The sequence below is a fragment of the Saccostrea echinata genome, unplaced genomic scaffold, assembly GCF_033153115.1.
Source record: "Saccostrea echinata isolate AGI-Se365-2 ecotype Australia unplaced genomic scaffold, CSIRO_AGI_Sech_v1 ptg000064l, whole genome shotgun sequence".
NCBI lineage: Eukaryota > Metazoa > Mollusca > Bivalvia > Ostreida > Ostreidae > Saccostrea > Saccostrea echinata.
The window spans coordinates 3,095,267-3,154,024 of NW_026889813.1; the positions used below are offsets into that span (position 1 = coordinate 3,095,267).

Here is a 58,758-nt window from a genome sequence, read left to right on the forward strand (position 1 = left end):
GGACACACAGTTCCCCGACTAGAACTGTGCGCAGCTGTTCTTGCGAGTGAAATTGCTAACATAGTGACAGATAACTTAGACGCCAGAATTGACCATATACAGTTCTATTCAGATAGTCGCATAGTAATAGGTTACCTGTACAACACCTCAAGACGATTTTATACTTATGTCTCAAACAGAGTTCAGAAAGTACTTAAGGTTGCTCCAGCCAGTCATTGGACATATGTGCAGTCAGCAAAGAACCCAGCAGATATCGGTTCAAGAACAATTTCAGCAAAAGACCTTCAAGGTAGTGAGTGGATCAAGGGACCTGACATACTCTCCAGTGTTCAGGACTATAAAGAGGAATTTCATTTGGTTGATGCAGACCAGGACAGTAATGTGAGGCCACAGCTGTCAACCCTTATGACTGTCACAAAGAAACTATTCGGGATTGAACGATTCCAGAGATTCTCCACCTGGAAGTCATTGGTAAATGCTATTGGCATCTTAAGATATGTTTTATTGAAAAGGCATGGAATTCAATGTGATAGGTTTTCTTCAAAATTTCGTCGAACTACAGAGACATTCATCATTAAGTTAGTTCAGCAGGAGACCTTTCACCTGGAAATATCAAATCTTCAAGCAGGGAAGGCCATTTCTAAGAACAGTTCTATTGTCAACCTTGACCCTTACCTGGATGATGATTCCATTTTAAGAGTTGGCGGACGCCTTCGATCAGCGGAAATTGACCACAATTTCAAAAATCCCTGCATTATTCCCCGATCACACACAGCCCGACTTCTCATCAGCCATCAACATGACATGGTGCAACACCAAGGAAGACACTATACAGAAGGAGCCGTAAGAAGTGCTGGCTATTGGGTTATTGGCTGTAAGAAACTAGTGTCGTCTGTAATTTACAACTGCGTAATGTGCCGCAAGTTGCGTGGACGTTTAGAGCATCAGAAAATGGCAGATCTACCGTCAGTTCGAGTTCAGCAGTGTCCACCATTCACCTATGTGATATGTTTGGTCACTGGGAGGTGGTGACAAGGAAGACACGTGGAGGAAGTTCCAATAGCAAGCGGTGGGCAATATTGTTTACCTGCCTGTCCTCCAGAGCTTCTCATATTGAAGTGGTAGAAGATATGTCTTCATCGGCCTTCATCAACGCTCTTCGCCGCTTTATTGCCATTCGAGGAAGAGTGGCAGAATTTAGGTCTGATAGAGGCACTAATTTCGTTGGAAGCACAGATGCGTTGGGAATCAGTGCAGTGAATGTAGAGGACCCAACCTTCAGAAACTTTTTGACCAAGAATGGCTGCATTTGGATTTTCAACGCCCCCCACTCTTCCCATATGGGTGGTGTTTGGGAAAGAGTTATTGGACTTGCTAGACGAATTCTCGATGCCATTCTTCTAAAGCAGCCTAAGCGTCAACTTACTTACCCATGATGTCCTTGTAACATTGATGGCAGAAGTAACAGCAATACTCAACAATAGACCATTGGTTCTTGTTTCTATGGACCCACACAACCCATTGGTACTTACCCCTAATATGTTGCTCACTCAGAAGAGTGAAGCAGATGTTCCACCCTCTCAGGAACTTGACATAAGAGACATGTATGTTTCTAGCTGGAAACATGTACAGGTTATTGCCCAACAGTTTTGGAAACGGTGGCACAACGAATATTTGCAACTTCTTCAGCAACGGAGAAAGTGGACAGATTCCAAGGACAATCTTCAGATCGATGATGTTGTTCTACTTCGAGAAAAGGAAGCTCATTGCAATGATTGGAGTATGGGTGTTATCAATCGAACATTCCCTGATGATGACGGCAAGATTCGAAAGATCGAGGTTCGCACCAGCAGAGGAGGACAGCTCGTTCATTATGTGCGGCCAATTACAGAAGTTGTTCTTCTAGTGCCACATCATTGATGTAAAGACTGTGTTGCGTAAAATGTTGTGTAGTGACCGGCGTCAGGCGGGGAGTGTTCTGACACTTTCCGGATTATTATGTTCTATTTTTAGATTCTATGTTTTATATGCGCCTAACGTTAGAGAAACGTTGCGTATGCGTTCAGCAGCATGGCATGGCTGCTCACGACTTCGGTCGTCTTATTTAATTGCAGCTGAGTATGTGTTCCCATGGTGTAAGTAATGTTATTTGTGTAATTTTGTATATTGTGTATGCTCTGTGTGCGGTTAAAATTATTTTGAATAATAGTTTTGCAATGTTTACATTATTTCCGGTGAGGAAATTCGAACGTGTGCCATCATTTCGTAAAGTGGTCAATATGAGAAATTATATTTGTAAGTTTATTCAGATATGTGTAAGCAATTCTGATGTTATTATTATGAGCATACTGTGATGTGTTGTTTATTTGTTTATTTTCAGTATTTTACCCTTTCATGTCTTGTCATAAATAAACAGAAAACTGTTTATTGTTGTTTACTTTGGACCTGGCAAGACAAGGGTAACGTCTGCCCGTGTACGCAGCATTGAGGCAGAACAATTATACAGGTTCTCAATTAAAATGAATACAAAATGACACAGAAAAAATGATATCCGTTTCAAACTAACTTTTTGAATAATTATTGCAAGAAGATAGATTGTTATGGTGCATGCAACTCTTTGCAGTATTCAATTTGATGTATCACGCTACATTAAAGTTTCAAAATGAATCTTCGTTATATTCTCTCTGAGCAATAACTATTCTGTTGCTCATTCAATTTTCTCATCTTTCAAAAATAATGTGTTCATAAGCTGATATCAATTTTTTTCTCAGTTATAACACATTATATCTTATGATTTATTTGTGCAGGACAAATGAAAAAAACCCTAAAAATCCATTTTCATTATCAGTTCAAAATTTAAGACTCGCCCGCGTGGCGCAGTGGTTAGAGCGTTTTCTCTGAAGTTGCGGTGTAAGGAGTTGATCCTAACGTCACGGGTTCGAATCTAACTGCGGGACGTGGAGAACGGTCCTTCGGAATAGACCGTATGAACCGATGTCGCAGTAGGTGCTGGCACGAAAAAAAATCCATCGCTGCTCAATGGCCCCGAGTGCTGAGTATAGCTCTAAATTTGCTGTCCTCCACCGGCAAGTGGTAAAACAAACAAAAACAAATTTTAAGATATTCAATTATATTTTTCATCTCTTCTAGTAAATTGATTTTAAGAAAATGTTAAAGACATTATCAAGAGTAAATATACGATGTCTAGCTTTCTTTACGAAGAATTATTTATGACAATGTATTGTTTAAAGAAATGTTGTTTTTTTTTAAGTTGATGTGCGTTTCTCTTATAATTTTGTTTGAATCTGATTCTTCCAACTATGTAACGATGCCTGAAATTAGAGTTAGAGGAAAATAGGAAAAAATTTCATTGAAAAAAAATGCACCAAATAATACAATTTATTTCATTTAAAAAATAAATCCAGTTATTACAAGAGTCGTGACTGTATCGTTTAAGACCCACGTATTTTTAAATGCAAGTTTTGCCATTCTATAGATGATGTTGATGTTGTTTATGCACTGTTTGATATAATAATTAATGGGTGTATTTTGCGTCCTAGCTAATATTTTGCCTCGGACTAGAATGACGCTCTATAATTGGATAACGGACGTCACGTGCCTACCGTCAATATATCTTTGGACGGCGTTCACCTCACCTTTCTTGAATTTTAACAACCTGACATATTTCTTTGGACAGTCACTAATAAATCTAACACGTAATATTGTTTAGAAATTGTTAAACTGTTAACACTTCAAAATTTAAAGAAAAAAAGGATGATAAAACTTATATAAAAAAGAGTTCTATTCATGAATGGTAAGCTGGCAATCAAACTGCAATACGATAAAATTACCATCAATGATACAAAGCTAGCCCTCCCCCTTTTATGTAGTGTCCATGCGTAATGAATTATACTAGAATATTCTCAACCCTTTTGTTATATAAATACACTTCAGGGCATTTAAATTCAAATTTGTAAATAATAAAAGACGAAACACGACAAGAATCTTCGTTTTGTTTTCTAACCTTAACCCTGATTTCCAAATGCAGAACCCTGATAACAGAAACATTGCAATTTTGTCTTCATTTATTGAAACTTGTAAAAGACATTTAGGATTATTGTACTTGCCTTACGTTTAAAAAAAATGTATATATCCTTGTACAACATAAGAAATTTTATTTAAAAGAAAGAAAATACAATCAAGAAACAAAGAAACAAACAGGCTGAAAAGACTTAAAACAAATGAAATTAAATTAAACTACATCCACCATCCCAACCCCAATAAATACTTCTGCCTTGTACATGTACATTGTAGCAGTATTCTGAAATTTACATTTTTTGACTGACATGTTTCATACCAATTGATAAACTAAATTTTACTACGGATTATTCCGTCTACTTGATCAATACATATGGCTCACAGCGGGTGTGACCGGTCAACAGGGAATGCTTACACCTTCTAGGCACCTGATACCACATCTGGAATTTCCAGGGGTTCGCGTTTTATGCCTTGTTCACAAATTAGTATTGCTGCATTTTTAGGTCGATCACAGTTCTTTATCTTCATCTAATTCATTATAAGATCCAAAATAATCCCTCACATATATTCAGCCTATGCAAAGCTGCTCAGTTGATTTTCTAATTCTTTAAGAATAAAGAGTTCCTGGTCTGATATTAATTTTCTTTTTTTCACGGATATAACACATTATCTCTAATGATTTATTTGTACAAGACGAAATGATAAAACAAGACAAACGCAAATGTCGATGTCAATTCGAATTCAAGATAGTTGATAGTACTCATCCGTTCGCGTAAATTTATTTTTAAGAATATTAGATACACGATCAAAAAAGTCATTTGCTCAAAGGTTATACATTCTAAGAAATCTATTATCCCTAACTAGGTTTTACAATACAACATACCACAAGAGTTCATCCTTGTCAAGTCTTCTTGATAAAAATTAAGCATTAAATTAATCTTAAAAGAATATCATAGGTCTCCAGGGTTAATACTTGAGCATTTTGTTTGGCATTTAATTGAACATAGGCGCTCTGTCATGGCAATAAGATTAATATTTTTCAGAGGTACAAATAACAGGAAAGTTCTTTCGAAGGTTAAATTTTCTTTGAATTTAATTCTGATTTTTTTTTTTACAGTCCAATGTAAAGATGTTCTATAATATGATAGGGTAATAGTTGTTAAAGAATAGGTAGAATTAAGAGAAAAGCCTATTAAATGATGTTAAATCATCACTGATCTGAGGAATCAATATTTGTGGATTTTTGGTGGGTCATCCTTACCCAAGATGTTATATCCTCACGAACATTCCCACGAACAATAACATTGTGAATATGTAGGTTCATTGTTTTACACTTTAAATTAAGTCTACACAATCCAGTACAATTTTGGTTTACCATGAACACTGACCCACATCAATTACAGCTTCGAATTAATTCCAAAGTAACAGTTTTTAAATCAACTGAACTTAATAAAAAATAAGGAAATAAAATAAATCAAAGTACTGAAAGTACTGGGAAGCGCTAAGCAATGTTTGAAATTCATCAGAATTATTTTGAATTTAAATTGTCTGTTGTATTGGAAGAAGTATTATGTTGACAGTGCAACCGCGCTGGGGCGAGCACAGTTCTTCGATACATATTCACTTAATTTAAAATAAAACTTATATCCGCCTTTTCAAACCAGACGGGGGAAACATTTGAAGGTTCGAGATTCTCCGTTTCTTTAAAAAAAAAAAAAAAAAAAACAATATATAAAAATTTAATAACAGATATTTAGTCCAAACAGTAATGTATTTCTCAAACCTAATAAAAAAAGAAAGAAACAAAAAAAAAAGGAACATGTAAAAATATTTTTGTTCTCCATCGCCTTATAGGAGTCTATAAGAGGTAGCTTTGCGTATAAATCGCAATTCATTGGAGGTGGGGGGGGGGGGGGGTCGACGAGTCTTCCAACCAAATTTAGACTATAAATGTAGCTATACATTTGCTGGAAAATGTATATTTTTAAATAATTTTGAACACTTGAAAATGTCGCTGATATTCCTCTCATTATTGTGCAACACTGATGGTTAAAATGTTCTGGTGATAATTTTTAATAATTCATTCCGTGTTCACGAGTATTTCAAATTGAAGATAGCTGTTTGTGATTGTGAATTCATTTTAGAAAGTGCTCCCAATAAAATAAAAATGTTACTTTTTATTGCGTCGATAATATATTTCCTTATTGTTAACATATTTTATTAAAGTTATGAATTAAAGATCTAAAAAATATCGAATACTAGTATTCTCACTTAATTGTTTTTTAGTATATCTCTTTCTTTTTTTTTCATATTCATGAGTGATTTTTAAATTTACGAATCTATAGAAAGGATTTTACAAGAAATACATTAGTGGAGTGTGTAAGATATTTACACAATCGCTACGAGCGTCCGGTATTTATTAATGATAAATAAAACTTAGACTATGTATTTCATTTTGTTTTGAATATGCTACAGCTGTGCATTATACATTTTTTACACTTCACATTCATCGCGCTGTGCAGCATATCGGCATCATCATGTGAAAAAAAATCTATTAAATGAGCACCCGTAGAGTTTATGTCATTTTGTCAGAGATAATTGGTAAATATACATTTTGATTATAAGGATATTATATTTGTCTTCTTCGTTTGATGATAACACATTCAGAGCTATCCTTTACATCTGATTTTCATATACATGTACATGATTAATAATGTATTTGCATCAAAAAATTAGTCTTTTCTGTTGATCTAAAATATATGTATCTGATTTGTAAATTTTACTTTTTTAAAATAAAATTTTTATACTTTTCTTCTTCGGAATAAAAATATGTCATTAAAACCCCAAAAGTAATTTTGGGACTCTTGTTGAAATACTTAAATTGCTTCAGTATTTTTTTTTTACGGATATTTGATACTTTACACCAATCTTTACTTGTTTATGTATGAAATTAACTACCACGCAAAACATGTTGAGAGGAAAAAATATCCACAGCACTGGTGTGTTAAAAAGGAATACTAGTACTGAAAATAATTGACCAGTAATTTTTCTGCTAATTCCATGATAGATAATTCAACAGCCCAAGAAAGAAAAGACATGATATTAATCTCAAGTATGAATAAATCTTTATGAAGGTATGCAACATTGTTTTATTCTGTTTTACTTAGTCCTCATTAGTCGCTTAGCAGACAAATCAGCAACACACGCACACCTTTACCTAAACTATTTCTTCCAAGGTTCCTAACACAAGTATGCTTAATATTTCATCAGCGCTATTCCTGTCCATTGCTAAGAAGGTTTAATATTAAGGTTTTAGCATTTTCCGCCAGATCTTGCGCACTGCACACACAATTTTAAAGCACAATATTTGTCATCAATATTTCCGAGAAATTAGTTTTCCTATGTAAGTGGATTCGTTGAAAACACAGCCTCCACATTCCCTACGTGTACGCACAGCCGCAAACTGCCTTTCTTTGCGAATTATTTACATCATATTTTTTTACCCATATTACAAGTATAGAATACAATACAAGTAAAGACAGTTCATGAATGTATTCCAGTCTGTTACTAATTGACACTGAGATGCGAAAATCAACTTCATTGATAGCTCTCTGCATGGTGCAAGGGTGATAAGAGGAAGACTTGTTTTTAGTTACATTGTCTGAAATAAGGGTCTAGAAGAAGAAATATTAGTTACTATGGATATAAATTATATAGAACGTACATGTGTAGGTACATTGTAAATTAATTTTATGCGAAATTTTCTACTAAATAACTTAATTCCAGTTTGAGTTTTAAATACTTCTTGAAATCCCATCTGAGTTTTAAAAATATGTACTTATTCAATCACTTCATTATATGTACATGACATATAATTAACCGTTTTTAAGGTATCTGCGCCATAGATGCAGCAATTGTTAGCAACGTGGTACACAAGTGGTATGTGCCGACACGATTTTAAATGAATTACAATGTATAGAGATAAGAACCGCCCCTATCTACTAACAGTTGATTTTCGTACAATGTACATGCATACTCTTTACCTTACTAATTGACTCCTATTATTAGAACTGCAAGTAACGCAGTATTACACTAAAATAGCCGAAAGAGCATCGGGGATTTCCAGTTGCATATTTTTAGAAAACCCAGTGGAGTTATCTAACTTGCTAAGTGGCGCTGGATCGCGAACGGAAGTAGATTTAAGATGACAGAAAGCGCTTTGCGCTGCGCTTAGCGCTTAAAAATTAATGCTTTCGACATCATTTAGAGGTGATATATATGAATTCGTCTAGATTTCAAGGAATCACATCGACATCACATAATTGTTATAACAAGACAAAATGTAAGGGACATCGATGATTTATTCACAGTGTCACGCAATATCACTATTCCTCTGAAGTTAATCATTCCCAATACTTGAAAATGGTTCATTAGGAGCTAAAAATCATTCGCTTGTCTTTAAATTGGTCTATATGCATATTGTCGTAAAATCCAACAAGATAGGCATAGTAGCATAAAAAGACAAAGAAAAGCATTGCATATACTGAAAGAAAAAAAAAACGCATGGTAACATAATATTTGATTGCGTGACCGAAAATTATGAAAACTGGTTATGCGCGGATCTAGAGGGGTGGGGGTGGGGTCCCCCCTGGAATTTGTAGAGTAATCAAAAGTATAAAGTGAAGCAAATAAAAAAAAAAAAGACTTTTGATCCCCTCCCCTTGGAAATGGGGACCCCACCATACCACCACGTAATAGCTAGGTGTTTTTCACGTTTGGAAAACTGATCTTAAGCTTTTTTTACGCTTGTCAAGAAATTTTCTGGGTTTAATACGTTTGGGAACTGAATTTTTTTTTTACTTGTCAAGAAATTTTTTGGGTTGCATATTTTTTTTGACTGGTATGCCCCCCCCCCCTCACGCATAGAAAAACCTCCTGGATCCGCGCCTGCTGGTCGAGGTGTAGTTTGGTAATTTAAATCGGTGTTCAAAATTACTAACCGTAAAATGTATGACGTCACTTAGGGAAAGTGGTATAAAAGCCAAAAACACGGACATATTGATGATGACAAGTTTTTTAACACATTTTGTAGTACCACTGGGGTATAGACATCTTTTTGCATATTTACAGTCAGTATGAATTTCTTGCCATCATGGTACGGCTGACGGAAGTAATTGAATTGCCTAAATGAAGAAAAAGGCAACAACATAATGATGTGCAGTTTGTTATTCAATTTTCTACCATAGAGCATTTTATCAGTTGCATAAAGTAACTGGAAAGGTTTCCAACCAACTGTGACGGTGATGTTGACGCGTAACAATGTCAAATCAAGGAAAGCTTTTCATCTTGCCACCTCTGTAATCGTCAAGGCATTACCACTGAAACCGAAATTAATACAGTAGGTAATTATAAGTGTGACCTTCACCCTAAAACTGAAAAACACCGATTGCTCTATTTTGGTGCGTGAGCTCGTCAACTTTAAAGGTGCTTGGACACAGATTTGAAGTTAATATTTTCTCAAATTTTCTGTATAATTTCATGACTTATATGTTGCTGTAGCATTTCATACTAAAATATAATAAAAATCTTATTTCATCTCGAAGTTATTAAAACTTCGAATTTCTGGACGCGTTGGATTGACACATCTTTGCGCTTTGACATATTTTAATTTTATTCTTAATACTTGAGAAAAGTGGCAATTTTGTTGTGTATAAATGAAAAATAGTAAAACTATAACCCAGAAATTTCAGAGTAGAAATGTTCGAAAGCAAAACCCACTCACAGTATTTTGTAAGTCTGTGCTCAGTGGTGTGTGCAGAATTTAAGAATTGAACACACCTGGTGAATCGTAAACATTAACGATAACAGAGCTCGAGCCCTGTTTACAAAAACAGTTTACGTTTCACGGGTGTGTTCAATTTGTTAAACTCTGTACACATCACATAGCACGGACTGACAATACTGGTGATTTGGTTTTGCTTTTAAACATTTCTACTCTGAATTTTCTGGATTATAGATGTAATATTTTTCATTAATACATAACAAAATCGCTTCTTTTCTTAAATATTAAGGATAAAGTTAAAATTTGTGTAAGTGCAAAGATGTGTTAATCAAACGCGTCCCGGAATTCGTAGTTCCAATAATTTCCAGATAAAATAAGTTTTTAATTATATTTTCGTGTGAAATGCTATTGCAATATATAAGTCGTGATATTATACAGAAAATTTGACAAAATATCAAGTTCAAATCTGTGTCTAAGCACCTTTAAGTCGTTATATATTACTCTCACCCGCTCACGTACACTGTATGCGTATATGCCTAATTTGTTTAGCATGTTCACCCCGTGGGAAAAAGTAGCCAGAGTTTGTCAAAACTTTCTTGCAAACATTCTCATTTACCGAATCGACTGGCGTCCTTAAACTCTATCTTTGTTTCCATCTAAAATCTGTGGGACTAACTGGATGGTATAGGGTTTTGAGGGCTTTGGAATCCTCTAACTAAACTAAGGGTTGCCCTGTCGGAAGGGTTGAATATTATCCCTATTAAAGAAAGATAGATGCACTGATGAACTCCATGCAGAGGAGAATCAAAGCTGTGACAGATGCACGCGGGAGATAATGAGAATTCTATTTTCACTTTTTTTGGGGGTGGGGGGTGGGGGGTGGGGGGTGCGGTACCTTCATATGAACTTCAATAACTCATGAATTATTAGTCAAAATCACAAAGATTTTAGTTCCTTGTTAAGTAAAGATAAGTTTAAAAGAATGATAACAATATTGAAAATGCTTCGTAAAAAGCTCAAATCTACTTAAAAGTTTACTATGCGTCTCTTTTTCCTTTCAGCATAGAAAAAAAGCATGCAATGATAAATACAAGGTAACAAGTAATTTGTGTGAAAATCTGAAGACTTATGATGTTGTATTTCTTGCATATCATTCTTGTTATGCGTACACATTTTGTTCTGATAACATCAATAATGTCTCAAAGAAGGTAAAGTAAGGATCGATCTAAGAGAGGTTTAGTAATACTATACAGGTAGCACCTACATGTATTTGACGTAAACGATATAGATTCAGATACATCGCTTATCATAAGTGTGATCTTAAGATTAATTTTAGAAGCTGAGAGACGAAGAGCTGGCTTCTTCGATTTGTACATACCTCGTCTGAGAGGTCCGGACTTTAAGTACTGTAATCCATGAATTGCATGCCACGTTTCTTGCAAAAGGAAACTAGAAATCGAAATCGTTATAAATCAAGAGAACAAATTTACATATTTTAGATATTGGCCGACGGAAAAAATGTGTCATTTTAGTACTCTTCAGATCGAAAATTTAAACAGAAAGTATTTAATGTATTTAGCTTTGTTTGTTGTTAAATGACCTTTATAATTCATTTCTCGAGGGGAAAACACAACATATGTAATGATGATGATTTGCATATTTTGAATTTGAAGCGCCATTTGTATTGCCTTAAGTTTGAAAACAATGTACTTGTTTTTATTCTTAAAAGATTATTCCTGATAATATCAGATCCAGGTGTAGGAACAGCAAAGATTTAAATTTTAGTTTTTCACGTATGTATACATGTAAACCCTAGAGAATAAATAATGTGTTATCAAAGAAATTACAGAGGATGGTCTGTGTTATGCTCATAAATTTTACAAAATTTCTCAAATAAAACAGTTATAATTTCTTGTAAAATCCTTAAAATGTGGTACGGTAAATTTTGGTGGACTTACAGTGCTTTGCGTGAGTAAAATTATTTCATTAATTAATTAATTGATATACTTTTAAAAATTGCCAATGATTAAAGTTCACTTTATTTTGATTTAAAAAAATGAATTTAAAAATTAATAAGAAATTTAATTTTAAAATTGAATAAGTCATTTTCAAACAACACATACGTATTTTAGCAGCTTAAATAGATGTTTTTTTTTTTTTTTTTTTTTTTTTTTTCAAAATGTCTTTGTCAGATGTCTTTTGAGCTGTTTAATTTATGGGGGATAAAGTTCGAGAATTACAAGTGTATTAAAGAAACTGATCTTTTGAAATAGGTCTTATATTCCCGGATGTATGTTATAAAAACGACAAAATAGGATGTTACAATAAAGAAGAACCATTTGCACACTTTGATATCCTGCCGAATTCCCCTGGAAAACATGGTATGAATGTCAATTTCAAACTGTACAGACGGTTTGATAACGAAGTACCAGAACTGCTGAACGGCATACTTTTGGATGAGAAAAGGACTTCCACTCATTATGATCCTGGAAAGAAAATAGTTTTCCTTATTCATGGGTTTAACGACAATGGAGAAAATGCATGGATTTTAAAGATGAAGGAGAACATCTTGCAAAAGGTTAGAATTCACATGATACTTTTGTATACATGACTGCAGACTTGAACACCAAAGCTAGGATCAATTTTTCTGACAAATATCTTTGTTTGTACTACTAATTGTACGAATTCGAGTGCAGTCTTTCTGTTTAATGAACCAATTCATTTTGAAATTTATTATATAGGCATCAAAGCGCATGTTTTTAAAGATAAATCTAATAATATTAACAATACAGTTTTTATATTTGCCTGTAAGTGAGGGATAGTTAAAGTAAAATACAAATGAATTTCCATTAAAATAAAACAAAGGTTAACACCAAAGAGTAAAAAAGTAAGAGTATGGTCAATGCATTTAGAAATGGGTAAATTTGTTTAGTATTCATTTGTGAAAAAAATGAATTTCTGCAAACACAAAAAATGTTTAAGAACTGCATTTCCATATGAATGCAAAGACTACATCAATAATGTAGGAAATCTTTCAAGCCCGCAGTGTACCAATGTGAATATGATTATTTTTTTAATAGAACACCAAGACGTAAGCGCAATCATGGACATCGTTCATTCAATAAGCCATATATACATGATGTTTCATTTGATTCGCTATAATTCCTTTTCGTCAATAAGCAATTAGGTCTACATCACAGTAGGTCTACATCACACTAAACCTCGCACTAACCTTTCCTCTGTGCCCTTGAAACTGTTGGAGAGAGAGAGAGAGAGAGAGAGAGAGAGAGAGAGAGAGAGAGAGAATGAGTGTGTGTGTGTTGGCATTTTAACATATTTCGATTCCATCTAATAACATATTTCAATAAAACAATTTATTCCATTTGAAACTTAAAAGACATATCCTTCCGTTTTCAGTAGACCAAAAGTAATTAAAGAACTGGAAAGACTACATAAAAATATGTTTTGGTTCCAGCTGACAAAGCTTGTACATGTAACCTATATACTTTGTTGTAAGATTTTCATTATTTCAACTGCATTTTAGAAGACCTCGGTATTAATTCTACATCTGGTAATCCAACGAATTCTAAGATTTCCCTTTCAAAAGATAAAATTCCTCAAATTTACCTGTCTGTTTTATGCTTTTAAAATTCTAATCAATGGAAGTGAATGTGATTTACTGTAACTATACTGGATTCCAAAATTCCACACAAAATCCTTACAAACCAAGACACATTGCAGGGTCCAGTAAATTTTCATCCAAACTTTATCCTCACTCCTCATCAAAACATTTACTGATGTAAAGGAAAAACATCAGACTATTGTACAACTACATATTCAAGAAGTGGTGTAAATCAAATTTGGATTCTTAAAATAAAACTCCCCAGTACTTTTGGAAAATTCAAAATCTCAAAACTTTTCAAACACCAAATGAATCATAACATATGTTTTATATATATATATATATATATATATATATATATATATATATATATATATATATATATATATATATATATATATATATATATATATTTTTATATATATATATATATATATAATTTAAGGATGTCAATTTTGTCCATAATTCATATTCGAATACTCAATGAAAGTATTCGAATATATTCGAATATTCGATAAAATAAATAGATTCTGGTTTATTTTACATGTAAATATGCATATCCTACTCTCATGAAAAGTTTAAAGTAGGTAATCTTATATTGGAAGTAAAAATGTATGAAGAGTTTTGTAGTTGTACAATAAGGAATTCCATTTGATATTTGTCAATGTTTGAAATAAATAACTGATTTAAATGTAGAAAAGTATAATTTTAGCAAATGATACATGTGTATTTATAGTAGTTCCAACTGAGGAACCAGTCATCTTACCAAAGGCAGGATAGTCGTATACTGTTTAGATTTCAATACGTGTAATTCATTATAATTATCAGCCTAGTAAGAGATATGATTATAATCTTTGACACAATGTTTTTAGAATATAAACAAATTTTCCATAGACAATTTTCCTAGGTAATTAACTAATTTCCCGATAATGAATATAAAATTCAGGATTAAGTACAACCCGAGAGAATCAAGTAATTTAAACATTTATTTCTGAAATTGAGCCCTTTACAATATTAATTACAAACATTCATTCAATGATCAATTAAATTTGTTTTGATAAGTATACTCTTCAGGTCTTTTAGACATTCTAAGAAGGTTTTAATTTTGTTGTCCTTGATTCTAGATCCGATCGTATTTAACTAAAATTAAAAAAAAAAAAAACTATGAAAGTACGTTTTGTATTATACATAAAACATTATTTTATAATTTTTTAAACCTTACTCAAAACAAAATAATGTAGTAGATCTATAAGATAAGAAAGTATAGATCGAAATTGATCGCTAGTAAATGAAACAGGAAGAAGTCCAGCAGCGTTCTAATAAAAAATTATTAATCACAGTACTTCTTTTTATGAAATCTGAAAAACACCGAATATTCGAATCTTAAATTCATATTCGAATATCAACTCATCGAATGAATATTCGAATGTTCGAATATTCGTTGACATCCCTAATATATATATATATATATATATATATATATATATATATATATATATATATATATATATATATATATATATATATATATATATATATATATATATATAAAATTTTCTATGCTTTATACGACCATTCTTCATTCTTCAAGACAAAATAAAGAACAGGAATTTGACATCATAAACAACTGCTTCCTCAATATAAATGGGCCTCGCAAATTTTCACATTTTGATTTGGTTATCTTGAAAATTATTTTGTTAAAAATCATTCTGATTCCACATGCAAGTACTCTAAAGTTTATATTACAAAAGATGCTCCTATGAGTTCCTCATAGGAAATAACTTTCGTATCTTTCGAGACCAGGTCTTCCAATAATTTGAAATTCTGATGGTTGTTAATTATTCCCTTTTATCAACCGACCTGTTTTTATATTCTTAGGAAGCAAAATTTACTCAAAAATTTCAAAAATTTTTAGGTCGTTATAACGACATTGTTTGTAAATACAACTTATCCTTGGGTCGTATCTTGTCTGACATGTTTGATGTAATTTGTTTAACCATTGCTTTTATACTAAATTTGACTACTGAGGACTCCGTATAAACCTGATCAATACATAGGGTTCACACGGCGGGGTTGGACAGCTTACTCTTCCTAGGCACCTGGTCCCACCTGTGGTGTTTCCAGGGCTCCATTATTTGGCCTTGTTCACGATATGTTTTGTTTACTGGATTTATAAAATTGACCACTGTTCCTTATCTTCAAATTTTAGATTATATAAAGACTAATTATAGAACTTAAACGGGACACAGAAGAAAACGTCACTGTAGCGCGAAGACCCTTTTATTTCTAGTGCAAGATAATAGAACACGTCCCACAATAATGCTGTTTGTTTAAAATTATATTTTTCTTCTCACAAAGGAGGACATCAATGTTGTGATTGTTGACTGGGGTAAAGGAGCAAAACATTTGAATTATATGATTGCTGCCTCAAATACAAGAACTGTAGGAGCCTACTTAGGTCGCCTGATATCCACTATGGTACCTGATCTATCAATGGTTCACATCATAGGACACAGTTTAGGAGCACAGATAGCAGGATTTGCTGGAGCCTGGACAAGAGGAAAGATAGGACATATTACAGGTTAAGAAATTCTTGTCTGCCCAAGTAAGCAATTTGATTTTCATATTCAAAGCTTGTTTGGTAATTATGAAAGTGTTTTCCCCTCCCCAAATCAATCTTTCTGCATTTTCGTTCCTTCAAACTAACAAAAATATGCATTAGCTTTATATTTCATCTCTGGTCCTGCTGCAGTATTTCTAGTGGTTTAGTAACTTTATTGGAGATATTTAAATCTAGTATCCATGTATTTATCATGAAATAATTCAAATAAATGAAATTTGTTTTGGCTATACTCTGTGATTTATACAAGTAATGTAACATTGACAATTCCAATGAATAATTACTGACGAAATATATCGTCTGAATATCTTAATTATTTGAGATTTGCTTTGACACTAGTACTAGCCACGTTATCTGGCTAAATAGAAGGTCTGGTTTGTGCAAAATATGAACAAATATTGGAGAGATTATTTAAAAATGCTATCTGTCATAACATATGAAAGAAAAATAGCTTTTTCATGTGCAGGAAAATAACTCTTTTTTCAGTTTGTATTGCTTTTTTCTATTAAATAACACCACGAAACCACCTTTATTAACATAAACTTGAAAGAAAAATCCTTATTGATTTTTCCAACCTTTTTGTTTCAAATAAATTCATCATCAATCAAGGCTAGTGAAACATATATTCCCTTTAAGCTTTTATAAGCATATGGTTTTCTATAGGACTTGACCCAGCAGGACCCCTGTTTGATAAATACCATCCCAAGGCTAGACTTGACGCCAATGACGCTAGTTTCGTGGACGTCATTCACACCGATACAGGGGGAGCGTTCAATTTAGGTAGGTGTTGAATGGAAAGCTTTGCCATTTCACCGTATGATATTTTGTTGTATTCTAGCGGCTTTTGAGGGTGGCAATTATTATTTGTTTTATTCAGACTTGGAATCAATAACGACCGTGTATTAGGAGTCACAACCGGTCATGATTATAGATAGACATATTCTTTGATTTATTTTTCTGATACAAATTACAGCGATTGCGTGTTATCGAGGTATGGAGAATAGAGTTTATCGTTTGTTTTTTCCAATCAGGCAACTGTCAGCTTTATGAGTTACTTATCAATAGCGTTTGTTTGCTCCTTTGGAAAAGTCAGACATTGCCCTGGAGGAATGATCTTAAGTCGAGAACACAAGGAGTATAAAATAAATATGTCTGTAACTCTAAAAACAAACCCATTGATTTTGACACTGATTTAAACATAACACAAATTTTGTATATAATTTTTGTTTGGAAAAAAATAAACGTACACTAGTTACTGACTGAATACATGCAACGGATACAGTATTCTTTAAGGCATTTTCAAATTTATAAAATGAATTCTCTCATAAAGTTTTCTAGAACATTTTTCGATTTTGAATACAATATTTAAAGTTTTGATACACAGGTCTTGGGATGAATAACCACTGTGGGGACATTGACTTTTTCCCAAATGGTGGAGAGGTGCAACCCGGATGTAACCAGTCCGCTCTGAGGATCGCTGACACCTTAATCAAGTTTAGAGTTGAAGGTATGTAGTCGCCACCTATTGGAATAATATAAAATCTTTTTACGATATTTTAACGTCAGTTGGTGACTAAAACTGTACCTATTAACTATTTATTTGATTTATTTTTGGCATTTGATTAACGAAATTATACCTCCTTCGGAAAAGAAGTCAACACTGAAAACTAATTCAACCAAAAAGTGGCGATTTTGAAGTTTCATAATACTGTACGTGTACATAAGTTGGCGTATTCAACATTTAGCGCAATCACTAGGTATGGAGTTGTTTGAGAAATCATGAATTAGTGCTATACATGTCCTTGCCGTACATTGTATTTATAAATGATTTCTTAGCGGTATTCATGAATTAGCGCATCGTTGTCTGCGCCAAAGCCGCTAAAATATGAAGCCCGTTTTTAGCTCACCTGAGCTGAAAGCTCAAGTGAGCTTTTCTGATCACCCGTTGTCCGTCGTCCGTCCGTCCGTCCGTCCGTCCGTCTGTCTGTCCGTCCGTCCGTCTGTAAACTTTTCACATTTTCAACTTCTTCTCAAGAACCACTGGGCCAATTTTAACCAAACTTGGTACAAAGCATCCTTGGGTGAAGGGGAGTTTAAATTGTTAAAATAAAGGGCCAAGCCCCCTTCCAAGGGGAGATAATCAAGAAAAGACAAAAATAGGGTTGGGTCATTAAAAAATCTTCTTCTCAAGAACCACTTGGCCAGAAAAACTGAAACTTATGTGAAAGCATCCTGGGGTAGTGTAGATTCTAAATTGTTAAAATCATGACCCCCGGGGGTAGGGCGGGGCCACAATAGGGAATCCAAGTTTTACATTGAAAAATGTAGAAAAAATCTTTAAAAATCTTGTTCTCAAGAACCACTGGGCCAGAAAAGCTGAAACTTATGTGGAAGCATCCTGGGGTAGTGTAGATTCTAAATTGTTAAAAGCATGACCCCCGGGGGTAGGGCGGGGCCACAATAGGGAATCCAAGTTTTACATTGAAAAATGTAGAAAAAATCTTTAAAAATCTTCTTCTCAAGAACCACTGGGCCAGAAAAGCTGAAACTTATGTGGAAGCATCCTGGGGTAGTGTAGATTCTAAATTGTTAAAATCATGACCCCCGGGGGTAGGGCGGGGCCACAATAGGGAATCCAAGTTTTACATTGAAAAATGTAGAAAAAAATCTTTAAAAATCTTCTTCTCAAGAACCACTGGGCCAGAAAAGCTGAAACTTATGTGGAAGCATCCTGGGGTAGTGTAGATTCTAAATTGTAAAAACCATGACCCCCAGGGGTAGGGCGGGGCCACAATAGGGAATCCAAGTTTTACATTGAAATATGTAGAAAATATCTTTAAAAATCTTCTTCTCAAGAACCACTGGGCCAGAAAAGCTGAAACTTATGTGGAAGCATCCTTGGGTAGTGTAGATTCTAAATTGTTCAAATCATGACCCCTGGGGTAGGGCGGGGCCACAATAGGGAATCCAAGTTTTACATTGAAATATGTAGAAAAAATCTTTAAAAATCTTGTTCTCAAGAACCACTGGGCCAGAAAAGCTGAAACTTATGTGGAAGCATCCTGGGGTAGTGTAGATTCTAAATTAATAAAACCATGACCCCCAGGGGTAGGGCGGGGCCACAATAGGGAATCCAAGTTTTACATTGAAATATGTAGAAAATATCTTTAAAAATCTTCTTCTCAAGAACCACTGGGCCAGAAAAGCTGAAACTTATGTGGAAGCATCCTGGGGTAGTGTAGATTCTAAATTGTTCAAATCATGACCCCTGGGGTAGGGCGGGGCCACAATAGGTATCACAAGGGGGAAATCGGGTGAAAAACAGCAAGGCCAAAGTTACTCAGGTGAGCGTTGTGGCCCATGGGCCTCTTGTTTAAGTACACATACGGTTCAATTTTGAATAAATTGGAAAATTTTCATTTAAAAGCCTTGACAAATGTACTCTGAGTGTAACAATACCTTAAAGAATAATGATTTTATTAGTAGTTATTTATCCAGATCCTATTAAAAACATGTGGTATACTATATCTAAATGTGTAGAATATACGAATCAACAAATTAAGCATGGAAAGCCAAAAGTCTATTGCTCTCTGTTTTTTTTCCAGATGCACAAAGACTTTTTCCCTGCAGTCATGAGCGTTCCATTCAACTCTACATAGAATCCATTTTATCTGAATGCAAATTTTTATTGTGTTCCTGCACAAAGGACGCTTTCTTTAATGAACTTTGTACCCAAGATAATTGTACTCACATGGGATATGATGTTGATCAAAGGTTTCGCGGAGAGTTTTACGGATACACCCAAGCGCATGCGCCTTACTGTATCACTGAAAAAACGTTGATATCTTCTTCAGAAGATCAAGGAAGGCTATTCAATACAACAGCAACACCAACTGAATTAGAAATTCTGGAGGCCCTGGTCAATACAACGCAGTCCCTTAATGGAAATGTGACAGAAAACACACTAACTGAACAAAGCGGAACGATTCAAAGTAATTTGACCATTGTAGATGAATGATTGGTGGAATTTTATTGATAATTGAACCATTATCCTAAAAGTAATTTATAATGATGCATCTTATCAATGTCGTTTTTTGAAAATTGTCTTTCTTTGTATACAGTAATGAAAGTATGATACACGTTGATATTAAAGTGATATGATCGGTCACTTTGTGTATATTCGAGAATAAAACTGTATTTTCTTCTTGGTCAAAGTTATGATGATTTTGTTTTAAAACAAATTTTCAAATCCTCAGATCACATGCAAAATGAGAAAATAAGTTAATCAAAATATAGGCTGGAGAACTCAATAGTTCTTGCCATAAATGGGGTCAAAATAAAATGTACCACTATTACAGAAAAAAATCTATTTGAATGGAATACAGAATCGTTTTCATGAGGCACAAAATCGTAGTTGTTAAGTTTCGTATATCTCTCTGAATGGTGTCAAGTGTAGTTATTTGAGTTTTTTAATTATTATTATTAATAGAATCAGTTAACTGACATGATCGTATGATGATGATGATGATGATGATGATATATATATATATATATATATATATATATATATATATATATATATATATATATATATATATATATATATTTCATTGCTTATTCTTTAAAAAGTGTACAGAAGAGATTTTTAAACAAAATATTTATCAAACTGTAATAATGATTTTATGAGAAAGTTTGTACATGCTAGACGTCATAACTTTTTCATTTCATATGATGAATACCAGCATTTAGTAAATCGAAGGAACCCCGAGACCACTCGCATCCAAAGCGAGAATCATACCCCTAGACCAACGAGGCGCTTGACTTTGAAACAAACCAAATGCAAACAGCAGGTCACAATTACATGTATATATTCACATTCGATATTGTCAAAATTTTACACAACACATATTGTTTAATTTAGCCTTTACTAAACAGATATAATATATGTAATTAGAATATAAAGTCCGCCGACAACCTGTAATAACTCTCCACATGCTCCTGTGCTAAAAATAGTACCACGCGACTTTATATACAATCGTAGTAACTCTAAAATTTTGAGCGTAATCAATGCCAACAAATTTCCAATTGACTTTTTAAAAAATTGAACAAAATTTAAAAAAAAACGGGGCGGAAATTTGAGAGGAGCGGGCGGGACCATAGGGAGTTATGGTATAAAATTTCATTGCAAAAGCTCAGAAACGTCTTGAGATATCACCTGGAAACGAAAGTGTTACACACAGAATGTATGGATTTACGATCTTGGCCTTTGATCTTTTGACCTCAAAACGAATAGGGGCCTTTTTTAAGCCACAGGGAGTTGATACGTAAAATTTCATTGCAAAAGCTCAAAGGCTTCTCGAGATATCGTGCGGAAACGAAATTGTAAAAACAGACAGAATTTATGACCTTGACCTTTGATGTTTTGACCTCAAAATCAATAGGGGTCTTCTTTAGGTCATAGAGAGTTGTTACGTAAAATTTTATTGCGAAGGTGTCCCGAGATATTGCGGAGAAACAAAAGTGTTACAAACAGACAGAAATACAGAGAGACGAACAGACAGACAGACAGACCCAAATTAATATCTCCCACTTTCATTGAAAGAGGAACCGATATTAACCATTTTCATATCTAAAAAATTGTTTCAGACAACGTACTTCTATCGTTTTTTATGATCTCCCGCGGACATGCACGTGGAGGTTGTTCACCGATTTCCTTAATTAATATTCATAAAACGGCAGCAAATTCCTATATGCTGACATTGCTTTCTTAATTATTACAACGAATAAATAATGAAGATCTTTTAAAACTTGTTATTTTTTTTTATTACAAAACATACATCTCAAATCATTAAATTTTTTTCCACATAAAATTGGTTTTAACATTGCTTTGTATAGCTTTTAAAATTCTCTTATTCTAATGTACATTTATGCTATTTAATCAAATATCCATTTTCTCTCTCTCGCAACATTCATAACTTACAATATTTCAAAAATATACAGAATTCTCTATACAGTCAAAAGAGTAAACTTAACATATATCTACTTCACTTGGGGAAGTTAAAGTTTAAGTCTTCACCCTTCTTCTCAATCCACTTTGGCATATAGGAAGTCAGTGATTTTCCCCCTACAAATCGGGCACGTTATTATCGCTGGAGCACAGTCAGAACAACATACAAAGTGTCCACACGGTAGTAACACACAGGACACATAGGCGTCCAGACAAACCTTACACAGGGTCAGTTCTTGTAAGGTTCTTTTCTCTTCTAATAAATCTGAAGATAAAGTTCATTCAGTTTTCAGTAATTTACTATATTCATCAGACGTATTTGTGCGGGTTTGACCAAAGGATTAAATTTATTGTGTTATTGTACATTTGAACAAAAAAAACCTTGTCCGTTCGCTTCTATGGGTGACACATTTAGGCAATATTTGACCTTGTAAACAAGATGTCGCATATTGTAAAACCGAAACTAAACAACAAAATCGAATATCTATTTTACAAAATATTATGTTTAAGTATCTAATTTAAATTACCTTCTTTAACTAGTATATCCATTTTACTTGTGAAAATACAGAATTAATGTAGAAATACGGGAATCTTGTACTTGAAAGGGGATTTTTAATGGAAAATCCAGCAAGTTTAAATAACGACACATCATTTTATGCGCCGACGTGTTTATATTTATATATTGGAATTTGTGAATTGATGAGCGTGTAAAGCTACAGGTTTGGAAAAATAATTTATGCTTTTTTGTTTGATTGTTTGTTTTTATCTTCGTGTTATATCTTATAATATAGATGCTTTTGATCAAACTTATAGGTGTAGTTGTTTTATTCTTCCTTTTTTTAATAATTGCGCAATTTACGTGCAGATCACACGTGACTTCTAAGATCCATTCAGGCATAGTTATTAATCATCGTCCAACAGAATTCTCAATTCATACTCAGCATAAAAGTGGTGAGGGACAAAAAAATTCTTTTAGTCGTGCATTGTTTATGGTCACTATAAAATGTTCAATATACATGTATTTAATAGCTAAACTTAAGTTCTAGAAAGTTTTGTTTTCAAATATGATTTGTTCAGACGATTTATGAAATGAGCTTAAGCATTTTATCAGGTCACCTGATTCACATAGGTGGCCTATTTCTATCTGTTTTCTGTTTGTTTTTGTTTTTTATTTTAGTGTATTTATTAGCAACATTTCACTTTGTTTATTTAGGCATTCTACTTGAACTAATAGAAGAGAATGGCTGGCCTTTTGAAAAGTGATGCTGCACAAGAGGTTTTCCAAGAGGGGTTCAAACCACGTATCATAGCAAGAGCAGCTGAGAGGATCCTTCGAAAGACTGGTTAGTAAAATTACATTCTCAGAGTGAAGGACGGGAATAATTTTCTACTACAGGATAGTCCTTTATTCCTTTATATATTCCTATATTTTTATGCCTCAGAGATTGAAGATCTACCGGGAGGGGTGCTGTGATATTGTGCATGGTCCTACTGTCGTTTTTTTTTTTGAACTAGATACATATAAATTAAAATTACATGTACAAGGATACTGAAAGAGTATACACTATTTGTCATTTAAAAATGTATACATGTACACTTTAAATGGAACAGCTTATACACATGACAATACTTGCGGATGTTTCTTGAATATTTTACAAGGTGATTATAGAGATTAACATTGCAAGTAAGTCACTCGCGAAGGGATTGCATGTTTTTCAAACTACGCTGATTTTTTGATATTTTATTTTAAGTATTTTTGATTTGATATTAAAAGAGGTTTTTTTTATCGGAGGTTGCCTGCCTTTTCGAGTCATCAAATCATAATGATTTTCTGTTTTGCATTTTATTAATTACATGTACTTGCGTCACAGTTCCTTTTTTCGTAAAACCTACCCCTTTCTTCTTTTTCCCCTTCGTAAATGACGTCACAAACGGCATAGATTTATCTTGTTGTGAACTGCAGATTTACTTTTTAACATTCTAGTCCAGAAAATGTTCGATCCCTTATTAAAAATTTTTTTAACGCCTTTCATGAATAAATTATCTTAACTTTGTGTTGTAAAATGTTATTGCATTTAAGGAATCACATTGTTCTATTTAATTAAAAGATATTGGTTCATACAAAAATCACTGATTGACTTATAAGTCTGGTACTAAATTTGTAAAATGACACCAACATTCCTATGCAACCTGGGTATTGGAAACTACCTAATGACCATAAAAAGTTGCACCTGTAGAATCTTTATACGTTTCCAGTGCAGCCCCCCCCCCCCCCCATGCGAGGAACTGTTTAATTATTGCCACGAAAAATATAGGTAAATTATTTAAAAAAGTTAAAATTTTAAATAAATGTCATTGAAATACGACCTCTTATTCATGCGTACTTTTGTAAGCTATGACAACACGCGGAAAGAAATGATCAACACTCTACAATTCTCGTTTTGTTTTCTTTATTTGCATCATATAATATAAAATAATTCAAACTGACTTTATTACATATGTTTGCGCTATGTTATGAATATTGATGAGCTAGCAACCAATGAGAATTTTTATTTGAGAGCGTCAAATGTAGCGTCGAGAATGTCACACCTTACTGAAGGTGCAACACATACCGTAGATAAAACTCCATTGATAGTGGTAACTTTAATTATTTCAAATTATTAAAATAACGGTTTCACCTTAACCTTTATTCTGTACCTATATGAAATATTTTCATGTTTACAGTAAGATAGGGGTACTATTGTTTGAATACTCCTACGTTCCTATTTAAATCACCAGTGTTTCCAGACTTACTGTAATTCGAATGATTATGCAACGTAAATATTTCCATTTAGGTGACGAGGACTTATCCAAAGACGATATTCTTAAAGAAATAGAAAAAATGATCAAAAATGGAGAGATCAAAGAAGATTCGTGTAAAATTCCCCCATTATGTCAAATTGACGATATCCTGAACAAGAATTCAACTTCAGGTATTTCATTTTCATAATTTTATTTTGTTATTTCAAGTCTTTTCTGAACGGATGGTTTTTAATTTCTGAATACAAGAATAAAAATAGAATTAAACGTACATGTACATGCGCCATACAGAAGATGCTTTGAAAGCTTCGTTTTTTCATAAATAAAGACCCACAGAAACTACAGGAAGAGGTTTCCCAGTCAAAACGGCGCCTGTATTGTTGTGTGTGCAACGACAGGAAATCTGAGTACATCTTTAAAGGATGTGGGCATCTTGTCTGCCAGATTTGCTGCCCAAGAAGATATGGCCTCTGTCGAGTGTGTGGTCACCAGATTGTAGAGTGCTACAGTATCAAGTTTACAAAGATTTCAGACTTAAAAAATGATGAGTAAGTGATAGATGTGATTGAATTTACAAATCTTATAGCATTTGGTTAGCTGACCACAGTTTTCTGTGGATTTGTTAAATTGATGTAGATGAAATGAAGGAGGAATGTACAAATGCAAAATAACGCAGTTTAGAAAATTACCGTATAGCGGAGTTCTTTAGCTGGTATAAAATTTGAGGTTTGCTTGCTTAAAGATATGCCAAAAATATTGGCAGTCATATACTGTATTCAATGAAGCTGGAAACGTGTAACATAATTTGGTGCCGATTAAAATTTTAGCGCGCTTCTACCAACCCACTAAATTAAGCCAAAGTGAGCATGCCCGCTGAAAAATCCCGCTATATGGTAAATAATTTCCTTTACACGGTCATTACAAGTGATATTGTAGGTTATGTTATTTTTATATACAATTTTACGACTGTTTTTCAGATTTTATTTTTACATATTTTTAAATGTTTACAACTGTTATTTTTTATATAAGTGTTCATTATTGTTGAGGTACTCTAAACGCAACAGTTGTCACTTATTTTATGAGGATCCATTTAAAGACAACTTGAACAATTTTCGCTGAAATATGAAAAAATCCTATTCAAGGATGTTGGATGCAACTTCAGAGTAAATATACCCCTATTAAACCTGTATTTTTCACAGATGAAATATTTGCATACCAACCATTGATTCTATCCCCTCAAATCAGCATTCCCTACGAGGTCTTAAAACTACAGCTTCAAAGCTGACACATTTTTTAGCTCTACTGACCAGGACCAGAAGAGCTTATGCGAAAATACAAATCTCAACAAATTAATGATTACAATACATGGTATATGTGTATATTATGTGTAAACATTCTAAAAATATGTACACGCTAAAGAATTTTTCAAGCTATGGAAATCCTAAATGTGTAGATAGATCTTCAGTTGTCCAATAAATAAATATTTCTGAAAGCTATTAAATCGAGACAATGCGTCAGATGCTTAACTTTTCTGTAATCAGGGGCTAAATATTATTATTTTACCTTTAAAAATTGTTTCCTACATGTATATAAATCTGTGCTTAAAAAGTTAACATTTCCAATATTTTACTGAGCGGTTCAACAAAAAACCGCTAATTGCGATACTGGGCCTGTTGATGAGATATTGGACCGCTATGACTTTATTTACGTCACACTGTAAGCGGGGACAATTATATCTTATCAATTATCGCAAACATGGAAACCAGCACAAGATATGTCCAAATAAAAAGTAAAAGGTATACATGTACATGTAACACAACATTTATCGACAATGTTCTCTGACAAAATACATTCGACTCTCGAACCAAACACTTTGCGTTTGGCTTGACGGCCTCAGGTAAACAGTTTGGTTCTTTGGTCCAACAAAACGCATTTTGCCCTTGAACCCAGTCAATAAATGCACATTGCTTATCTTCAATTACATGAATATTAGTAACTGCATGATGCTATAAAGATTTGTAATACGTCTTTCAAAAAATAGACTGACAATATTTTTTCAAGATTTTTAAGTATTTCCATCATAGATTTGGAAGAAGGAGAAAAAAATCTCACTGAGATTATTTTTCAGATTTATAAGGAAAAAATTGTATTATGGCGAAAAAATATATTGAGAATCGTCTCAAGATTTATGTTTGTATTAAAGCAAAACTTGCAACGAGAAGTTTTTCAATGTCTATGAGTATTTGAAATCTTAGAATTGTATTACTGGAAACAAATTGTACAGAGGATCTTTTTTAGCTTTGTAAGTTTCCAAAATAACAGATCTGTGCTGTGGTTAAAAAATGTATTGAGAATCTTTTAAAGAACTGGGTTATAAGAACTTGAAATGTATACATTGTATATCTAGCACTTGTGTTGATGCTCTAAAAATAAGAGTAAACTTTGTGTTTATTGTGCCATCAATAAAAACTTTTTTGAAGTTTTTTTTCTATTTTGTTTCATTGCCATTTTAAATGAATGAAAGAATTAGGTTGTCACCGAAAATAACTAATGGAATTTTAAACAACTTTTGCATTCAGTCACTGGGATTTCTTCATTTTTCGTTTACATACATTTTCATTGTTTTCATGGTTGGTCAGCGAACTACAACGTTAATCAATGAGAGAATGGGAAAGAAAGCATATCAACAAATTCATTTAAAACAAAAAATGCTCTGTTTGTTTGTTATAATGCAAAGATAACGACTGAGACATTGGGGGGAAAAATACATAACCCACGTAAGCAGGTTATGTTAAATTTTTTTCTGCAATGATTGCAGTGATCGTTTAACACCGCTTAAGAAACATCTAAAGACGTTATACATTGTTTATATCTATATCTGTATAAATTCTTTCTGTAAAGTGGTTGAAAGTACTTAAAATATTATATCATTGATCCGTAGGTTACATTGATAAAAGAGTACACTTCTTGAGAAATCTATGAAACTTTGGCTTTTAAAAAAATGGTTGCTAATGAATTGATAACAGCAATTGGTTTTCATAAAGAAATATAAGGAAAAAAAATTCAGTGGATGTAATCATAGGAGGGTTGTTCGGAAACTTCGCGGACTTCTTTCATAACTTTTTTACTTAACGTCATATTATATCCAAATTAGGGTAGAAATGTTTAAATAATGCGAATCAAAAATTTTAAAATATCGTGATTTATTCCAAACGTATCCAGAATTTAAATCTGCAAAAATCAGATCGCGGAGCCGGTCAAGGTTTAGTAATTTACAAACAATACACTAAATAATGTCTGTAGTCATATTCTCTGCAAAAAGGAGCAAAAACGAAAAAAAATTCCTAGACTTTTTAGTTAAGAACTGTTACATCGATTCATATTCCAAATTATACCTTAATACTTTGCTTCGTTTAAAAGATATAAGTAGTCCTCATTGAAAAGGACAAAAATATGATGTTGTAGAACGTCACAGAGCAGCAGTTAACAATTCAGTTCTGTGTTATGCCAGAGAAAAAACTCTTGAATAAACTCTGAAAATGCTGGAGGAAGCAGGAAATATGTCAAAAGCGAGTGTGTAAATGACACAGGCTTTATTTGAGTGATAGAGACTCTGTATTGGACGGGGACGATCTGTGAAGAAACGGGTTAATTGTTAAAATCTGAATAAAATTTCAAAAAGTTGGAACGTCATGGAAAGACATAGGCGCTTCACAGTTGCTGATTTTGTAAAATGAAATATCCCTTACAAAAATTTACTATAGTTAACTATAGTTTACTATAGTGAAAACTTTGATACTTTGATTTACTATGAAACTTTTTTTTAGTTTTCAAATATTAAAATCTCTAAAATTCGATAATAGTAATGTAAAATTTGGAAATAATGTGTGAATATACAAAAAATGTTTCAATTTAATATAAAAAATGTGCATGTATGAAATGAAGAACAAAAAATATAACGATCTGAAATCCGAAGTAAAAAATACTTTGATTTACTATAGTGAAAAAACTTTGATACTATAGTTAACTATAGTAAACTATAGTTAACTATAATTAACTATAGTACTTTTTTGTTAGGGATGGAGAAAGCATAGTTAAGCGGTGAAAGAAATTTAAACATTGACAAACGAAATTATGCAACTGAAACAATTGTTGGAAAAATAAATTTCAAGTGATAGAAAAAAGTTTTTAAAATGTGTGGGCATTGGGCTATACTGTGTGAGATGTATACTAGGGAGAGTATTTTGAGAAATTTTGACGCTATGTTTTTTTTTACGTTACATTGTTGTTAAGTAGGCTCCGTGGTTTCAAACATGTTGATTTAAAAATTAATTAACATTTCTATCAAATCACATGGAATGAAACGTCACACATCAACAAAATAAATATTTTTACATATGATTATGTGTCCATTTTAAATTTCTTAAAAAAAAAATAAGGAAGATTGACATGGTCCGAGAACTTTCCGAACAATCCTCGTTTGTTTTTTAGCTCTTCAAAGTTTCTTTTATTTATAGATTTCGGATTTCCGACGTTTTGGCATGAGCATCATTGAAGAGACTTTGTCGAAATGCGTATTCGGTGCATCAAAATTGGTACCATATAAGATTTACATAAACAAATTTGATTCTTATGAAAATAATGAAGCCACAGTAAATTGTCTCTGACTGAAGTCAGCAACACACTGTTGATCTTATTCCTCATTGTTTACATGTATTGAGTGCACTTATTCTCCATTTAATACAGGAAAACAGTTACTGATAAAATTTTTCACGTACACAATATACTTCTTTTTTTAAATAGGGGAATTCCGATTTCATATAGCGAATGCGTTGTTCATAAAAATAAACCCAGACACCATGCAAACTTCAGTTTCTATAAATATATGTGTACATTCAACATGCAAGACGGTATTAAAATTGGTAAGTATTCTTTCAAATTTCGTTTGATTTAACAAATTTCAATCTGTAATAAATTTGCTTTAATAAATATGAAGTATACTTCCTCTAAGCGTTCCTAGTTTTATTTCAATGTTTTTCATTTCAGACATCGGTAAGATAAGGGCTGAAAATAGCAAACTGCGGAACCAAGTAACTTGTAAAGTTTGCTTTGAGAAAAATGTATCTTTAATTTTTATTCCATGTGGACACTTGGTATGCTGCTCAGACTGTGCCCCCGCCATGATGAAATGTCCTACATGTGACATGGCGGTAAAGAAACGTATTATTGCAAATTTAAAGTGAAGATATACTGCGGATTATGTACACTTCTTCATGTGTTCTGTGGAGGAGCGAAATTAAACTCCTCTGCATGACTCTTTGTATTTTTAGTTGGTAATTGATTGCAACAAGATATCTGCCTATAAATACCAGTAAATTGAAAGATATTGTACCAGTATCTACAAAATCTGTAACCAATGAATTTAGGAATATACATGAATTCATAAATAAATGTTTGAAGTATACCGGTTTTTCTTTTTCATTAAAATTCAACGTTGGTGTAAAGAAAGTATATCATGTAAACACTTACTTTTGAATGGACATGGCCAATTAGCACAAAAGAAAATGTAGTACCGTATAAGATTTACATTAAAAAAGACATTAAAATGAAAAAAGAAAAAATTCAATGATAAACATACACTTATTATCATTTTTAAACCACATTAAAGAAAACAAATAATATGCATTCGGCAAGGTGTTATAATTGATAAGCATACGGTACGGTGTTCTGCATTGTGGCTCATTTTGGGAGGAGTTGGAGAAGGGGTATTCCTTCAGACATTGACTTTTATATATCCTAAGCATAGGATTGATTGATTATTTGATTGTATATTGTTTTACGTCCCGTTCGAGAATTTTCACTCATATAGAGACGTCACCATATACCGATGAAGGGCTTCAAAAGACCTATACTCGGAAATCAGGACCATTGAGCAGTGAGGGTTCTTTATCGTGACAACGCCTACCGTGACACGGGGCCCAGGTTTTTAAAGTATCATCTGAAGGACTGGCAACTATAACTTCAAAGTACCGATCGCTTGGTGAAGGAATAGTTGCTACCTTTTTTTTAACGACTTGGGTCAGTCGCAGCCCTGATTCGAACACACGACCTTCCGATCACGGAGCGAGCGCTCTACCGCCTAAGGACAAGAGCGATTTATAGGTGAAGCTTTGTAAACAAAGTCAATTGCAGCTAATATTCTGAAATTCCAGTCTTCAATTAATGGTAAATTCAAAACCGTTGGATTTAAAGAAATAAAAATATTACAAACAGTAACGTTTGGAACATAGATTAAAAAATATAGGGGTAGCAGCGCGTCTACAATAAAGTTTTTCTTTATAACTCTGTGAGTCCCTGTAAGTAGGCTCACTTGATATGCCATTGGTTTTTATGTGACATATTGAACCGAAAAGTAAGTAGAATCGTTTAAACTGTAATTCAAAGGTTACTGCGCGGCTTGGGGTAAAAAGCTGAGTGGACTGGAGTCTTGTGGAGTCATTGAGTGGAGTCTGTATTATAACAGTACAGTAAGTTTGAGGACAAAACAATTTCTCTTGCATACACTCTCTCCCCTTCAAAGTCATTTTGGATTTGTGTAACAAGAGTGATACAAGGAACAAAAGAAATCAGTGCGACCAAAAAACTTTTGACCTTTAAATGTCAAACAGAAATGCTTTTTTAAAACAAAGACTTGGTAATACATTAACAACATCTAAACTAAGCTCAGATATATGACCCTGCTTACCTATCCAAAACAGACAAACCTAGTAAGAAGAGTTGACATCTTTATAATATCAACAAATAAGGAGTAAACAACTGCACTGCGGAACTGATGACAATTGAATTATAAAGGCACATGATTTAAATACCTTTTTTGTTTTACTTTTAAAGTACATTCAACCCTCTTTGTTGATATTTGAAGGTCACTATATATTTTTTTCTGTATCTCATTCCTCTTGATTTGCTTATATTAACATACACATATACCTTTTTCTGGTTAAATTGGGGGAAATCTGCTACAGAATCTAGTTGTATAGCCTACATGTACTTGTCAATTGGGTCTATCAAAGTTAAATGTCAAGGATTGATTTCTAGTATAAGACATAAAAAGGATAATATTTAAATAAACTCAACAGCTCATGTTGTTATTTTTAATGTTTTGAAGTACACATTGTGTGTTTTAAATGATGAAGCATTATTCACTCTTTAACATTTTACCTTTGTTTCTTGGGGAGGGGGCAGTGCTAATTCCTACCTATAATTAGTTTCACCAATGCATGTATTTGAACAAAGAAATTTTTTGTTTTATAAATGTGACTCAGAACAGAAGTTATATATATGATAAGTAATACAAAATATATTTAAAACTTTTTGTTACATCCTTACTGTTGAGTTATTACTTTCTTTGTACTTTGCTGATCAATGTTTCACATGCAGTCTATCAGCCAGTACAAGCATCACTGATGCAACTGTTTGTTAAAAACAAAAATGAAGACTTTCTGACAGAATTAATTTAATTGGAGTATGAGAACTTTAAAAGAATGTCGATCCCCATAACGATGTGCAGAAATAGATTTGGTTACTCATTAATATTGTTTTATAAAGACGACTCAAGCAAGATGCTGTCAACTTGATTCAGTTATTAAAATAAGTTACAAGGTTTTCTACAATGGACAAAATTTTCAATGTTTTTTTTTTAATACCATTATTTTATTTTGTATTTGACGTTGCTGAGACTTCCGATATTTACCTTAGGGGGTACAATTTATATGGTACCTAAAAGTTTTATTTTCAAAAAATCCTTGCAACATTTACCATGGGGCATGTTTTACAAAAGAACTTATTACTAAGATCAAACACCTTAAATGATAATATAATCTTGCAAAATCAATGACTCTGTTAAAAATTGCTTGCATAAAATATCTATCTAAATTAATTTTTAAAAGGATTAAAATCATTTTCAAATCAATGTTAAAAAAGAAAGTTAATCTCAAAATTATATTTTGGTCTTAGTCATAAGTACTTTTGTGAAACAGACCCAATTTGTCTTATAAGCATTATTTGCCCTCTTTCGAAGAATATCTAAGAAGTTTTGCTACAAAAATGCCCATGGATTGAAATATCCAGAGATTTTATTTTCCTTTGAAGAATCAGGTCTCAACTATCTGATCGTAAAGATGTGTTGCAAAATAAATTACTTATATGTCTTATCAGTTATTATCCCCTCGCAACGGAGTTGGGAGTGTATGTAAGTTTGTCCTTATGTAATTTGCTTCGGTATAGATGTCGAATGCTTAGCTGTCTTGATTTATAGATATGCTCTTTGCGAGGGGATACTCCGTTTCGCGGTATCTTTGTTAAATGCTTTTTCACTACAACCCATGTTTGTTGTTAAAAGTATAACCCAGTGGACATATTCTGAATAATGATGAAATTTTTATTAGGTTACGAGTTCGTTCATGTATGTGACCCGGTACTGTTGAACTGTTGAACTTGAAAAGAATGAAGGCGTGCAAGGCGCGGACGATCCCCCGCTCTTAGAAAGACATTTTTCAATTCTAAAAGTTCATGAAAAGTTATATTTTTCAAAAATTATTTTATCAAAATAGTCTTTTACACATTTGTTTCCTTTATTTTGTTTAATAAATTATTGACAATTTATTTTTCACTATTGTTTTTAAGGTATGTGAAAAGGAAAAAAAAAAGCTTCATGCATGATTCGAACTCTCTCCAAAGCTCACGGTTAGGCGTAAGACTGAACGCGTTAACCACTACGCTACGATATTTGCTTGTCTTGTTTGATGTCAGTGTGATTTAAATAAACGGTTTGTTGAAGCGTAAAAATTTTTCATAAATGTTCGATTTTCATATAGAATGGGTTAAGACTCCATTTTTTGAAACATGAAATAGATTTTACATTTACTTTTCCGTAATATAAAACGTTAATGAAAAATGGAGACTTGATCCATTCATATTCAAAAATCATTTTTTTATGGCTCCAATAAACCCATTTTCAACTAAATATGCTTTACTGTCAAATTTAAAAACAAATTATCAATCAAATAGTCATTCAATAAAATAATTGAACCAAATGTGTTGAAGATGACAATACGGAAAACATTATTTTAGAAAAATATAACTTTTCCGTGAACTTTGAAAATGAAATATATTGTCCCAGAGTCGGGGATTGTCCTCGCCTTGTACGCCCCCTTTCGTTATTGTGTATTAAATGTGTAATTATATTTTTACTGTACTTTTTATATAGATTCCAAATCGTAAACTGTGCCCAGCTGTAAATTTAGATTCTTTTTTTCTGACAAAAGCAAAACCACTTATATTTAGTTCAGTTCATTTTAAAGCAAATTTGATTTTACAAGCAACAAATGAGTAAACATTTCTAGTGCATTAATTAAATCTGTGATGGTAGTGGATGTTGGTCAGTTACCCAAAATAAAAAGTTTTTCCAGTTGATGAGTTGACATTGCAAAGAAAGCAATAACTCAACAGTAGGGATGTAATCCCGGTAATATGTTTTAAAAATGCTTTAGTATTACTGATCATATAATATAATTTCTGTTTTGAATCACATCTACAAAATAAGCTTTTCTTTGTTCAAATATTGGTGAAACTAATACCACAGCTCCCTCACCAGGAAACAAACTCAAGGTAAAAATTTTAAGAGTAAATAATGCATCATTGTTTTAAACGCACAATGTGTTCCTATAAAAAATAAAAAGAAACGAGCTGTTGAGTATATTTCAATAAATATTTTCCTTTTTATGTCTTATAATTAATCCTGGACATTTAATTTTGATAGACTTTTAATTTACAAATAAATGTAGGCTATACACCTAGAATCTGTAACATTTTTCCTAATTTAACCATAAAAAGGGAGATACATGTGTATGTCAAATAAATATAAAACATATTCGGAGAAAAATAGTAACCTTCAAATATCAACAAAGGGGCAGCTTGCACTTTAATAGTAAAACCTAAAATATGTGCCGTTGTAATTCAATTGTTGTCGTGTTGTCATCAGTTCCACAGGGGCGAGATTGTATGCAAGAGAAATTGTTTGTTCTCAAACTTTCTGTACTGTTACAATACAGACTCCACTCCATGACTCCACTCCACTCCACTTAGCTTTTTACCCCAAGCCTTACTGCGCCCGCTCAGCTACAAACCTGGGTTGGACAGCTGAAGACATTATAGGTTGTTTCTTGTGTACATATATAGATTGGCATGTCTGCATAAACACGATTTGTCTGAAAACCAAAAGATGCACTCTGAGACATACAAAGAGCACCCATTCATGAGAAAAATGAAGGCTTCTTAAAGAAAGGGTTATTTAAGTCTGATGAATCCTGAAAAGGTTATTAAAGTCAAATTGATAGTAAAATATCATCAAAATGAAATACTTATCCAACATTTGTATTGATACCTGAAAAATCAGAAGGATCCTTCTCTGATGTCTTCGGAGGTCCGTGTTTACTCTGCTCCTGATTTGTATTGTTTAAATGGACTATGAGCTTGAATATTGTTTGGTTTTTACAGTAACATTTACTCATCGTTTAAAAGAGATAAAGACAGATAGCACTATTGTACATTCTCTTTGTTAAACCACTAAGATACCTCAACATTCCGTAATTCAATTATTACCCTTTAAGGACTATCAACCCTCGGTATATAAAAGTTTAAAACTACTTGGTATATATAATATACTCTTCTAAATCGACCCGACAAAGTTATTCATATCACACCCTTTCTTCATGCCATGGTTTGCCAGTTTCAGATTTACTTCTAAATATATCTTGGTTTTGCAACAAATTTTCAGTTTCAGACCTAAATATAACCTATATTTCCCTGGTCTATATTTAGTTTTTTCGTTCTTTTTTTAAGCAGGCAGTGATTGTTTCTTATACACTGGTACCCTGACATTTATGATTTATTCGCGAGCTCATTTAGACTACTCAACAGTACGACTGGGCTGAAAACCAGTACAATATTTTAACAACATCGAATTTTTTAATCCAGTAAGTGTTTAAATATGTATTTTTTGCTCATTAAATACTGAAAGGAAATTAAACACGTTCGAAGCTTTGATAAATCTGATTTCATTTCTTTTTCAGTAAAGCATTTATTTTTTTAAAATTTAATTCTCAAATAGTAATTCACAAATGGCGTATCATGTTATGTGCGGGGAAGATAATTTTTTTGTATCGATTTTCACTCAAAATGTGTTGTGTGCATGTATTTGCTTGCGTAAATATACTTTTATTTCAGTTAGGAATGCCTCGAACTCACAATTTGAATAACATAATATTATCATATGCACACTTTAAATGAAGGACTATTGAGTGAAATATAATTTTACAAGGGTTGTTCTTCGGAAAGTTTGTGGACTATGCCAATCTTCGTTATACAATCTTCAAGAAATTTAAAATCAGCACATTATCATATGTAAAAATTGTTTTGTTTAAGTGTGAAGTTTCATTCCATGTGATTTGATAGAATTTATGTTATTTGATTTTAAAATCAACACGTTTTGTAACCACGGAACAAACTCAACAATTAACACTGTAACGTCATAAACATACCGACATGAGGTTCTCAAAAATACTATCCATATAAATTTCACACAGTATTGCCCAAAACCAGTGCACTCATTAAAAACGTTTCTCTATCACTATTTTGCTAACAATTATTCCAGTAGCATCATTTTGTTTGTCAATGTTATATTTTTCAATGCATAAGTGTGCTTTCACAAGGTCAGCATCTGTGAAGCATGACGTTACTAACTTTTCAATGTTTTTGATAAAAATTTTACAGATGATCCCGTTTTCTCGCGGATCACCATAGTCTAAATAGAGTACTTTATCATTCAAATACCATACTTCCTCCGGTATTTTCAGATTTTTTTCCTGGATTTTTCCAGCAATTGTATGATTAACTGCTGCTCCGTTACGTTCTACAACGCCATCTTTTTTGCCTTTTTCTATGAGGACTACATATCTTCTGAAACTGATTTCTTTCAACGAAGCAAAATATGAAGTCATAATTTAGAATCAGAAACGATGAAACAATTCTTAATTTGAACGTGTAGAATTTTTTTTCCGTTTTCATTTTTGTGTCATTTTACAGAGGATATAAGTTCAGACATTATTTAGTGTCTTGATTGTAATTTACAAAATTTTGATCTGCTGCGAAATCCGATTTTCGCATGTTTTAACTCTAAATGAGTTGGAAATAAATCAAGATATTTAAAAAAAATTTAATACACATGATGAAATATGTGGAGATAATGAACAGCATTCGAGCTCAAAAGTCGATTAAACATTACAAAATAGGAGCAGAGCAAACACGTACCTCTAAGACATCAGAGGTGGGATCAAGTGCCATGGAGGAGTGAGCATCCCCTACTGACCGGTCACATCCCCCGTGTGCTCCTTGTCATGATCAGAAAATCTGTCGACAATTCAGTGTGTAAGTAATGACCTAATAATTGGTATGAAAAAAGTCAGTCGGCATTTAATGTTGAAATATTTCTTCCAAATTTGGATATAATATGACATTAAGTAAAAGAATTATGACGGTAGTCCACGAACTTTCCGAACAACCCTTGTATAAACTATTCTCTGTGCAGTTTTATGTGTTTTTGAAACGTTGTTGTTATTTATTATACGGAATACATTGAATGGCCTGCATCAAAGCCCTTTCCGAAGAACTATATGTTTGTAACGAGAGTGTATTATATATCAATAAAATAACAGGAAATTTTAAAAATAATAGGAAGGGAAAAAACATGATATCGATAGCTATTTTTACCATACTATATCTACGCCTTTTTACGCTGCAATTTAGTACTTCATTTTTAATATTTACTTTTGACCAAATCTATCCATTAATAACTGCTCTCTGATACTTGATTGGTCAATCATTTTAAAGAAAAGGTACCCATATCGTAATTTCCCAAACACCAAAAAAAAAAAAAAAAAAAAGAAAAGAAAAAAAAAGAAACAACAACAATATGGCACTTTGATAGAAAAATAAGGCGTGCAATGAAGATCGAATTCTTTATTGAACGGCATTTTGCAATAGTAATAAATAGTTATGCATAAGAGATACAGCACTTGAATGAATAATGTTAGTCATAGATTCGTTATGCATTAAAATAATTTCTGTTGATTTCTCATTTTTTTTTTCTTTCAAATGTTTAGAAGGTTGATTAATTCTATATACATACATCTTCTATCTGTTCAAATCTATAATCATAGTGAATATCACGTATACTAGTACTTTAGAAATTTACTACTTCAATGGAGTCGTACACCGTTAAGAATTTCATACTATAGATTATATGCAACGTCTAAACACACGCCGGCAAATTTCTAAAAAAAAAAAATCCTTTTTCATCCGAAATGTTTTATAAATACCATATAAATCGTGGTCAAAGCACAAAAGTGTTTGTGAATCGGGACAAATAAACCCTTAAATTTGCAAAAAGTTGTGCTTTTTTCCTCCCACCTGGTTCCTTAGGGATTGTGAAAAAAACTTCATAGATCCTTCCTTGCGAAAGTTTGTGCATCGAAACGCCACTAATTACCAAAGCTTCCTGTCAATTTTCAATCTAGTACTAATCTGTTCATATAAGGTACAGGGTATGTGGCCCCTTTTGTAAAATTATTAAGTGCTTTGCTTGACCAGAATTGACATAGATGATATCTAAGCAATAGCTCGAAAAAAATTAAATGTCATTTGTTAATTCAAATTCAAATTTTAAAAGGCTATATAAATTCGTTAAAGATTATTTACAACAATAACCAAATTTCTCGCTTTTAAATACCAAATACATTTAAATATCTCGAGAAAATAAGGTGTTATGAGAATTGTTTGATCTTCTGTGCCTATCTGATGCAATATATCATTGAATTTGTTGTAAATTGATGAGCTACTACTGAAAGGAGGTTGTATGCTGTCAAATCACATTTTATAGGCATATATCAAGTTCTTTGATGGACTTCCAAATGGCAACCCATCATATTGCGGAGAAAAATGGGGATGATGCATATGCTGACCCATCTCGTCATGGAAGTGACGAGGAAAGTTTGTCTAAGCGATCAGTAACAGAATTGACCGAGGTATTTGATTTTAAATGTTTCCTTCATGAATGTTAACTTCATAATTTACTTAGTATACATACATACATAGTTATTACATACATACGTACATACATACATACTTACGCACATACATACATACAAAACCAGTTTTGGGGAAAACATTCAGTAACAATATATGAGAGATTCTTTTATCTTATGTGTGAATTCTTTTAAAGGTTTATACTTGTTTCATTTTCCGATCGGCTAAATAAAGTTGCATAACATGACGTATTGTGTATCGAAATCAAGGCAGAATGCCTTTTGAAAATAGCATCTTTAATTTTCTTTTTTCAAAGATAATAATTAAATAATTGTAAATTCAATTTCGATTTACGATTTTAAAAATACTGAGTGCAAAACGTATTTATTTGTCAAAATGACATCACAGGGCAATTTGAGCGATTTGAAGAGTAATTTTTCATAGACAACTAAAACAATATTTTATAAGTAACGATTTTTGACAAACTTGCAGATTTAATGGTTTCCTCAAATATTCTACAAAAACTAGATATTAAAAAATTAGTTTTTTTCCTCTTGCACACCTGTTTTGAATGAACGATTGACGAAAAAAGGCAAAGAAATAATAAAGCTCTAAACTACGTTAATAATTCATCCCTTGAAATCAGTGAGAATATTTGTAGTTATAATTATTGATTTTTCTGTTCACTCTGTATCAGGAAAATGCAGTCACCCATGAGACTTCCAATACCGTAGAAAATATTCTGTGGACTGAAGCAGCGCAAACAGTTCTTGCCATGGAATATCTACCTGTGGTTGTGCAAAACGCCATCAATTCTATTTTTCGTGATCATGGTTAGTTAACTTACTTTTTCTTAAAGTAAAGTCGTGTGTATAATTATGACACTAAAATTAACATTTCACAAACCAAAGTCTTGTGAGTGTTTTTTAATGAGTTGTTAGTATAAGAAATGTCTTCTTTATTGTCGTGTGCAACTATTATGAGGTCAATATGTACTGAATCAGATGTTAAGTTCTATATGAACGACAGTGCCTTTGAAATAAGACATAATATCGCTTCATAGTACAAATATAACCTCATACAAAATCAAACAAACCGAGCAGACAAGAGACTATTTATATGTTTTCACATTTAGAATTCTTTTGATGAATAACTTGTATTCCTGGGTTGCCAAATAAGCAATTTTCAACTTCAAAGATCACGACACAGTTCCTTTGTATCATATGACTTATGACTTGACTATTAGATTATATGTTGAATTTTGGTTCTGGAAGGATAAGTAAGTGCCAGTATCAATGGATTTATTTACTATGTGCTTCTTACTTAAAACTAGGTGCAAATTCCGAGTTTTCTGCGCAAGATATCTTAGAAGAAATTGAGAAATTTAAAAGACGGGAAAATGTTACAGATACAAGTCTGAAAGTGCCTTCTTTTCCCGAGAATAAAAGAAACGAGGCCACACCGAAAGGTATTCTTTTTACTTGAATGTTCTAATAAGGATGATTTTATTGGATGAACATTAGACAACACTCTATATAATCTCCCAGGTTATATTTTTCGAAGTAATTTCTTTTTTAAGAAATCGTTCGAAGCCGTGAACAAGACCAAGAGGACGCAACAAATGTCTGAATACATGTATCTATTAAATAAAATGCTTTCATACTGCCTTCAAAAGTGTATGGTTGCATATTTCTTTACTCTATATGCAAGATCATTTTCTAAATGCAATTTAAGTTATTTCAATATAACAGTTTTAAAGAGGGCTGTTGATAATCTAAATTTATTTGAAAATGAGGAATTATGTTAAATGTCACTTTTTGCACATATGGAATCTTTAACTTTTACAAAAAACTAAAAAGGGGATTAGGTCATTTTAGAGGTCGTTGGTTATCTTTCTATATAAATATGCTTCAATTTAATTCTCCTTTTTTCATCATAACATTACTTTTTTAATTAAAGAACCCGAAGAGTTACTAAAGCAGAATGATGAGATGAGGAAGATGCTACTATGTAAAAGTTGTGGAACATTGGATGGACACAATGTTATTGTCAACTGTGGACACCTCATATGCAACGAATGTGAATCACACATAAATGTATGTTCCTTTTGTGAGCAAGAAATAAAAAAAGTGATTCAGATTCACTTTACAGAAAATTCTTCGTTCGAGTAGATTTGAATTCGAATGAAGACACTACTTGAGTTGAAATGAGAAGTATCAGCTCTGAAACCAGTTCTCTGATGTCTATGAATCGGCAAAGCAAATTCGGGAGGGATTATTGAGTTGAAATTTGGAAGAACTAATGCAATATTAAGATTCTCTTCTTTGAGTTTTAAATGCCTCGTTCTTTTAAAAATTATTTTCAATCTCACCTAAAACTTTCGAATAACATTTTCGTACATCCTATACCGGGTTATAAATTAAGTTAAATGACAGATTAAGAGAGCTGGGTGGTCATGCATGGTCATTTTTTACTATTTAAACATCCTGAAAAAGGCGAGCTCTGTATGAAAATATAGGAAATTGCATCAAATATTATAGCTACAAATTGTAGTTTTCTTCTTTTCTATATATTATGACTACAAAAATCATATTTCATATTTTGAGGTGGATCTTTTGGGTAATTTCGTTGACCACCCAGCCTCCTTAAGAAGAGTACGAAATCTTTTTAATGATATTTTTTAAAGTCTAATGCTGTTATTGTTCTAAATTCCTTTAAGGTACTGTTCACTTGGAAAAATATTTTTTGCAAAACTGAATATTTAAAAATATATGCTTAACAAAAATGGATATTGAAAAATATATGTAGCCTAGCAAATTGTGGTATGAAACAATATGCTTAGCAAAAATGAATAATGAAAAATGGGATATGTAAACTGGGATATTGGCGGTTTGTTGCATGGCGGGAGAACACGTCGAAGAATAAAGATGACGTTGTAAGCCCTTATAAATGACGTTGCAAGTTCCTAGCAATGGCGTTCTACTTTATGTTGTTGAAAAAAACGCAATACAGTTAGCAAAACAAGGAAGACATTGCAAGATAAACAAAAGATGTCAGTTACTTACGTCGAATCTTACTGTTAAGTAAGTCTGTAAGGAAATTTAAAATTAAAGGTGCAACTAGGTTCAGGATAATGACAATTACATAAAAGTATTGCTACATATATTTTATATTTTAAGAAATTAAACCTTTTCGGAACAATTTTAAGTCTTTACACTACGACTGCCTTAATTTTTATTCTAGGTGTGAGGTGGAAAATTTAAATTCTTAGTAATTCAAATATGTTTTAAGTGGTGTTTGGGGGGGGGATTCTTGACCATTTTTAAAATAACGCAAATAGGTAAATATGTGTCCTTAAAAGAGCACTGTCCTAAACCTAGTTGCTGATATATCAGAAAGACATATGACAATTATGAACAAAGATATATCTATAAGGTTGCTAAGAAGCAAAGCAAGATAAAATAGTGACTAAGATAGAGATGGAGATGACACTTATCTAGAGATTGATAGAGTCTGCAGTCATATGAGTCATATGAGTGATATATGACAACTGCATATTTAAAGATTTAAAACAAAACTGGAGGTACAACTAGGTTCAGGATAACCAAAACTATGTATGTTTCCAAATAAGCGTAAATGGTTTTTTTGTACGTTTGTGTTATGCAATCATCAACAAAATTCTTGGTATAAAAGAGGAAAACGTAACTTTGGTGTTTTTTTTAAATCTTCCAAAAATGGCAAATTATTTTTTTAAAAGCCCTTTTAAAATTTCGAAAACACGCTTAAATTACAAATAGTTAAAAAAGAGTTGTCGTATATCTAGTTGTTTAAACGTTGAAGAGACATTTAGTTCATGTATGTTTCATCATTCATCTAAATTATATATATTTATTGTTTTTATTAGTTTTATCACATGATTTTATTTGTGCAAAATATAGAGATGTATATTCATAATATATAGGCAACTGTAACTTTATTGTAAATATATATCATTCTTACATTGAAAGGTACCCATTAGCTTTCCTTTACAGCTCAAAGATGTATAACATTTTAGTACATTGTGAATTTCTTGAAGAATGTAAAGGGAATATAAAATTTCATTTTTGTGGGTTTTCCTTACCGATTTTTAATACAATGTAAATCTTCGCAATTTACTTTCTTTCATATGAATATTTTTCGTTTCGAATTATTGTTTTCACAAAAACAATTTAAAACTACATGTATGAAAGAAAGATAAATAACTGCGAATTATCAGAGAATTCAGATCGACTTTGTATGTACACTTCATTATAATATTAATACTGAAATGTTAATATCAGCAATATAAGGAATATATAATCACCAACAGCATGTTTAGCTTTCATTGCACTTATAAGTGAATAATAAACACATTTATTATAACGTTTGAGCTCGTTTCCTTCTCTTTTTTTTCTTTTCTTATTTCTTCTTGAACACAGGCTTTATATGCCATTTTAGTCAGGAGAAACAATTCATTATCCCTTTCGAATTTTTTTTTTTAAAATTAGAAACTAATACATTGTAGGCAGTATTCGGAGAGCCCCAGGAGGAAAAATTGAGGTCGAGGACAGTTTAGATTTATTGTTTTGAAGAGGATTGGAAATAAGGCAATTGCAAGAATCTACCAAGCACTTAGTGTCGTACAAACACTTTTGAAAAATACTAAATTCGAACAAAAAAAATCAAGCTTTGAGAACAAGTCAACTTAGGAATAAAATAGACGCAAAATTTCATTGTGTATAACCTAAAACCATGTAGGCGTCGACAAAGCTACATTACACCTGATTTTCAAAGAAAATAGAAATTCTTAATTGTAAACAATACAGCAATTTAATACAAGTGTATCCATACCCCGTTAAAATTATAAGCTACATTGGTTCACTTATGGAGCCAATGAGAGTTATGTGGTTAACTGGAATATCTACTACCAGTCAAGGTCAGATTAATTGTAGCCTTCCCAGTGAAGGACAAATTGATTTTTTTTTTCCAAACTATACTCGAAAGTTTGTGCATTTGTACAGCCAACTGTATTTTTGCTAAGCATATGTTTCAATATTTATCAATATAAGTTCAATAACTCTGTATTAAAAATCATACACCTTCCGGTACAAAAATTAAAAAAAATCCGGGATCCAAGCTGAAATAGACCTGTAGTACACGCCTATCCCCTCCCAGAATAATGGGTTTCCAAAGTGGTTTTTTTATGCTCGCCATTTATTTTTTCAACTGAATTTTTTCCCGGCTGTCCCCTTTTTTGTTGAAAAAATGCACTCTTTGTCAGTTAAAAGAACATTCTTGTTCACTGAAAAAGTGCACGTCAGCATGTGTATACAGTATGTTGACAATAGCCGAATCTGAATGCATTATAAGATACATCCAAGCAAAATGTATAGTAGACCATTGCGAGCTCATTATGACAAGACCTAAAACCAGAGAGTAAACAAATGAATGTTATCTGCATGCGTAAGGGAAAAAGAAAGGTCAGTTTACCTTGTGGCAACTAAAAATAATTAAAAGGTTAGTAGTATGTGGAACGAGTACACTGAAAGTTTATCTTCAAATCAATCAAACCAAATATGATGGTTAAGTTGGCATCAGCACAATATAAGTACATTGTATATATAATATTGAGAAGAGAACAGAGATGTTTAGGATTACATTGCAATTCATTTTCAATACAGCCCGTGTATGTCCGCGTGTCTATGCTATTTAAATATCTACATGTACTCTTATTTTAATCTCTATATAGCTTGGCCCTATCTACCGATCATTAGTCATACGTGATAACGAATAGGGACGCTGAATTACAACAGGTTAGCGTGGCTTAAACATTGGTACCTTGATAAAATTTAATAGGAGGCATTCCTTTAAGATATATACAGTGTATATTTGGGAGAGGCATTGAAGCTGGAATTATTTACATTCCCTCTTGATATAATGTAAGGGAATTAATATGCTAAAATTGATGTCATCGTTCTGTTCAATGTAAATTAGATGAAAGAATCACTAATATAAATCTAGTTTTATATACAAGCAAAAAACTCTCAAAGGGGTACGATAAAAGCTTACTTGTCATCTCTCTTAGCCTGTTGATCCGGCTTAATATCTGCAATTAAGTTACATATATCCACTGTTGATAACTTGCTACATTCATTTTTCTATAGAAAATGATTTAGACAGTCTTGAGTCGAACATTACGCATGAGGACCACATTCATTTGTGCACCTTGTGGTATGGGGTGTTGTACGAAAGAGCTTGCAATATATTCTACTGCTTTTTTGCTTGGATCATCTCGGTATATTACCTCGTAATGCATTTTAAAAATAAATAAGCTCTCAATATCTACATTTGATATTGAGTTGGACACTCATAAAATTAGGTACTAGTTAACTGTATGCGCATGCTAACGTGCACTTGTTCATTGAAAATGCATGGGTTTTTCATGGGTACGCAGCATTGTTTTTCAAAGTGAGGGTTATGGGTTGGGGGAGGTAGCATGGAAAAGAGCCAGGAACCATGGAACTGAGGGGCAACTGTTTCATCAAAATTATACTGGAACGTGCTTCATTTTTATGTCGATCAAGAATTACATGCTTAAAAAAAACGTACATGCCAGAAGGTAGGAAAGAGTACTACCCCCCTTGCCCCTAACTCCTTATTGTAATTTCTGTATAGACTTTAAAGTGCCCCTGAATTAGCCAGTTTCACAAAAAACGTGGGCAAGTTGAAAATTTCATTGATCCTTCGAATTTTAAGCAGTTTAATAATACCGGGTAAAGAGAAATATTTTTCTTGATTTTGTTTTGCTAAAATATATGCAGTGCAAAAATACCTACAGATTAGTAGAAAATGTTACATATTAAATGTGATTTGTGTGCATTGTAACTCATCGAAAAGAGCAAGCATTTCTTGGACAAAAATGAGAGAAGACCAAGAGGCCATTATATTGCAGCAATGGTTCTGTAGTATGTTTCCTGACTCTGACGAGTTGAATTGATAGTTTTGGGTTATGATCCTTTTGTGGAGAATATATTTATTTATTTATTTATTACTTAGTGTAACTGAGATTTTGTACAACATGTAGGTACTTTTGTGAATTGTCAGTTTGATTTAATTATTAATTTTTTTTCTAGAATTAGAAATAGGGTTTAAATTGTGTTTCACGAAATGTTTGATATATTGATATTTCCAGCGGATCCAGTTGGTGTGAGGACGAACATCCCCCCTCAGTTTTAAATATTACTTAGATTTGTGTAAGAAGTAGCTTATGACCTCCCCCCTCCTCGAAACTTAACAAGGTCCCCCTTAGTTGAAAGAAGGATCACAAATATGAATGTATGAAGAAAACGGTCTGTTTAACTTTAAATCATGTTTGCTCCGAGTTCTACATGTAAATACGTACTGTAAATCACCTCTTATTCGCGAGACCTTTATTTTCGCTTAATTATGCGATACAGAAAATTTCATTGTCGCATATAATAGTAGTAGTCCTTATGATTATATACAGCAGTAACGACAATTCGTGAAACTTTGTCTTGCTAATAAGGAGAAATTGACTATCTCGCGAAAATAAGGTGTCGTGAATATTTAGTGATCTACAGTATATCAGAAGCTATAAATCAATCCAGAATTACTTGGACTTACTGAATATTTTCTAAGTTTTAGATATTAAAAGTGAGCATCAAAATCTAGGACGACGAAGAAAATTTATACAATGGAGAAGGAAATGGGAAATGAAAAGCAAATGCCTTGTGCAAGGTATGGACAAACAATTTATCACTAAATATTCTGTATAGAAAGTGTACAAAATATTCTGTATCAGAAGCTTAAAATGCCTACTGATTCTTTCACTTTTCCTCACCTGAGCCTGATGTCGCATTCTGGGGTAAAGAGGAATTGATCAAATTAAGGACTCTGTCCCTTCAAAAGGGAGATATCTAAGAATAGGCAAAAATAGGGTGTAAGAAAATAAGTAAATAAGTGTTTTTAGCTTAATATTTTTCCAGAAACATTCATGCATTATATGCACTATTCAAGATATGGTAATCTTTACTTGTTACATTTGTTTTGTTTTAACATATAATTGGAAAGGGCAATTCAAATGTATTAAAATATTTTGACTATGGTTTTCCTCTTATGACAATGGCCTCACAGTTAATAAGTTCAGATTTTAAGAAACTTGTTTTGAATTCATCAAATAACTTACAGAGATATACAGTAAATATCTTGGACTTGATCTTCCATATGACCTTGAACTAATTTCTCCTCATTCAGTATTCAGCTTAATGATAATTTTAAATACTTCAAAAGTTAAAGAAATTTAATTAGTACATGTGAACATGTATATTATTACAACATCATATTTTGATATTTGACCACCCACATGACCTTGACCTAAATTTTCTGTCATCTTGCTATTTGTTAATTTTGTTCATAGTTTTATAAATAATTTGGTGAATGATTACTTCATACAATTCCATCACAGTCAGATAGATATCATTCACAATAGAATTTTATAAAACTGACTGAAAGAAGGTGATTTCTTCCCTTCTTGCAATACTACTGTATCATTGGGCAGGATACTCATGCCTTTAGACATATTTTTGTTCTAAGTATTTTTAATTTGTTTTAGTAGTAGAACAGTTTCAATATTGTTGAGACTTTGAAGAAACTTCTTGTTGGCAAATATGTTAGTCAATTGTTCTACTTGCACAACTGCATTTACTACTCATATGTCCTAAATGATATACATGTGAATTGGAGATTTTTAAAAAATGTCCCATTAGATTTACAGTAGATCAGCTTCCATTATGTATCATTCTAGATTAGTCAGACAGCTGAATATAAAGAGAAAAATCTGTGGAGGTCAATGTATATTGGACTTTCCTGATGGATATCCTACTGGAGTTTCTGTGACAGATGGTAAGGGGTATAGATTAATCTTTTGTAAAATTTTTAAAATATTTTAAAACTATACTGTAAAATAATTTACTAAGGCAAAATCTTGAACATGGATCTACCTTTAATTTTTTAAGGTAGTCAAATCATATTTAAGTTGTAGTGGCATGAATGTTTAAATAGAGGATATTCAATGTTTTTAGTTGGAAATGGAATTTATTTCACAAGTGGGGGAGGATATTTTGATATTTTCTGGCGTGTGAAGCATGAGTGAAAATATGAAAAAATCCTGTCACACTCATGAAATAAATTCCATATTAAGGATAAATAACACAAACAAACTTTTTTTTCAGAAATCAGCAATATTTCTCATAGATTTATATTCAAATAGGTAACCTGAATGATATTTTCTGGGTAAAGTGGGAGAATTTTGTAAGATTTTGTCACAATGTCAAAAATATGTGCAAAATTTTGTATAGAATTAGATAGAAAACGATACAAAGTTGCTTATCTAAGCACCAAAGAAAACATACGATTTCTTTACATTTTAGGGATTGATTATTTATGTCAGTTCCATTCAAAATCAGTCAAAAAATATATATCAGTCCATGCATCGAATTTTTGTTTGTGGTATGTACCCTTAATTAAGCTACAAAACATTGAATTTTCTGTTTATTACATTTTCTTTGATTTCCCTTTGCCCGTACTATCATTTCGTAGCTCAGTGTTATAGGCTCTGATGTCATGGTTGGAAGTTGTGTGCAGTCATAGCTAAGCAATATGAGATTGAATATTGTACAAATTGATAAAACAACTGTTTTGAAAAAATTTATAAGTTTAAGTCTTTGCCAAGGTGGTTTATTTGCCCTCACTATCTTAACAAGATGTATTTTCTTTAAACATTTAACACTCTTCGAGAATGGAATGAAAATCTTTATATTTTCACTGAAAAATATCACTTTCACTCAGTGGATAAATACAGTATTTCACCGTTGAAAATGAAAAAATAATTTTTAAATAAAAAATGTTTAAAACGATTCTAAAGAATCCCTGACAAAAAACACTACAGTGAATTATAGTTAACTATAGTTTACTTAAGTTAACTATAGCAAATAAAAGTTTCAAAGTTATTAATTAAGTATATCAAAGTTTCAAAGTTTTTACTACAGTATAGTAAATATAAGTATTATAGTAAATCAAAGTTTCAAAGTTTACACTTAAGTTTAACAAGAACTAGGCACGCTAACTCTGGATTCCCGCCTACATTTTACATCCATTTAATTCAATATCAATGGCAATTTGGCCAAAAAATCTTTTTTGAATGCAAAGAAGTGTTCAATGGTAAATGATTACTAATTTTAATACCAGTACTAAATAGTTAATTACTCTTAATTCGAGCTCTTTTTTAAAAGGGGGGTAGACGATGTTTTTCAGTGAAATCAGGCTTCAAAGCATCAGTATATTTTAAAATATTCTTGGATATGGATAAATGCTTTTCAAATCTTTTCTTATGTATTACGCATATAAAATTAAGCATATGTAATTGATAAAATACAACGTTTAAGTTGTAATCCCCTTCAAAATTGGTGAAAAAATCATCATTTTTGTCGTTTTTTGTCTGTAAACATATGTCCCCCCCCCCCCCCGTGAATCACAAAAAGCTTTGGTATGAATATGTGAAATAATAATCCATATTACGTGTAAAAAGGAATTTTTGTTTTACGGGGGGGGGGGGAGATGTTTTAAAAAATATTTTCCGTTTTCCGTTGATTTCTATAGTGAAAAACACAAGTTTTACCAAAATTGTACAGTTATCTCTCTTTGTTTTCCTAAATAAGTAATGTTTTATGAAATTTCATATGAATATCTATAAAAATATGAAAATTCATTCAAATATGTTAACTTTTGAAAATTGACTTGGAGGTAGGCGGGAGAACAATACTATCGTTCACAGTTCTTTATTTAAGTTTTAAATAATTTATTGCTTATTTTGGCGTTGTTTTTGGGGGGAGGGGGGTTGTTGTATATCGTAATTTAAATTTACAAATTAGTTAATTCAAATGCAATATTTACATTTATAAATTAAGAAAATACATGTTTACAGCATTAAATTTAAAAACATTTGAATAAATGTTGCTTATCTATCGGTCTATCTGCGCGAGAGACAACGCCATATAAAAATTCATTTCTTGTACTTTGACTTTTTAGAGGATGGGTCGAGTTAATAAAACGTTCTCTGAAGCTTTTATGATTTTTTGACCATGAAATATAATAAATTTGGAATCCAAAATATAATCCCACGGGTGTATAGTTATTCAAAATTTTCAAACTACTTTGCTACGTAAAGGAAGGCCTGAGTTCGCATTTGTGATACACCGTGTATGAGGATTCATTGTGACGTCATTAAAAATTTAGCATGCGACAAAATTCAATTCAAGCACATGATGATGCGTAAGTAACAAGTTGCATTCATTTATTTTATCAGTAATTTATAAAACCATGTAAAATCACAACATTTGATAACAATAATGCCGAGTAATTAGAAGCAAATCATGTGTCATAAATGACGTCATAAGCCTTGACTTGACGCAGTACAAGTGATCCAGAGGAAGGGATCCATTAGTTTAATGATTACAAAAATGCTTAAATAAACATAAAATCATCGTCATGTTTAAGTCTAATCAATAATATTAAAAGGAAGTAATCTATTTAAAACAGTTATGAAAATTTTCTATTTATCTAGGTGCTATGGAGCTGCACAGCGACAGAGAATGTAAAGAATATAACTAACACGATAAGCGTATTCCTAGTTTACCTCAAAAGTGCAAGGGTGAAAGGGCATGGACTAAGACTGTTTTAGCTAAAATATGTAATATCAATTGCTTTTATCATGTATATTTTAAAAAGTGCTGGGAGTTGATTCTGGTCGGCATAACATTATCTTTATTCATAAAAGAATCTAAGCGAATTAGGAATTTTAAGCTGTTGTACTCATTTTCGACAAAATTATGAGTATTTCCGAAACAGCTCAAATGAAATATGAAAATAACGAACAGCATTCAATCTCGAAAGTCCAATGAAACGATACAAATTTGGAGCAGAGCAAACACGGACCTCAAAATTTAGAGGTGGGATCAGGTGCCATGGAGGAGTGAGCATCCCCTGCCGACCGGTCAGTTCAAACTAGCTCCCAGCACTTTTCGGGTAGCAAATGTAAATCTTTTTCAATTTGCGTCAATTTTTTTTTCTCCAGCGTTATATTCTACATTCAGCTTAACAATTCTATTTTTATACCAGTCACGTGACACACAGATGATACATGCGATGTAACTGGTACTGAGTATTGCACACACCTATCCATTATGGATATCTAAATTGTCTTTCCTACATGTATACAATTACTTTGTTACAAAGAATTTTTTGAAATACATGTAATTCGTATTAAGACGGTAATAAGATCGCATTTTCCATTTCCTTCTTTAACATAGCTGAGTAGTAAATCAAACTTTCAAAGTTTTCACTACGGTAGATCAGATTTTCATTTCATTTTCATTTTCTTAATCAAGGTTTCAAAGTTTTCAGTACAGTTAATCAAAGTTTTAAAGTTTTTTTCTTTAGTTAATCAAAGATTTCACTATAGTAAATGAAAGTTTCAAAAGTTTTACTATAGTAAATCAAAGTTCCAAAGTCTTCACTATAGTAAATCAAAGTTCCAACGTTTTCACTGTAAATCAAAATTTCAAAGTGTTTACTTTGATACAATTGTTAACTATAGTTTACTATAGTATTTTTTGTTAGGGATTTGCCTTTCAAAATTTGAGGGTTTTTTTAAGTTTGTTGTTTGAAAGTGTAACATTATTGTTGTAAGAAAAGATTACCTGAGCCATCAACTCAAATGATTTTTTTTCTGAACAATTAGTTTGTCAATTCATTAACTGTATATCTGCTTCGACTTCCTTCCACCACCCCCTTTTTTCATCAGAATAAATTTAAATCATTTCCAAACAGAATTTAGTGTTATCTTGAAGACATAGAACTCAAGTATTACACACCAAAAGCTAAAAGGCCAGACATGATAAAATACCCACTATAATATAGTTTGCCATGTCCTCTGTACCAAATGTAAATATACAATGGGGATTCACAGTTTTTAAAAAAAGAGCATCAACTGAAGGTGAAATATCAAATCTTTGCCATTACTATGGATTAAGTTCAGTATTGTGATGGATTTTTCTACCACAGGGCATTAGCTAGTTGTACTTTCAATTCTGAACATACTGAAAGACCATTAACTTTCACTTGCAAATGTCTAGTATTTTAAAGTTTTACAGTTAAAATCAGACCATGACAAAATTGCAGTCTTCCACATATTTTCTTTAAACAGTGGTTCTTGTATGTTCCATCTCCATTTCTCTCAAACCCTTGGCCTATCATACTATTGAAATTCATTTTTTTTTTGAGAGGTGTGATTGCACTCATTTGATATTGCTCTTAGTGAGAAGTAAGATTACAGATCATATGATATCAGTTATCCCAATACAGTGTATTTATAACATATTTGCAACATGGTAAACCAATAGGCAGGGTTTGTGAGGAGTCCAGCACTTGACTAGTGAAGATGCTATCCATGAACAAGGCCTAACAGCCTACCAGCTCAGGCACAGAAGTTTGAATTATTTAAAGAAAATATTTTTAGAAAAATATCAAGAACAAAATAGAGAGTTTTTTTTATATGGTTTTCAGACATTTCCAAAAAATCTACATTGATCTAGTAATAGCCCTTGTAGCTAGGTTTGACCAGTAAATAATATATATGAACAAGCCTCAACTGTTGTTGAGCTTCAAATTCAACCTTTCTTTCAGGAAGAGGTTAGCAGGGGTCTGAAGTTAGACCATTTTATGTCTCTTAAAGTAAGAGTATATCCATTCTGCTTTTTGGACTTTGGTACCCATATTTCTTTTATCAGATTGGAACCATGCAGTTCTACAATTGCTGAAGTTCATCGAGCTGACTGGTGATATAAGTATTAATCCTCTGCCAGAAGACGAAGCTTCTTATCTTGACTTTCATGAAGTATTTAATAACATGTATGTTTTCATTGGTTCAATGAAAATAGTAGTTGATCAATCATTCTACATGAAAGAATATCTGAAACAATCTCTATCAGTGTTATCTACATTAGATTATGTTGGTAAAGCTTCATATTGTGAATAAAAAAAACTTCGATCTAGGAGTATTTGCAAAGATGTAGTGAAATATTCACATCAAAGCATAAGGGTGGATCCACAAACAAGACAACCATTAGAGTTTCCATCATTTTGGAGGGAAAAGTACAGAAAATATGCAGCAGGATTGCCATTCATAATGGAAAAGATAACAAGGCCACAAATGTGTAGTTTGGATTTCCTTTACAGGATTCAATCTTGTGATATAGATGATCAAAACCATACAAATAATTTGGCTTATATAAGACTTTGTATAGAGTGCAGCAAGAGAGGGGCCGTGGAAAGAAGGTATAAATGCTTCTCATCTATACTCTTTGAAAGAGGAGTAAAGGAACTCCAAGTAAGATTCGAAAATGAGGCTCTGTTGGGTGACGAGGTGACAGTTTATGTCTGGGAAGCAACAGGAAGAACTGATCAATTATGCTTCGAAATTGTGAAGGGTTTGGATGTGTGCATTCAAGCAACCATGACATTTTATGAAACAACAATAAACCATTCAAAGAGTGGAGTGAAGGAATGTAGGTTGTGATGAAAATAAATCATATTTATCATTTTGCAACACTTTTTTTATAAGTAATAATGATAATAATTTCAAAGAGTTTGATTTTCAATGTTTTTGATTTATTTTCCTTTTAGCTTACCTGAGCCAAAAATGCAAGTGAGCTTTACTGGCATAAGGTTGTACAGCATCTGTCTGTCTGTCTGTAAATATTTCACATTTTCAACTTCTTCAGGATCACTGAACCAATATCAATGAAAAGCCACACCATTCTTCAAGGGTAAATAATTAAGAAAATATATATGTTGGAGACATTTAAATATCTTGAAAACTACTAGTATTTGGCTAGAAAAGAAAGACAAACTGGAAAGCTTTCTCATGTAGTGCGCATTCATTTTTGTTTTTCGAATCATGGACCCTGGTGCTTGGATTGCTCTATAGTAAGAGGGGGGGGGGTCAAAATTTTATATCGAACTTAAATATATAGAAAAAATCTTAACAATAAGAACATGAGCAAGGCAAAATTATTTTTACTGCTGTAAAAGCATCCCCAGGTAGTGTAGATTTCAATTTATTGTGGCCCCAAAGGCTAGCAAAGGGCTTCAAATAAGGGGCATTTTTTTGTTATTGCAATATATACGATAGATCTTTTGAAGTTTTTGAGAACTGCAATATATATGAAAGATCTTTTGAAGTTTTCGAGAACTGTCACATTCATATACATATAGTATATACGTATCTCAATATAGTTTATAATCAGGTTTGTTCAAAGTATGACCTATGACATAAAGGAGGGTTAATAATGGTCATATGTTGGGAAAAATCTTCTCAAGGACAGAACTAGATTTATGCTGGTACAATTAGACATATTAATGTACAGACATTGCAATATAGTGTAGATTCAAGTTTGTTCAAATCATAGTCCCTATAGGGCTTTAGTGGAATCCTAATTCAGGGTCAAATTTTAATGATTAGAAAATCTCAAGAACCGCTTGAAAACAATCGGTTTTACCGATATGCAAGCATTCCTATGAAATATAGAATCTGGATTGATCAATTCATGGCCCTGTGCCTAGAGTGAGATTGCAATAGGGCTTAAAATTTATATGGGGGGGGGGGGGAGTCTAGAATGAGCTCAAGAACAGCAATTTCACGATCCTTTTGATATGCAGGAATCTTTATGATGGATAGCAATCGGGTTCACCATTCCAATTCTGTAATTCTTTAAATGTATACATGCAAACCTTAATTTGTAGATTGTAAATCATCTTTTCATAATTTGTTTTATATTAGTGAAAATTCATAATTTCTTTGAAGACATTCTTTTTTGCTCCTGGTTATAAAGGAAAGAAGCTAAATGTATAGCTATGATGAGCAAGGTTGTTTCTTCCAGAATTGTGAATTTAATGGCCACTGGGTCAGATATTCTGGTGTAACTTAAAACACCTGAAGCTCTATTATGTGGTAAAAATCCATTAATTCTATTAAATAACCTTGTCTGCTCCTGGGTATTGAGCAGATCGATAAACAGAGTGCGCAGGTATGTTAAGGCAGTACCCAGATCATATTTCGGCGAATTTAGACTTTTTTCGTAAAATGTAACATTGATAAATCGGAAAAACCATAGATAAAACATTTACTATTATTATCAATTGTATAGACGTCATTGAGTCTTAGGCTAAAAGAAGCACTCCACTACGACGTCATCACGTGACGTCTATAAATAGAAAAATTGCCTTAATGAAAAAGTGAAAAGTTCAACACTACCCCGGAGATAATTCATTTCTTTTAGTGAAAATAATTATGTAAAAACATCAGTGCGCCATGAAAAGTGCTGCTAGAATCCTACTTTCCTGACACAGAAAAAAATATTCCTAAGTTTCGCATGAAACCTTACCAAAATTTTTACATTTTATACATACGATCAAGGAATTTTTATCAATTCATGTTAACCACACGATTCTAGCAGCATTTTCCAAGTACTATAGAATACAAGCTTTCGATACAAACAAAAATTATATTTCAAAGTATGCGGCGTAGTGTTGAACTTTTGCATCTTTGTTGTTATAGAACGACAGAGGAACGGCTGATCGGGATTTCAAAGCACTGACTATGTTCATTATAAGAAAACATGATAAGAATATATCAGCGTACCTGGGGCCCGTTTTACAAAAGAAATTACGACTAGACCGAAAACTTAAATTGTTTGTAAAGTTTTGCAAAATGAATGATTTTGTTTAAAATTGCTAGCGTAAAAATATCTTACTACATTCCTTTCAAAAAGATTAAAACCATTTTTAATATAATGTAAGTTAAAAAGTTACAAGCAGAATTAAATTTTGGTCTTAGTCGTAAGTTCTTTTGTAAAACGGGCCCCTGATTCTTAATCTTTAATTCCTTATGAATCACACATAACATTCATGGTATATGCCTTAAAACTCCCATTTCATATATTTGTTTACATGAATTCTCATTTCACTCGGCAAATATTTGATCAATAGTTATGACGTCATGGGTTTGGTATTTAACCCCCGTGCTAAATAATTAGCTATTTATACCACCCAAAAGCGACAAGATTTAGTTTATGTTATGTTTTGAATGATTCCATTCTTTTCTTGGACCTGAAATTAAACTTTAAAGATAGATATTAAGAAATCATTATTTCTATAGTTCACGTCATACAGCTTACTATGACGTCATATTGTGAAGGCAAGTAGGATATCTCTGGGTGTAGCCTTAACATACCCACGTGCATTCTGTAGAATCTTAAATATACGCAAGGAATTAATTATCGCGTAATTTCGCGAGAAACACCAATGCGAAACAAAATTACTCGCTTTTATTTTATGGTGCTAAAATTCAGGTAAAATCTCGAGAATTATTGTTCTCGCGATTTGACGTTAAAGAGCCATTTCGCAATAAGTACTCGCGAAAATTAGGAATCTACAGTAGTTATGATGAATAAGGGAGCTTCTTAAAAAAAATTAAAACTTAAAGGATTCTGGTGTATTGGAAGGGAGGGGACTCTATTGATAATATAGCCAAAATTTCAAAAGTTAATTATTTGAAAATCTTCAACTAAGTACCAAGTTAAGATGAGCGAGGGTACCTTCTAAATTCGTGAATTTCATGACCCTGGGACATGGGTTTGGTGTTAGGGTGGGACTCTGTTGAATCTATAGTGAAAATGCATTATTCCTTTGAAATTCTTCTCTGAATGCTAAGTCCTGGGCATCTCGGAGGCAAGCAGAGCAAAAATTTTATTTTAATAAACAAGGGTATTTTTACCAGATGTTTGAAATTCTGGTCCATTTGGTCAAATGTTCTGATGCTGACCATTGCTCTTTTAATTTGTATTCTACTAAGAGAAGTAACTCCCCTTTGCCATTCACTTTTGATAATTAATCACTCTAAATAATGTTTTTGAAAGGTTAATAGAATAAGAAGAGAATTATGAAAGAATATTTATTGTATAATAGCATATATTATTTTGAAGAATAGATACTTTCAATAACAGTTTTTCTTAAATAATTTCATAAAATATCGTCGACAAATATCAGATTTGATGATTAAACGCATCGATGGAAAATTATTTTATGGGATAATGCACGATTGGCTTGGATTGAAAAGTTCCCATGTTAGCATGTGGCGTGATCTTTATCGAAACTTTGTTGTTTTACATGCAAGCATATTTCAGGAATATTTATAATTCGTATTTTTACATTTTTAGATCGTGCATTATATTCATAAAAAAATGTCTTTACTAAAAAATATATAAAATATAAAATAAAATGTGGTAAAGGGGGGGGGGGAGAGGAGTAAAAACATTATAATGATCGTTTGTCATTTTTCACAGCATTAATAAAATTGAACATTTTTAGTTTATACAAGAGAATTTTAAAATAAATTAATTTTTCAGATTAGAGCATCTAGAATTGTTGAAAGGGGGGAGTGGGGGGGGGGGGCTTGGAAGCAAAGTTTTAACTTTCCAACTTTAATGATTAACATGGAAAATTCGATTTTGTAGGGATAAAGTTTACCATAAATTAGGCTTATGTGTTATTCATGCATTTATGACTTGTGTTCAGGTCTTTTATATTGCCCTCCACATCAAACAACACAATCAACCAACAGGACAAAGCCAATGCTTTATTTCTTGCATATTTTAACCTCAAATGTAATCTGAAAATTAAATTAAAAGCTTCTTATGTGTAGTTGCCCCTTGGTTCCTAGGTACGCATACTAGTAAGCTTTATCAAATTCAATTGCTATCGAAGGTAGCTCAGTTGCTTGTTGAGAACAAATGAATTTTCCTCAGTGTATGCTATACAATAAACTTAACACTGTGCAATCTGAATCAAGGGCAAGGGTATTTTACTTTAGCATTTTAAGGAACTAGGTTATTCCCCCATATTGATTCACGTAAAAATACTTTCATAGTTTTAATGATCAGGTACACTTGTAAATAATTGATTAATAAAAATGCGACAAAATATCTTATCTAATTAGATAAGCATGTGGGGTTAAAAATAGTACAGAAGTACTGTTGTTTTGTTAACAGTTTACATGGTGATAGTGATAAATGGGGTCAAGTAGAACTTGCCTCATGAATTGTGACTGGGTAGTAGACTAACTTTTTCGTTGATCCCCAACATCCTATTTCTCTTGCTTTTGGACAACGAAGCTTCTTCTGACTATCAGTTTATTTTATGCTTCAATGGATCCTCTAAATTGATGTATTATACTCAGGTGACCGTTAAGGCCTTTGGTCTCTTGTTACATCTTAGAAATTGCATCTGCCGATATATGAAATACGTTATAGTACATGTATTTTTACTACATGTAGCTATCTAAGTCACTCACATAACCAAGCGCGAGGTGAGGGTCCATGTACATATAAAATAATGTTTATGTTTTTGCGCATGTTCAATGCTTTGTGTCTATAAATATATAATAATAATAATAATAATAATAATAATAATAATAATAATAATAATAATAATATATAATAAAAATTGGTCTAATGAAAATTGGGAAATGTTTAGAAGGGAAAGAGATCTAATAAATAAGTTCCGAAGAAAATCTGTTAGAAACTATTTTTAGAGAGATG

General features: G+C 32.4%; 3 protein-coding genes and 3 long non-coding RNA genes across 6 annotated transcripts; 5 read left to right on the top strand and 1 right to left on the bottom strand.

Moving 5' to 3' along the window:
* Positions 1–2,055: 2,055 nt before the first annotated feature.
* LOC133175744 (uncharacterized) lies at positions 2,056–2,667 on the top strand. The gene is made up of 2 exons (XR_009719314.1): positions 2,056–2,135; positions 2,381–2,667. It is a non-coding gene; the product is annotated as an uncharacterized LOC133175744 (long non-coding RNA).
* A 9,041-nt stretch (positions 2,668–11,708) lies between these two features.
* LOC133175848 (pancreatic triacylglycerol lipase-like) lies at positions 11,709–20,220 on the top strand. Its single transcript, XM_061310977.1, has 6 exons — positions 11,709–11,788; positions 12,094–12,398; positions 15,801–16,023; positions 16,726–16,842; positions 17,447–17,569; positions 19,668–20,220. Exons 1-6 carry the CDS (start codon positions 11,749–11,751, stop codon positions 20,078–20,080), a joined length of 1,221 nt encoding a protein of 406 aa, XP_061166961.1. The 5' UTR covers positions 11,709–11,748; the 3' UTR covers positions 20,081–20,220.
* A 1,641-nt stretch (positions 20,221–21,861) lies between these two features.
* Positions 21,862–22,663, bottom strand: LOC133175904 (uncharacterized). The gene is made up of 2 exons (XR_009719346.1): positions 22,597–22,663; positions 21,862–22,334 (listed from the first exon to the last, which is right to left on the bottom strand). It is a non-coding gene; the product is annotated as an uncharacterized LOC133175904 (long non-coding RNA).
* A 95-nt stretch (positions 22,664–22,758) lies between these two features.
* Positions 22,759–27,320, top strand: LOC133175849 (E3 ubiquitin-protein ligase mib1-like). Its single transcript, XM_061310978.1, has 4 exons — positions 22,759–22,788; positions 23,283–23,412; positions 24,904–25,041; positions 25,197–27,320. Exons 2-4 carry the CDS (start codon positions 23,310–23,312, stop codon positions 25,418–25,420), a joined length of 465 nt encoding a protein of 154 aa, XP_061166962.1. The 5' UTR covers positions 22,759–22,788; positions 23,283–23,309; the 3' UTR covers positions 25,421–27,320.
* Positions 27,321–29,707: 2,387 nt separating this feature from the next.
* On the top strand, positions 29,708–30,332 carry LOC133175853 (uncharacterized). The gene is made up of 2 exons (XR_009719332.1): positions 29,708–29,790; positions 29,915–30,332. It is a non-coding gene; the product is annotated as an uncharacterized LOC133175853 (long non-coding RNA).
* Positions 30,333–38,867: 8,535 nt separating this feature from the next.
* Positions 38,868–41,600, top strand: LOC133175868 (baculoviral IAP repeat-containing protein 7-like). The gene is made up of 4 exons (XM_061311010.1): positions 38,868–39,006; positions 39,705–39,840; positions 40,341–40,475; positions 40,967–41,600. Exons 1-4 carry the CDS (start codon positions 38,881–38,883, stop codon positions 41,176–41,178), a joined length of 609 nt encoding a protein of 202 aa, XP_061166994.1. The 5' UTR covers positions 38,868–38,880; the 3' UTR covers positions 41,179–41,600.
* Positions 41,601–58,758: the final 17,158 nt, after the last annotated feature.

Bases quoted from the DNA above. Each gene is read 5' to 3' on its own strand.
- LOC133175849 (XM_061310978.1), top strand. From the start codon at position 23,310: ATGGCTGGCCTTTTGAAAAGTGATGCTGCACAAGAGGTTTTCCAAGAG. The intron at 23,413-24,903 runs GTTAGTAAAATT...ATTTCCATTTAG, and splicing joins GAGGATCCTTCGAAAGACTG to GTGACGAGGACTTATCCAAA. The intron at 25,042-25,196 runs GTATTTCATTTT...TCATAAATAAAG, and splicing joins GAACAAGAATTCAACTTCAG to ACCCACAGAAACTACAGGAA.
- LOC133175868 (XM_061311010.1), top strand. From the start codon at position 38,881: ATGGACTTCCAAATGGCAACCCATCATATTGCGGAGAAAAATGGGGAT. The intron at 39,841-40,340 runs GTTAGTTAACTT...ACTTAAAACTAG, and splicing joins TTCTATTTTTCGTGATCATG to GTGCAAATTCCGAGTTTTCT. The intron at 40,476-40,966 runs GTATTCTTTTTA...TTTTAATTAAAG, and splicing joins AAACGAGGCCACACCGAAAG to AACCCGAAGAGTTACTAAAG.
- LOC133175848 (XM_061310977.1), top strand. From the start codon at position 11,749: ATGTGGTACGGTAAATTTTGGTGGACTTACAGTGCTTTGC. The intron at 16,024-16,725 runs GTTAAGAAATTC...GGTTTTCTATAG, and splicing joins AAAGATAGGACATATTACAG to GACTTGACCCAGCAGGACCC. The intron at 16,843-17,446 runs GTAGGTGTTGAA...TTTGATACACAG, and splicing joins AGGGGGAGCGTTCAATTTAG to GTCTTGGGATGAATAACCAC.